The 71,621-nt window shown below is 45.7% G+C and overlaps 2 protein-coding genes across 3 annotated transcripts in view; both read right to left on the bottom strand.

The window, feature by feature from the left end:
• The window catches only part of RAB11B (RAB11B, member RAS oncogene family), a 19,799-nt gene extending 17,751 nt beyond the window's left edge, over positions 1-2,048 (bottom strand). The window contains exon 1 of the mRNA XM_070743881.1: positions 1,878-2,048. Coding sequence (XP_070599982.1) covers positions 1,878-1,917 — 40 coding nt within the window. The 5' untranslated portion in view covers positions 1,918-2,048. The remainder of the gene's footprint in view (positions 1-1,877) is intronic.
• A 15,098-nt stretch (positions 2,049-17,146) lies between these two features.
• On the bottom strand, positions 17,147-44,071 carry ANGPTL4 (angiopoietin like 4). 2 transcript variants are annotated; one of them, XM_070743891.1, is made up of 7 exons: positions 43,610-44,071; positions 42,049-42,159; positions 35,614-35,752; positions 24,586-24,693; positions 21,920-22,015; positions 20,823-21,098; positions 17,147-18,458 (listed from the first exon to the last, which is right to left on the bottom strand). In XM_070743891.1, exons 1-7 carry the CDS (start codon positions 44,018-44,020, stop codon positions 18,277-18,279), a joined length of 1,323 nt encoding a protein of 440 aa, XP_070599992.1. In that variant the 5' UTR covers positions 44,021-44,071; the 3' UTR covers positions 17,147-18,276. The 2 variants fall into 2 exon arrangements, with proteins under 2 accessions (XP_070599992.1, XP_070599990.1); XM_070743889.1 differs by having other exon boundaries at positions 21,920-22,018.
• Positions 44,072-71,621: the final 27,550 nt, after the last annotated feature.

Here is a 71,621-nt window from a genome sequence, read left to right on the forward strand (position 1 = left end):
TATTTGTTTAGCACAAAAGAAAAGCCAGAAAGTCCAGTTGCTTCTTGAAAAAAAAGGCAGCTTTGGGACAATACTAATAATTGTTAACAATTGATATTTTTACAGTATTTTATTCAAATTATGTACACATGCTCCATAATTTTATCCCTTTGAACACCCTAAATCGGCCAGAGTTAGAGTTATTTTACTTGTGGCAAGATGAGTGGCTGACAAATTTTAAAAAATAAATAATAATTCATTACATTCATTATTGCCACCGATTCTCAGCGAGCCTGGGCCTCATCTGATGGCCAAAATCCAAAGGAAAAACTTCCTAAACATCTATTCAGAAGAATACCCATGGGCTTCTCAAATCCAACAACATTAATTTATACTTTTTACACTCTTTTATTCAAATTATATACTGATGTTATATAGTTTTATCCCTTTGAACACCCTAAACCACTCACAATTAGAGAGTTATTATACTGCCTGTGGCAAGTGGGGTGGCTAACAAACTGAACAAAGTGAATAGTTTCATTAGATTCATCTTCCCATGGATTCCCTGGTGGGTTTGATCCCCTGTCCGTCAGGCAAAACCCAAAGGAAAACCCTCCTAAACATCCCCACCAGCTTCTCAAATTCAACAACACTATTAATGATTTAATACTTTTTATACTTTTTTAAGCTTAAGTTCAAGCCGCCCTGAGTCCTTCGGGAGTGGGTGGCATACAAATCTAATTAACTTTTTTTTTTTAAAAAAGTTTACTTTATATTCATTGTATCTCATAGGACGAAATTAAATGTCCTCTTCAGTGTACACCATACATAAGAAAACTGTATTTAAAAAACCACATCCTTCACATACTACACAATCAAAGTGAAAAACCTGATAGCTGCATTAGTATGGCATTATACTTTATTTTATCAATAAAAATATATTACGCTATATTTTATTTGAATTATAGAACTTGCATTTTTGTATAGTTTTTTTTTTTAATGCTGTCAAACAACCCGGAATTACAAACTTTACTCTGTGGCCAGATCGACAGCTAATATTTACTTACTTACTTACTTATTTACTTACTGACTTATTGATTTATATTATTTATTTGTGTGTGTGTGTAACATATTTTTGCTGATAAATGAAATGGGAGACTTGTTTTTTGACAAACAAACATACAAATATACATACTGTATGTATACATACATACATACATATACATACATACATATATTTCTTTTCATTATCAGCAAAAATATGTTACGCACACGTGTGTATGTATGTATATGTGTATGTATATGTGTATGTATGTATGTATATATGTATGTATATGTGTGTGTATGTATCTATGTGTGTGTGTATGTGTGTGTGTGTGTGTGTGTGTGTGTGTATGCCTCCCACGTCCAGACTGACTCTGGACGGCTTACAACAAAAAACAGACATCTAAAAAGAGACAAATTTAAAAGACAATACTGTATATAAATAAACAATAACTCCATGAGGATTCCTTACCCCCACCTTTTTCCCATGGGGAAAACCCAAAAGGAGCGACCCCCCCTCCCCTTATTTGGAAGCAGGCTTGAAATGGGGGGGTTTCTGCCTCATTTGGGGAGCGGTTGGGGAAGAGGTTGCCTTCACTCGAGACCCTTCAGCGGGGAGAGGGGTTCCCCAACCGGCCCTTGCGGAGAGGAGAGGGAGGGGGGGCGGGGGTCTCCGAGGGGGGGAGGGCCTCCCTTTCTCTTAACCGCCCCCCCACGCCTTTCATTCCTTCGAAGGGGCCCCGCGAGGCCTGAGCAGAGGCGGGGCGGGGGGGTTCCGGGGGGAGACCCTCAGGCCCCTCCTCTGTGCCCCTCCCCCCACCCCCGCTTGGGCCTTCCCGCCGCCTCAGCCTCACCTTTGAAGAGATAGTCGTACTCGTCGTCGCGAGTGCCCATGGCGGCGCTGGGCTCGAGGAGGAGGCGGCGGAGGAGGAGGGGGCAGGCCGAGCCAGGCCGAGCGATCCGCGCCGACCCTCCTGCCTGACAGGATTTTTCGCCGCCTTTCTCCCGTCAGGCAGGCGAAGGGCGGGGCCGGCGCGGAGATGACGCCGACGCTGGCGGAAGGACAGGCCGCTCCGCTAATCGGAGGCAGCCCACTCGAGCCCCCTCCTCCCCGGGAGGCGGGACAAAGGCCTCGGCGGGCCCGCCCAGCGCGAGACGCGGCGGGGACCAATCGGCGGCCCGAAAAGGGCGCGGGGGGGGGAGACGGTGGGAGGGAGTGGAGCCGCTCGCTCGGGGGCGGGACCTCTGGCCGTCTGCGGGTTCAAAAAGGAGGCGGCCCCGCCCCATTCTCCCCGTTTAGCCTATCAAGAGATGGACGGGCAGAAAATGGGTGGAGGGTTAGTTAGATCAATAGGTGGGCTACTCCCGGGGGGCGGGGGGCGGGAACGCAGTGGGGTAGCGGAAATTGCACTGAAAGACGTTGAAAGAAAATACAGGGCCTCCTGCATAAGCCACGCCCACAGTGGGGTAGTAAAAAAATTGGCAGCCCTTCACTGGAGAGAACAGAGGATGGATGACAGAGATGAAGACAGAGATAGACCGATAGATATGAAAGGTAGGTAGGCAGATAATTAGATGAAAGAGAGATGAAGGATAGGTAGGTAAATGATAGATAGATTTTTTTTTTTTATTTTGTCCAATATACAATGAGGGTTTTAGTGGGTATATATATATACAGTATCTGTTGTGGTTCCGTCTGAGGCCCCTCCGGGAACGGCTGACCTTCTGTCGGTTTCCAGCTCAGAGGGAGAGGCTGAGGAACAGGAGGTGCAGACAGACGAGGAGGAGGAATCCCAGGCTGAAGAAGAGGGAGGACAGCCAGAGTCCCACCAGGGGGAGCTCTCCCCAGCAAGCAGCCTGGATTCCTTAGAGGAAAGTGCACAAGCCATAATTGATCTGCGACAACGAAGAGCTACTCAGAGAGGGAATCAATTGGCTAAATACTTTCAGCATTAAAGTGGCAACAGCTGGGTTTGGGTGTGGTGCTCTTGGGAAAGGCTAAAAGGCAGACCCACCCTTCCTGGCTTGTGGAGTTTTATCTTTGAGAGTCGTGGGACCTGACTGTGAACTTTGGCGTCTTGGAATCCTGGTTTGTGCCTTTGACTATTGAAACCTTGGGGGGGGGTGCCAGCAAGAAGCTTGCTGTATTGTCTGGACATCAGGACCCTGCTGTACCGTATTATATCCTGTCTGTTGGGAAGAACAGGTTTTCCTCTGTGCTTATTTTTTCCAGTTATAAAATACTTTTGGCTTTTACCAGAGTGTCTGGCTGTTTTTTCCAGTTGGTGTTGAGGTCTGGGGGAACCCAGACAGAACAAGTATATATATACCCTGGATCCCGAGGCCTTCACCACATTCAACCCGGAATTGGCTCCCTTGGATGCATCCCAGATTTGGACAGTTACAGATAATGGGTGCAAAGTTGAAGTATTTAAAAGTGGCGACTGGATGCGGGTATGAAAGGGGGAGGAAAGGGAGAATGTGTACTGTGACTGTTCTGCCGGCGTGTCCCAACCGCCCGTAATTACAGGGTAATTAGTCCAGGAAGACACACACCACACGATAGAAGGAAAACCAAAAGTCTTTATCAACAGAAAAGCAGAAACAGCTCCCTTTTTAAATGTCAAAGGGATTTCCTGGTACACACAAGGCACAGGTTAAATGCAATCCAATTTCTCACCCAGTAACTGGGAAAATTGAGTCTAATTCCAATGTCCAGAAAGTCCACACACAGCCTTGAACAGGGAAACAGCAAAAACCACGATCTTGACAAAACTATGAATCAGATAAACTTCCACGAGGCTAAACCAGCACACTGCTCTTTTTATCTGTAGCACTAATTACAGCAGCCCCAGCCAACCACAGGTGGCCTCACTTATCTCCTGTAATAATCCTTCAGTTGTTCTCTCCTATGCATCACTCTACGCATGCGTGGATCTGCCATAAGTTCTTGTTCAGAATCCAGGGATGATAAGGATGATTGATCTCCTCCTGGGCTGTCTGCCAAACTCCCCCCTTCCCTGCCACTCATGCTTCCTTCATCAGAGGAGCCTTCATCGGGAGATTCTATCGGAAGCAAAACAGGCCTGTGGCATGTGGATGTTTCTCCCACATCCACCTCCACATTCCTTGGGGCAGGAGCTGGGCCAGAGCCAACCACAACAGTCACTAAAAAACAATTCATTTTATTTTATTTTTTAACTTTTTAGTTTAATTGTAGTGGGTGCCTTTTGCTTTTTCGTCCACTTCCTTTGTGGTTTCTATATTTTTAGAACAGAACAGAAGGGAATTAAAATTAGAATTTTGGGATTAGAATGGAACAGATACATTGTAATTTGCATGTGTGTTTGTGTGTGTTTCTGTCGAAAAAATATACTAGTCTCCCTTCATTTTCATAATCAGCAAAAGTAGGTCTAAAATGGTTTAGGGGCCTGGACTCGACATAAAGATAAACCAGACTTGAAATACTGGGATTAGAAAATTTACAACTACGTCACTTCTGATCTGATCTAAATGTAGTTCATAAGAATAGAATAGAACAGAATAGAATAGAACAGAACAGAAATAATAGAATATAAAGAATAGAATAGAATTCCAATATCTTAGCGGCTGCCACAAAGAAGAAGGAGTCAACCAATTCTTCAAAGCACCTGAAAGTAGAAAGGGTGGAAACTGATCAAGGAGAGAAACAACTTAGAACTAAGGATGAATTTCTTGACAGTCAGAACGGTTGATCAGTGGAACTCCTTGCCTCCAGAAGTTGTGAATACTCCAACAGTGGACGTTTTTGAGAAGATGTTGGATAACCATCTGTCTGAAGTAGTGTAAGGTTTCCTGCCTAAGTAGGGGGTTGGACTAGAAGACCTCCAAGGTCCCTTCCAACCCTGTTGTTGTTTGTTATTGTTAGTAATTATGTATTGACCACGTGTGATTGGAATTTGTCTTTGATGCAGATGCTCTAGGCTAGGGTACATAAAAGAAAAGAGACATTTGCCAAGAATCACGAGGTACAACACTTAATGATGTGCATAGGGGTCATATAAAATCATATACCAAAATGTCCTTCCTGTTCATGACTACTTCACCTTCAACTGCAGCAGTACACGAGCACGTAAGGAATTCAAACTCAATGTAAACTGCTCCAAAGACTTCAGCAGCAGAGGGATCAATGCCTGGAATGCCCTACCTGACTCTGGATTCTTCCCCAAACCCCAAAACCTTTAACCTTAGACTGTCTACAGTCGACCTCTCCCCCTTTCTAAGAGGTCTGTAAGGGGCCTGCATAAGGGCACCATTGTGTCTACCGTCCCTGTCCTATTGTCCTCTTTTATCGTTACTTTTTTTTAACTTTTGTTATATTTATACAAACTACAGTACTACTACCCTATACATGAGAAATAAATAAAATAAATACTGTACATTCGTTGACAAAAGAAATTCGAGTTCTGGCAGGTCCACTAGAGGGAGCCACGGCACCCTTGATTCTAAGAAGCGTCTCTATGCGCCTTTCCAGTTTTCAAACAGGTTCTGGGATGGGGAGGAGAAGGGAGAGGAGAAGAGAAAGGAGAGAAGAGAAGACAGAAGAGAGGAGAGGAGAAGAGAGATTAGAGAGAAGAGAAGATAGAAGTGAAGACATAAGAGGAAAGGAGAAGAGAGGAGAGGAGAAGACAGAAGAGAGGAAAAGAGAAGAGAGGAGATTAGAGAGAAGACAGAAGAGAGGAAAAGAAAGAAGACAGAAGAGAGGAAAGGAGAAGAGAAGAGAGATTAGAGAGAAGAGAAGAAAGAAAGTGGAGACAGAAGAAAAGAGAGAAGAGAGAAGACAGGAGAAAAGAGAAGAGAGGAGAGAGGAGAAGACAATAGAGAATAGAAGAGATTAGAGAAAAGAGAAAAGAAGGCAGAAGAAGAGAAGAGATTAGAGAGAAGACGGAAGAGAAGAGAAGAGAGATTAGAGAGAAGAGAAGAAAGAAAGTGGAGACAGAAGAAAAGAGAGAAGAGAGAAGACAGGAGAAAAGAGAAGAGAGGAGAGAGGAGAAGACAATAGAGAATAGAAGAGATTAGAGAAAAGAGAAAAGAAGGCAGAAGAAGAGAAGAGATTAGAGAGAAGACAGAAGAGAAGAGAGGAGATTAGAGAGAAGAGAAGATGGGAGAGAAGACAAGACAGAAGAGAGGAGAAGAGATTAGAGAGAAGAGAAAAGAGGAGATTGGAGAGAAGACAGAAGGGAAGAGAAGAGAATAAAGAATAGAAGAGATTAGAGAGAAGAGAAAAGAAGGCAGAAGAAGAGAAGAGATTAGAGAGAAGACAGAAGAGAGGAAAAGAAAGAAGACAGAAGAGAGGAAAGGAGAAGAGAAGAGAGATTAGAGAGAAGAGAAGAAAGAAAGTGGAGACAGAAGAAAAGAGAGAAGAGAGAAGACAGGAGAAAAGAGAAGACAGAAGGGAAGAGAAGACAATAGAGAATAGAAGAGATTAGAGAAAAGAGAAAAGAAGGCAGAAGAAGAGAAGAGATTAGAGAGAAGACGGAAGAGAAGAGAGGAGATTAGAGAGAAGAGAAGATGGGAGAGAAGACAAGACAGAAGAGAGGAGAAGAGATTAGAGAGAAGAGAAGAGGAGATTGGAGAGAAAAGAGGAGATTGGAGAGAAGACAGAAGGGAAGAGAAGAGAATAAAGAATAGAAGAGATTAGAGAGAAGAGAAAAGAAGGCAGAAGAAGAGAAGAGATTAGAGAGAAGACAGAAGAGAGGAAAAGAAAGAAGACAGAAGAGAGGAAAGGAGAAGAGAGATTAGAGAGAAGAGAAGAAAGAAAGTGGAGACAGGAGAGAAGAGAGAAGACAGGAGAAAAGAGAAGACAGAAGGGAAGAGAAGACAATAGAGAATAGAAGAGATTAGAGAAAAGAGAAAAGAAGGCAGAAGAAGAGAAGAGATTAGAGAGAAGACGGAAGAGAAGAGAGGAGATTAGAGAGAAGAGAAGATGGGAGAGAAGACAAGACAGAAGAGAGGAGAAGAGATTAGAGAGAAGAGAAAAGAGGAGATTGGAGAGAAGACAGAAGGGAAGAGAAGAGAATAAAGAATAGAAGAGATTAGAGAGAAGAGAAAAGAAGGCAGAAGAAGAGAAGAGATTAGAGAGAAGACAGAAGAGAGGAAAAGAAAGAAGACAGAACCGAGGAAAGGAGAAGAGAAGAGAGATTAGAGAGAAGAGAAGAAAGAAAGTGGAGACAGAAGAAAAGAGAGAAGAGAGAAGACAGGAGAAAAGAGAAGACAGAAGGGAAGAGAAGACAATAGAGAATAGAAGAGATTAGAGAAAAGAGAAAAGAAGGCAGAAGAAGAGAAGAGATTAGAGAGAAGACGGAAGAGAAGAGAAGAGAGATTAGAGAGAAGAGAAGAAAGAAAGTGGAGACAGAAGAAAAGAGAGAAGAGAGAAGACAGGAGAAAAGAGAAGACAGAAGGGAAGAGAAGACAATAGAGAATAGAAGAGATTAGAGAAAAGAGAAAAGAAGGCAGAAGAAGAGAAGAGATTAGAGAGAAGACGGAAGAGAAGAGAGGAGATTAGAGAGAAGAGAAGATGGGAGAGAAGACAAGACAGAAGAGAGGAGAAGAGATTAGAGAGAAGAGAAAAGAGGAGATTGGAGAGAAGACAGAAGGGAAGAGAAGAGAATAAAGAATAGAAGAGATTAGAGAGAAGAGAAAAGAAGACAGAAGAGAAGAGAGGAGATTAGAGAGAAGAGAAGATGGGAGAGAAAAGAGAAAAGAAGAGTGAAGAGAAGACAGGAGAGAAGAGAAGACAAAGCAGAAGAGAGGAGATTAGAGAGAAGACAGAAGGGAAGAGAAGAAAGAAGAGAAGAGATTAAAGAGAAGAGAGAAGAAAAGACAGAAGAGAGAAATGAAGAGACGAGAAGAAACAAGAGTTTGAAGGAGCTTTGGAGGCTTCTAGTCTCACCTCCTGCTTAGGCAGAACACCTCCAGCCAGGATGACCAACTTATGCCCTGCGGGCCAGAGGTGGCACCCAGGCAGCACCCTCTCTGTGGGCACACGATCCAGTGCCCCAATTCAATTCCTCTGCGCATGCACATGTGAACACATCTCCCACCAGCCAGCTGGTCTTCGGGTCTCTGCCATGCATGAACAGGAGTGGGGCAGGTGGGGGGAGGGGTGTGCGCAGGAGGGGCAAGAGTGGGGGTGGGGCACATGCGGGGACCACACCCACATTGCATTGGGGGGGCGTTCTGCGCACTTGTCCTTTGTGCGCTCAGTCCAGAAAAGGTGAGCCCAGGTTCGCCTGGTGCACCAGTTGCGACCCTATCTGGACCGGGAGTCACTGCTCACAGTCACTCATGCCCTCATCACCTCAAGGCTCGACTACTGTAACACTCTCTACATGGGGCTACCTTTGAAGAGTGTTCGGAAACTTCAGATCGTGCAGAATGCAGCTGCGAGAGCTATCATGGGCTTTCCTAAATTTGCCCATGTCACACCAACACTCCGCAGTCTGCATTGGTTGCCGATCAGTTTCCGGTCACAATTCAAAGTGTTGGTTATGACCTATAAAGCCCTTCATGGCACTGGACTAGAATATCTCCGGGACCGCCTTCTGCCGCACGAATCCCAGTGACCAGTTAGGTCCTACAGAGTTGGCCTTCTCCAGGTCCCGTCAACTAAACAATGTCGTTTGGCGGGACCCAGGGGAAGAGCCTTCTCTGTGGCGGCCCCGACCCTTTGGAACCAACTCCCCCCAGATATCAGAGTTGCCCCCACCCTCCTAGCCTTTCGTAAGCTCCTTAAAACCCACCTCTGTCATCAGGCATGGGGGAATTGACATGTTCCTTCCCCCTAGGCTTATAAAATTTATGCATGGTACACTAGTGTGTATGATTGGTTTTAATTTGTGGTGTTTTTTAAAGTAATTTAAATATTGGATTTGTCGTACATTGTATTGCTATTGCTGTGAGCCGCCCCGAGTCTACGGAGAGGGGCGGCATACAAATCTGATTAAACTTGAAACTTGAGCTGTCGCGGCCCTGTACCATTGTAGACAAATGGCTATGCAAGTGTTGAAGCGTTCCCAACTTCTGGTGGCAAGCTGTTCCGCTGGTTAATCATTCTCAGAACATCCCTCCTTAATTCCAGGTAGCTTTTGTCCTTGGTTCTTTTCCATCCTTTGCTTCTTGCCCGGCCTTCGGGGGTTTTAGAGAATAGGTTGTGGGTTTCAGCAGGTTCTGACCAATTCTGGAGAACCGGTAGTGCAAGAAAGAATTTGGTTCATATTATCATTTATGGTGGGAATGCGATAAGGCAAAATTCTTTTGGGGAAAAATCGGGAGCTGGTTAGACGAAAGTTTGGGAATCAAGATAGAGAAAACCCCAGAATGTTTCCTATTAGGAATACTTGGTCAAAAACTGGGAAAAAAATCAGTTATATCTGGTCATCCACATCAGTGTTTCCCAACCTTGGCAACTTGAAGATATTTGGACTTCAACTCCCAGAATCCCCCAGCCAGCTGGGGGATTCTGGGAGTTGAGGTCCAAATACAGTGATACCTTGTCTTACGAACTTAATTGGTTCCAGGACAAGGTTTGTAAGGTGAAAAGTTTGTAAGACGAAACAATTGTTCCCATAGGAATCAATGGAAAAGCTATTAATGTGTGCAAGCCCAAAACTCACCCCTTTTGCCAGCCGAAGCGCCAGTTTTTGCGCTGCTGGGATTCCCCTGAGGCTCCCCTCCATGGGAAGCACCACCTCCGGACTTCTGTTGCCAGCGATGCGCCCGTGTTTGTACTGCTGGGATGCCCCTGAGGCTCCCCTCCATGGGAAACCCCACCACCGGACTTCCGTGTTTTTGTGATGTTGCAGGGAAATCCCAGCAGCATAAAAACGGGTGCTTCTCTGGCAACGGAAGTCTGGAGGTGGGGTTTCCCAGCGAGGGGAGCCTCAGCAAAATTGTAGCATCGCAAAAACACGGAAGTCCTTGAAACCCCACCTCCAGACTTCCGTGTTTTTGTAATGCTGCAATTTTGCTGAGGCTCCCCTCGCTGGGAAACCCCACCTCTAAACTTCTGTTGCCAGCGAAGCGCCCAGTTTTGCGCTGCTGGGATTCCCCTGCAGCATCGCAAAAACACGGAAGTCCGGAGGTGGTGTTTCCCATGGAGGGGAGCCTCAGGGGCATCCCAGCAGCGCAAAAACGGGTGCTTCGCTGGCAACAGAAGTCCGGAGGCGGGGCATCCCAGTGGTGGCGGCCTGGGTTTGTAAGGTGAAAACAGTTTGGAAGAAGAGGCAAGAACATCTTAAACCCCGGGTTTGTATCTCGAAAAGTTTGTATGACCAGGGGTTTGTAAAATAAGGCATCACTCTATCACCAAGTTGCCAAGGTTGGGAAACACTGATCCACATAACAATGTCAGCTAGGCCAAGCTATGCACAACAGTGGAAAAAGTGAAACCGTGCCGCAGGAGGAGGAGATACTACCGGTAGATAAAGTTACATCTTGTGCAGAGATGGATGAACTAACTCTAGAATGAAAAAACAAGGCAGAGTCTGTATTTTACAATTGTTGGGATCTGTTCTACTGCTGGTTAGAGAAAAGGTCAAGCTGACACCGTATATGTAATGAACAAATATAAAGAGCAGTTGCCTGGTGAAAAATGTTTAATGGAAATATGGAGATCTATTTATACCAATTAAGATTATTATCCTTCAAAGGAAACAAAAAGTATTTAACTATTATTTATATGCACATAGTTAGAACCGTCCTACAGATTTGACTCACATTCGTCCAATTTTCTTTGTTAACGTTTGTGTTTTGTACTGTATGTTGTGTGTGTATATGTATTTAAATTAAAAAAGAGAATTAATAAAATTTTAAAGAAATTTTGAGTAGTTCGTAGAACCGTAAATACCACATCTGACTGGCTCCACCCCCATTCTCTGTCTCCTGAGTCCCAGATGATCCAAAGGAAATGTGGGTTTTGCAGTAATTTCCCCCTGGAGTGGGCAGGGAGTGGAGATTTTACACTATCCATCTTGTGCAATAAGAACATAAGAACATAAGAAGACCCATGCGGAATCAGGCCAAAGCCCATCGAGTCCAGCATTCTGTGTCACCCAGTGGCCCACCAATTGTCCATGGGGATCTTGAGCATAAAGAGAAGGCAAGACCCTCCCTTTCCCCTGACCCCCCAACAAATGGTACTCAAGGGAACCCTGCCTGCCTCAACCAACATAGAGGTGGCACATGGACATCCGTTTCAATAACCATCTATATGCTTGGCATCCATGAATCTGTCTAATCCTGCCTTGAAGCTCTCCAGGCTGACAGCTGTCACGACCTCTTCTGGAAGGGAATTCCATAAACCAAGGATCCTCTGGGGGAAGAAATATTTCCCTTTATTTGTCCTCACTTTCTTACCTCTGAGCTTTAGGGAGGGCCCCCTTATCCTAATATTGTGTGATAGAGACAAGAATTTTTCTCTATCCATCTTTTCTATCCCATGCATGATTTTATACCCTTCGATCGAGTCACCCCTTCAACGCCGTCTTTCAAGGCTGAAGAGACCAAGGCGTTGCAACCTGGTTTCATGAGGGAGGGGCTCCATTTCCTTGATCATTCTTGTTGCCCTTTTTTGCACCTTTTCCAGTTCCATTTTATCCTTCTTGAGGTGCGGTGACCAGAACCACAACCACAGAACCAGTAGTAAAAAAATTGGAATCCCACCCCTAGTTAACCCCCTATTCTTGGGGGCAGCAGCTCAAATATTAAAAGACTGCTATCCTGTCTCCCCTGGTCCTTTTCATTAAACCAGCCATGCCCAGTTCCTGCAACCAGTTCTTATGTTTTATCCTCCAGTCCCCTAATCCTCTTTATCCCTCCTCTCTGCCCTCTTTTTAGAGTCTCAACATTTTAAAACTGGACACAGTACTCTAGGTGTGGCCTTACCAAGGCATCCTAAAGTGTCCAGTGTTTGCCGTGACTCACCCCAAAATAATGTACATTTTTTCCACCTGAGTCCCCAGGTCAACTTGATTTGAGGTCAGTCTAAAGTTCCATCCTCGCAGACTTAATAATAATTAACTGCATTTCGCTTGTTAAAATTTAAAAATGGCTGGAAAGATTATTCCTTTTGCCCAAGGCTGTTAAGATGTTTTTATGCTGCCATATATATATATATTTTACACTTTAAATGATAAATTGGATGTGATGTTGGAAGACGGCGGCGACACAATGGCTATATTCTCTCCGGTTTTTAAGAAAAGCCGATGTGACAGGGCTTGGATGTGTGCAAAATATTAAGATATTAACGAGCAAAGCACATTTTGGGCTTCATGTATTCTGCAAAGCTAGCCATTAAGACATGGATGAACTAACTCTAGAACAGCTTAGTAATGTAATTGGCAGGTTGACTTCAATGGGTTTTCAGCTGCCTCCGGGATAATCCTGTAATGTAGCTCTTGCAGCCTGTAATCCTTCCCACTTAAGAGCTCAATTTAAATTGAAGAGATTTATTCATTTCTTTTTATGCCAGAGATGAGTCAGCCAAGAGAGTTTGGCTGAATAAGCAACAGGCTCTGAGAGGTAAAATTAGATTCCTTATTCAGACCCAGCATCTCAACCCCAGCTCTACAATCCGTCCTGGGGCTGCAAAGGAAGCACAGGTAGATTTTGAAATGAAGGACCAGGGGAGACAGGATAGCAGCCTTCCAGTATCTCAGGAGATACCACAAAGAAGAAGGAGTCAACCTATTCTCCAAAGCTCCTGATGGCAGAACAAGAAGCAATGGGTGGAAACTAAACAAGGAGAGAAGCAACTAGATTCGCCCACGTTTCTGCAACACTTCGCGGCCTGCACTGGCTGCCGATCGGTTTCCGGTCACGATTCAAAGTGTTGCTCATGACCTTTAAAGCCCTATATGGCATTGGGCCAGAATACATCCGGAACCGCCTTCTACAGCACAAATCCCAGTGGCCGATAAGGTCCCACAGAGTTGGCCTTCTCTGGGTCCAGTCGACTAAACAATGTTGTTTGGCAGGCCCCAGGGGAAGAGCCTTCTCTGTGGCGGCCCCAGCCTTCTGGAACCAATTCCCCCCAGAGATTAGAACTGCCCCCACCCTCCCCGTCTTTCTTAAACTACTCAAGACTCACTTATACTGCCAGGCATGGGGGAGTTGAGATATTCCTCCCCCCTAGGCCATTACAAGTTATATATGGTATGTTTGTGTGTATGTTTGGTTTTATTATAAGGGTTTTTAGTTGTTTTATTATTGGATTGTTATATGCTGTTTTTATCATTGTTGTTAGCCGCCCCGAGTCTACAGAGAGGGGCGGCATACAAATCCAATAAATTATTATTATTATTTATTAACTTAGAACTAAGGAGAAATTTCCTGACAGAGTGGTTGACCAATGGAACAGCTTGCCTCCAGAAGTTATGAATGCCCCAACACTGGACGTTTTTAAGCAGATGTTAGATAGCAATCTATCTGTAGTGGTGTAGGGTTTCCTGCCTAAGCAGGGGTTGGACTAGAAGACCTCCAAGGTCCCTTCCAACTCTTGTTGTTATTATTATTATTAAACTGCTCCATCCCCTGTACTTCTGAAAGTGAACTCCTTAGAGGGTGGAATTCTCTGTCAAAACAATTTTAAGTCAACAAAGGCACTTGGGGTTGCTTTCCTTCCTTTCTTTGGCTCGCCTCCTGCTCGTGAGTAGCTTTTTTCAGCTTTTGAGACAGATCAAATCTGACACCAGAAACAGGCTGACAGATGGCCCGAGTGCCACATGGGTTGCTCTCAAACTTACGAAGTAGGAGCCAAGAAAAGTCAACAGCGGGTATACTACAACAAAAGTCACATTCATCGAAAACACACCAAATGCAGACTTTTACCTTTCAATAAAAAGTTGTTTGCATTATTGAAAGCGCTGTTATTGTCTGGTGGGACCCAGGAGAAGAGCCTTCTCTGTGGCGGCCCCGACTCTCTGGAACCAGCTCCCCCCAGATATCAGAGTTGCCCCCACCCTCCTTGCCTTTCACAAGCTCCTTAAAACCCACCTCTGTCGTCAGGCATGGGGGAATTGAAATTTCTCTCCCCCCCTAGGCTTATAGAATTTATACAAGATATGCTTGTGTGTATGAGTGGTTCTTTAAATTGGGGGTTTTTTAAGATTATTTTTAATATTAGATTTGTTTACATTGTCTTTTTTATTGCTGTTAGCCACCCCGAGTCTTCGGAGAGGGGCGGCATACAAATCTGATAAATAAATAAATAAATTGTGGGTGGGGGGTTTTTCAGAGAAAAGACATTATTCATGTACGAGTTGTTTTTTTTTCTAAACTAAAACCTCAGTATTAAATTACCATGTTGGCACTCCGAGATAAACTACTACTATTACTGCATTACTATTATTATTATTACCACAATCCTGTCATCGTTTCTATCACCCTTCTCCTCCTACTTATTATTTATTTATTTATTTATTTATTATTTGGATTTGTATGCCGCCCCTCTCCGCAGACTCGGGTCGGCTCACAACAAGACTGTATGGCTGTAACTCGTTGCTTGTATCCTTACAAATTATATTAATATTGTTTTCTGATTGCTTATTTGTTCCCTATGACAATCATTAAGTGTTGGACCTCATGAGTGTTGACAAATGCCTCTTTTCTTTTATGCACACTGAGAGCAGCTGCACCAAAGACAAATCCCTTGTGTGTCCATTCATACTTGACAAAGAAAGAATTCTATTCTATTCTATTCTATTCATTCCTCTATTCAGTTCTGTTCTGTTGAATTCTATTCTGCACTCTACTCCTATTCTTTCTTCTCTTCATTCCTCCTAGTCTATTCTCTTTATCTTCTATTCTGGAGACCTCACCTACAAAAAGAGATTGACAAAATTGAACGGGTCCAAAGACGGGCTACAAAAATGGTGGAAGGTCTTAAGCACAAAACGTATCAGGAAAGACTTCATGAACTCAATCTGTAGAGTCTGGAGGACAGAAGGAAAAGGGGGGACATGATCGAAACATTTAAATATGTTAAGGGGTTAAATAAGGTCCAGGAGGGAAGTGTTTTTAATAGGAAAGTGAACACAAGAACAAGGGGACACAACAATCTGAGGTTAGTTGGGAGAAAGATCAAAAGCAACGTGAGAAAATATTATTTTACTGAAAGAGTAGTAGATCCTTGGAACAAACTTCCAGCAGACGTGGTTGGTAAATCCACAGTCACTGAATTTAAACCTGCCTGGGATAAACATATATCCATCCTCAGATAAAATACAGGAAATAGTATAAGGGCAGACTAGATGGACCAGGAGGTCTTTTTCTGCCATCAGTCTTCTATGTTTCTATTGTATTCTGTTCATGGGTGTGGAGTTGCGCTTTGGGCACTCGGTCTCAAAAGGTTTCTCCATCATTGGTATAGGGTCTCCTCCTTGGGGCGTGTTTAGACTAGATGATCTCCAAGGTCCCTTCCAGCTCTGTTCTGATTGATTGAGGTTAGGTGGTTCTCAACTTTATTTTATTTATTTATTATTTAGATTTGTATGCCGCCCCTCTCCGAAGACTCGGGGCGGCTCACAACAGAGTAAAACAAATCATAAATAATCCGAATAAGTTTAAAATATTTAAAGATTTAAAAGAACCCCATATAATAACAGACGCACACACAAGCATACAATGTATAAATTAAACATGCCCAGGGAGAGGTGTTTCAATTCCCCCATGCCTGACGGCAAAGGTGGGTTTTAAGGAGTTTACGGAAGGCAGGAAGAGTAGGGGCAGTTCTAATCTCTGGGGGGAATTGGTTCCAGAGAGTCGGTGCTGCCACAGAGAAGGCTCTTCCCCTGGGGCCCGCCAACCGACATTGTTTAGTTGACGGGACCCGGAGAAGGCCCACTCTGTGGGACCTAATCGGTCGCTGGGATTCATGCGGCAGAAGGCGGTCTCGGAGATATTCTCCTCCATCACTGGAGGCTTTTAAGAAAAGATTGGACAGTTGTTTGTGTGAATTGGTATGAGGGTCTCCTGTTTGAGCAGGGGGTTGGACTAAGTGACCTCCAAGGTCCCTTCCAACTATATTATTAGAAACTTAGAAGACTGACGGCAGAAAAAGACCTCCTGGTCCATCTAGTCTGCCCTTATACTATTTCTTGTATTTTTTCTTAGGATGGATCTATGTTTATCCCAGGCATGTTTAAATTCAGTTACTGTGGATTTACCAACCACGTCTGCTGGAAGTTTGTTCCAAGCATCTACTACCCTTTCAGTAAAATAATATTTTCTCATGTTGCTTTTGATCTTTCCCCCAATTAACCTCAGATTGTGCCCTATTCTGTTAGATATTCGGGCTTATGAGCACAATTGAGCCCAACATTTCTGTTTATTGGTCCCTGAGGTCCGAAAGGTTGGTCACCCCTGCTCTGGACTTTTTTCTCAGGATCTCAGGTCCTTTTGTTGCAGGAAGTGAACAGACTAAGTGTATAAAATTATGTGTATAAAATCTTAAGTGTCTAAAATCATGCATGGGATAGAAAAGGTGGATAGAGAAAAAATATTTTCTCTATCCCACAATACTAGGACGAGGGGGCCCTCCCTAAAGCTCATAGGTAAGAAAGTGAGGACAAATCAAGGGAAATAGTTGATGGAATTCCCTTCCAGAAGAGGTCGTGACAGCTGTCAGCTTGGAGAGCTTCAAGGCAGGATTAGACAGATTCATGGATGTATCGGTGGTTATTGAAACGGATGTCCATGTGCCGCCTCTATGTTGGTTGAGGCAGGCAGGATTCCCTTGGGTCCCATTTGTTGGGGGTCCAGGGAAAGGGGGGGCTTGCCTTCCCTTTCTGCTCAAGATCCACATGGACAATTGTGGGGCCACTGTGTGACACAGAAGGCTGGACTCAATGGGCTTTGGCCTGATTCAGCATGGCTCTTCTTAGGTCCTTATGGACTAGAGGTCTTTCTGGCCTTTCAACGCTCAAATCCTGAATTTCAGAGACTTAAAAGTTATCTTTTTTCCATGGTGTGTATCATCCTCAAGCTTCCGGCCAGGCCGACTATTTGAATGAGGACCATATAGAAAAAACTATTTTTGTAAACAATTCCCTTGTTACCCCCCAAAAAAGAAACCAAACAGAAAGGGGAAAAAAATATCCCGTCGTTTTTAATTATTATTCATCAAAAGCCCAAAAGACATCATCACTGACCACAAAGTCTCACACGCCTAAGTATAAAAAAAGACTTAAAAAAAAAAAAGCAAAGAGGAATAAAACAAATAATCCCTCGTCTCTTTAACACGACGAGCGCCCGAAAACACAGATTTGTAACGTTTACACGACAATATTCACTCGGCGACGATCCAGGGTTGTTTTCCTTTTTAAACAATGGATTGGAAAAGAGGGGGACGAAAAAACACACGTTAACATGTAACCACCGATACCTTCCCCACCCCTGGACAACTGCCCCAGACAAACCCAGGAGCATTTTAAGTCAATATGACCTAGAGGAGATCCAAAGAGACGGGGGAGGAAGCATTAAATCCAGGGAGGCCAGTTTGGAGGGTCCCGGAAAGAAGCCCCCAGCATTGTGCGCCCTCCAAATTGGGGGCCACATCTGCAGTGGGGAGTGGTCTCCCCCCGCATCTCTCCAGCCTCCACCCAGCGCTAAAGCCGTCCCAATGCCTGTGCACCAATACAGTAGTACCCCTAGATACGAGCATAATTCGTTCCAGAAGGGAGCTTGTATCTCGAGGCAACTCGTATCTGGAACAAGTTGTTTTTCCTCTCCGAAATAACCAAAAGCAAGGATTCTTCCGCCACCTAGTGGACGCTCGGCTCGTATCCCGAATTTGAGCTCGGGACTAGAACAGAAATGTCTCTCCCCTCGTGGCTCGTATCTTGAAATACTCGCATGTAGAGCAGCTCGTATCTAGAGGTACTACTGTATTTTGGGGGGACAGCGAGAAGTAGAAGTCATTTGTAGGGGCAGGACACAGAATCGCAAGAGGCTGAGGGGTGGAGGCTCCCAAATTACCGGCCTTCCCGTGTAGCCATGTGCTCTCCCCCCCCCCAGTTGGCTAGGCTCACTCACCCCTCCCGTTCAAAGGAAGCCCCCCACATACACGCACCCTCCGATCGATCGATCGCCAGGCAAAAGGGGCACAGCTGCCCGGGCTCCAGAGACGGAGACCAGCTGCGTCTCGCGGGAACGGGGGGGGGGGGGGGCGGAAGAAAGGTCATGCCCAGTCTCTCGGGGGTGGGGGCAAAGGGGGCCTTAGGATGCCCGTTCGGGCTCTGCAGGGCGGATCTTCATGGCAACGGATCGCAGGGGGTAGTAGCGCCCTCTCCAGGTCTTCCAGAAGATGCCCTGCTTTCTCTCGTGCCGCTGCCGCGGGATGGACCGGAAGTATTTGCCGTTGAGGTTGACGTGGCCGCAGTAGCTGAACCACCAGCCTCCTGCGAGGGGAAGAGGGGCAGAAAACGGGTCAGCCAGATACGTAATATTTATTCATCGGGTTTATATTGCAATAGCAATAGCATTTTGACTTATATACCAGTTAGGTCCCACAGAGTGGATCTTCTCTGGGTCCTGTCAACTAAACAAAGTCGCTTGGCGGGACCAAGGGGAAGAGCCTTCTCTGTGGCGGCCCCGGCCCTCTGGAACCAACTGCCCCCAGAGATTAGAATTGCCCCCACCCTCCTTGCCTTTCGTAAGCTACTTAAAACCCACCTCTGTCATCAGGCATGGGGGAACTGAGATCCTCTTTCCCCCTAGGCCTTTACAATTCTATGCATGGTATGTCTGTGTGCATGTTTGGTTTTTATATTAATGGGTTTTTTAATCGTTTTTAGTATTGAATTACTATTGTACACTGTTTTATTGTTGCTGTTAGCCGCTCAGAGTCTCCGGAGAGACCGCTTCCTAGTGCTTTCACAGCCCTCTCTAAGCGATTTACAGAATCGGCCTCTTGCCCCCCAACAATCTGAGTCCTCATTTGACCCACCTCGGAGGGATGGAAGGCTGAGTCAACCTTGAGCTGGTGGTGAGATTTGAACTGCTGAACTACAGCTAGCAGTTAGCGGAAGGAGCCTGCAGTGGTGCGCTCTAACTACTGGGCCACCCTGGCTCTAAGGTGAATAGTGTGGGTGGGGCAGGAATGCCTTTCCTAGACCCCAACAGGGGAGCGTCTCCATCGACGGGCCAGAGGGAAAGACTACAGGCAGCCCTCGACTTATGACCCCAAGCGAGCTCCAAAATTTCTGCTGTTAATTGTTCCCGTGTGTTGAGTGTTGCCCCATTTTACGACCTTGCCACCATTGTTAAGTGAGTCAGCCCAGTTTTGAAACCAGTAACAAAGTTGTTAATCTGTCTTCCCCTTTGATTTTAATTTTACAGGTAGTTCTTGACTTACAACCACAATTGAGTCCCAAAAAGAATGTTGATAAGACATTTCTATTCTATTCTCTATTCCATTCTATTATTTTATTTCTATGCTTTTCTATTATTATTCTGTTCTTTTCATTCTATTCTATTTTCTTTTCTATTCTTTTTTATTTTCTATTCTATTCTATCCTCTCTTTTCTTCTCTTCTCTTCTATTTTTTCTTCTCTTCTATTTTCTGTTCTATTATTCTTATTCTATTATTCTAATTCTTCTATTCTATCCCGTCCCATCCCATCCTATTATATTTTCTTATTCTGTTCCAGTGATGGTGAACCTATGAAACGGGTGCTACAGGTGGCACGCGAAGCCATATCTGCTGGCACGCGAGCGATTGGCCTGGCTGAGCTCCAAGGTCCATGTGTGTGCCGGCCAGCTGATTTTTGGCTTGCATAAAGGCTCTGGGAGGGTGTTTTTGGCTTCCAGAGAGCCTCCAGGAGGATGGGGAAGGCGTTTTTACCCTTCACCAGCTCCAGGGAAGCCTTTGGAGTCTGGGGAGGACGAAACACAAGCTTACTGGGCCCACCAGAAGTTGGGAAACAGGCGATTTCCAGCCTCCAGGGGGCCTCTGGAGGGTGGGGGAAGCCGTTTTCACCTTCCCCAGGTATTGAATTATGGGTGTGGGTACTTGTGCATGCGTAATAGTACATGTCCATGCTCTTTCGCTACCTGAGGATAAAAAGGTTCACCATCACTGTTCTGTTCTATTCTGCATGAGTCAAAAAGATGGTGGGGAAAATATTGACGGATCCCTCGCATCCTGGACACAAACTGTTTCAACTCCTACCCTCAAAATGTTGCTACAGAGCACTGCACACCAAGACAACTAGATGCAAGAACAGTTTTTTCCTGAACGCCATCACTCTGCTAAACAAATAATTCCCTCAACACTGTCAAACTATTTACTAAGTCTGCACTACTATTACTACTAGATTTTCTCATCATTCCTATCATCCTTTTCCTCCCACTTAGGGCTCTATGACTGTCACTTGTTCCTTGTATCCTAAGATTTTATTAATATTGATTGTTTCTTCATTGCTTATTTGACCCCTATGACAATCATTAAGTGTTGTACCAGATACATTCTTGACAAATGTCTCTTTTTCTTTTATGTACACTGAGAGCATCTGCACCAAGACAAATTCCTTGTGTGTCCAATCACACTTGGCCAATAAAATTCTATTCTATTCTGTTCTGTTCTATTCCATTCCATTCCATTCCCAATTCTGGGTCAGTTTCTCATCCCTGTCCCCTTTAAGAGCAGAGCTGGCAGGGGAATTCTGGGAGTTGAAGTCCGCTCCCCTTAAAGGGGACAGGGTTGAGAAAAAAATCCCAAACCCCTTTCGGACATTTATTTTCCCCCCTCCGCCGCCACTGACCCGAGAGGTGCTTGGCGCAGTTGGTGTCGCCCTTCAGGTCGTGATCACGGTCCCGCGTGGAGAAGGGCAGCTGGGCAAAGTCCCCCATGGCGCTCTCCAGCTCCCCCCGGATGGGGCCCAGGAGGCTGAGGGTGTAGGCCGTCTCCTCCCCGCCCAGCCGGAAGAGGAAGTGGGCTTTCTGAGCGCTGCCTTCCCAGTCGCGCAGCTCCACCTGCAACTGGAAGGGCTCCTCCTTCACCAGCCGGTGCAGCTTCTCTAGGCCGAGCCAGAAATCGCCTTAAAAAAAGAAGCAAAGGGGTTAACAGCCTTAGACTCAAGGACACCTCCATCCGTCCGTCCATCACTCGGGGGGGGGGGGAGCTTTGACCCCCCTCAGAGAGGGTCTGCAACTTGGGCAGACCTAGGGGACCGCCTTCTGCTGCATGAATCCCAGCGGCCGATTAGGTCCCACAGAGTCGGCCTTCTCCAGGTCCCATCAACTAAACTATGTCGTCTGGTGAGGCCTAGGGGAAGAGCCTTCTCTGTGGCGGCCCCGGCCCTCTGGAATCAACTCCCCCCCAGAGATTCACACTGCCCCCACCCTCCTCACCTTCCGCAAGACCTTGAAGACCTATCTATGTCGCCAGGCATGGGACAATTAAGGTCTCCCCTTCTCTGACCTTTAAGAGTTATGTGTGGTTGTGATTGCATAGTATTGCCCCTACAGCATCGCAAAAATGTGGAAGTCAGGAGGTGGGGTTTCCCATGGAGGGGAGGTTCAGGGGAATCCCACCAGCGCAAAAAGGGCGCTTTGGTTTGAAAAAGGCTTAAATGTTGGGCTTGCACGCATTCATTGGTTTTCCATGGATTCCTATGGGAAACATTGTTTCGTCTTACGAACCTTTCGCCTTACAAACCTCCTCCCGGAACCAATTAAGTTCCTAAGACAAGGTGTCACTGTACAGTAATATAACAAATCCAATAATAGATAGAAATAAATAAAAAGCAACTTCAAAGCTTCGAATCGACCAATCTGCTGCCTTCCCCCAAGCGGATGCCCAGCCCGCTGCTCCCTGGCATGAATTTTGGGGCAGGGGTGGTCGCCCCCCTTCACCCACCTGTGAGATTTCCAAAGCCGTCTTTATAAGCGTCCCAGAGTCGGTCAAAATCCACGGAGCCGTCCAAGCGCCTCTGGATCACAGTCCAGCCACCGTCTTCTACCAACGGAGAGAGCAGGATTAAGGGCACCGCCAGAGGGGCAAGACCCCCCCCCCTCAGACCCCCATGCAATCCAGTCACTTCTTAAAAACTTTCAGTGGTGGAGCAACCACAGTTTCTTGTGGCAAGCAGTTCCACTGGTTAATTGTTCTCACTATCGGGAATGTTCTAAGTTAGTTCTAAGTTGCTTCTCTCTTTGGTTAGTTAAAATAATTTTTGTCATTTTTTTTTACTCTGGCTCACATTAAAAATGAAATTCTGTCATCTGCTCCCAAAAGAAAAAAAAAACCCATGCACACACTGGGGCATCACATAACACACACTGTATTTTTGAGTATAAAAGAGGCTGAAAATTTGGGTGCATCTTATACTCTGAATGTAGAAACACAGAAACATAGAAGTCTGACGGCAGAAAAAGACCTCATGGTCCATCTAGTCTGCCCTTATACTGTTTTCTGTATTTAAATCTTAGGATGGATATATGTTTATCCCAGGCATGTTTCAATTCAGTTCCTGTGGATTTATCAACCATGTCTGCTGGAAGTTTGTTCCAAGGATCTACTACTCTTTCAGTGAAATAATATTTTCTCATGTTGCTTTTGATCTTTCCCCCAACTAACTTCAGATTGTGCCCCCTTGTTCTTGTGTTCACTTTCCTATTAAAAACACTTCCCTCCTGGACCTTATTTAACCCTTTAACATATTTAAATGTTTCTATCATGTCCCCCCTTTTCCTTCTGTCCTCCAGACTCTACAGATTGAGTTCATGAAGTCTTTCCTGATACGTTTTATGCTCAAGACCTTCCACCATTCTTGTAGCCCGTCTTTGGACCCACCCGTTCAGTTTTATCAATATCTTTTTGTACGGGAGGTCTCCAGAATTGAACACAATATTATTCCAAATGGGGTCTCACCAGTGCTCTATATAGCGGGATCACAATCACAATCTCCCTCTTCCTGCTTGTTATACCTCTAGCTATGCAGCCAAGCATCCTACTTGCTTTCCCTAACGCCTGACTGCACTGCTCACCCATTTTGAGGCTGTCAGAAATCACTACCCCTAAATCCTTCTCTTCTGAAGTTTTTGCTAACACAGAACTGCCAATACAATACTCAGATTGAGGATTCCTTTTCCCCAAGTGCATTATTTTACATTTGGAAACATTAAACTGCAGTTTCCATTGCTTTTTTCATAGCTCCCCCCCCCCCCAGTCCTAACTAGGTGCTAATGTTCTTCCCAGCTTCCTACTCTCTCCAAAGGAAGTTTCTCCCAGCCCAAAGTCTTTGTAGTCTTGCTTTCATTGCTACTCCCGCTGATAAAGATTTTTTTCAGCCATAACCAGGGGATTAAAATAATGTGCTGAAGCTGACCAGACTAAGGACGCTAGAATACCTGGTTATATACATTCCCTCCCCCCATTTTCCTCCCCCCAAAACTAAGGTGCGTCTTATGCTCCAAAAATACAGTACATACTATATACATACATATATACACATACCCATATATACTTTATTGATTGATTGATTGATTGAATTTGTATGCTGCCCCTCTCAAATACAAAACAGTAAACATCTCAAACATACATATGTGTGTGTGTGTATATATATAAAGATCTTGGCATATGCCAAGACCTTCATACTTGTACCCGTGAAAATCTACGAAAACATATATATATATATATTTTCACGGGCATCTGTATGCTGTGAGTTTGGGTTTTTCCCCGTGTAATATTTTGAGTTTCTTTGCAACGTTTCGGCGAAATCACATTTGCCATCATCAGGCTCAAGTTATGGGCTTCGTGCTGCTTTGGATATTCAAAAAAACCTGAACTCACAACAAACTACATATACAGGGTGTCCCAAAAAAATGTATACACATTTTGAATTATTGCAAACTTGGTATTTATTATAATTTTATTATTTCAGAAATGTAAAAATATTTACAAGTATCATTTTACTGTTTTTTTCACTGCATTTTCACTAATTTTAAATAATTGTAAATAGCCAATAATTAAACTGTTTGTGTTTATTTTGCAGATTCAATCCCTGAACACAATAATGACAGCCAGACTAACCTTTGAAAACAAATAAAAACAATAAAACAATAAAATGATACTTGTAAATATTTTTACATTTTTGAAATAATATAATTATAATAAACACCAAGTTTATAATTATTTAAAATGTGTATACACTTTTGGGGGATACCCTGTATATATGTATGTATGGATGGATGCATGTATGTATATACATGTATACATACACATTCTATTCTATTCATTATTCTATTTCCTATTCTATTCTAATTTCTATTCTATTCTTTCTTTATTCATTACTCTATTCTTTCCTGTTCTATTCTATATTCTATTCCATTCTTCATTTCAATATTCTATTCTATTCTATATTCTATTCTATATTCTATTCTATATTCTATTCTATTCTATTCTATTCTATTCCTCTTCCTTTACAGTGGAAGCAACCTGCACCCCTCTCTCTTTCCAAATCCAACCAGCCAGGCTCCCGTGATTTGAACCCAAGACGCTCTCTGCCCCCTAGGCGGACTTACCCATGTCACAGAAGACGTTGAAAGCCGGGGCTCCAGGCGGCTGGATCTCAAAGACCCCACTGTTCTGCTGCCCCTCCAGGAAGAGGTCGTGACAGCTGGCTGGAAGTCCTAGAAGAAGGAAGGTGGTCAGCAAGTTGGAATTAACACGCAGGTTACGGAGGCCGATCTACAAAGACCGAAACGACGCACTCGCGAAGGAGGGAGGGTCCGCGCGCTGCAGTTCGACAGAACCGCTTACGTGTCTTAACAGACCACGGAATGGATCCCTTTGCTTTCACGCGTCATTTTTTTCACTGATGATGTAACCTCAAACTGTCACTGAACCAATGGTTATAAATCCATAACCCTTGAATGTTATGGTATTATTTATTTATTTATTTATTTATTTATCTATTTATTTATTTATCTATTTATTTATTTGTTTATTTATTTATTTATTCCTACTTTCAGATGGAAAATGCTTAAACTTGGATTCTGGTACTGAGGAAAACTCCAGTTTTTACTTGTGGAGAGCCTGTGTTTCTGGATTTCAATATCTGCCGTTGTGGAGGCCTTCCACACCCGGTCCTCGACATATATCGGTTCACTTAGTGACCGTTTCGGAGTTACAACTGCACTGAAAAAAAGTGATGTTATGATCAATTGCCAAACTTATCACTGTTGCAGCTTCACTTGATTTACATTTGGTTGCTTGGCAACCGATTCACACTTATGATGGTTCGTAGCTTCCTGGAGAATCACGTGATCCCCCTTGGCGACCTTCTGACGGGCGAAGTCAGTGGGGATCTCGTATATAAGCAAAGGGATCCATTCTGTGGTCTATTAAGACAGTGTTTCCCAACCTTGGCAACTTGAAGATATTTGGACTTCAACTCCCAGAATTCCCCAGCCAGCATTCGCTGGCTGGGGAATTCTGGGAGTTGAAGTCCAAATATCTTCAAGTTGCCAAGGTTGGGAAACATTGTATTCAGACACATAAATGGTTCATATACGGATCAGCGTCAAGGCTGAAACATTTTGGGCTGGTTTGTTTGTCTTCGACTTATGGCCAGAAGTTACGATCACTCAGTGAAAAACCTAGAAACCTAGAAGATTGACAGCAGAAGAAGACCTCCTGGTCCATCTAGTCTGCCCTTCTACTATTCCCTGTATTTTATCTTAGGATGGATGGATGTTTATCCCAGGCATGTTTAAATTCAGTTACTGCGAAAATTCACTTAATAATAATAATAATAATAATAATAATAATAATAATAACAACAACAACAACAACAACAACAACAACAATAATAATAACAATAATAATAATAATGATGATGAATGCCACCACTCTCTCGAGTTTGTGCTCGCGATAACACAGAACATTTCGTGCTGCACGACCCTGGGTGCTTAATTGGTTTTCCGAGATCGATCGATGTACGGAGCCTTAACCCTGAAGCTCAAAGCTGTGGATGCAAAATTATTTAACACGATCCCCAGCTGGCATTCTGACTCTTAAAGACATCTGGAATAAGGAGACAGGCGCTAATTCTGCTCTTTGGTACAACTGCCTCCGGTTATCACTGCATGCCACTCTTGTAATGCCTTGGTCAACACAATATTAAAAGGTGATGTTGGGACTCTAGAAAGAGTGCAGAGAAGAGGGAAAAAGAGGATTAGGGGACTGGGGGCTAAAACCTATGCAGAACAGTTGCAAGAACTGGGCATGGCTATTCTAGTGAAGAGAAAGGCCAGGGGAGACCACACAGCAGCAGGCTTCCAATATCTCTGGGGTTGCCCCAAAGAAGAGGGGGTTCAATTTATTTTCTAAAACACTAGAAGACAGGAGAAGAAACAAGGGATGGAAACTAATCAAGGAGAACAAGTTTTGGTTAATTAGAACAATTAACCAGTGGAACAGCTTGCCTCCAGAAGCTGTGAATACTCCAACACTAGAGGTTTTGAAGCAGATGTTGGATAATCATTTGTCTGAAGTAGTGTAGGGTTTCCTGTCCAAGGAGGGGGTTGGACTAGAAGACCTCCAAGGTCCCTTTTAACTCTGTTGTTGTTGTCGTCATTGTTGTTGTTGTTGTTGTTGTTGTTATTATTATTACTACTACTAGCATCTTAGAATTAAGCAGGAAAGAGCCAAACTGAGGATGGGCATCGGAGAGAAAAGACAGTGGGAGGAGAACAATAATAACAACAACAACAACAACAGAGTTGGAAGGGACCCTGGAGGTCTTCTAGTCCATCCCCTGCTTAGGCAGGAAACCCTACACTACTTCAGATAGATGGTTCTCCAACATCTGCTTTAAAACTTCCAGTGTTGGGCATCCACAACTTCTGGAGGCAACTTCTGTTCCACCGATCAACCGTTCTGATTGTCAGGAAATTTCTCCTGAGTTCTAAGTCGCTTCTCTCCTTGTTTAGTTTCCAGCCATTGCTTCTTGTTCTACCCTCAGGTGCTTTGGAGAATAGGTTGACTCTTCCTTCTTTGTGGCAACCCTTGAGATACTGGAAGGCTGCTATCCTGTCTCCCCTGGTCCTTCTTTTCATTAAACCAGCCAGGCCCAGTTCCTGCAACCGTTCTTCATAGGTTTTAGCCTCCAGTCCCCTAATCCTCTTTGTCGCTCTTCTCTGCACTCTTTCTAGAGCAGATGTCTTTAAACCTGGCAACTTTAAGACTTGTGGACTTCAACTCCCAGAATTCTCCAGCCCTGTTCTAGAGTCTCAGCATCCTTTTTGCATTTTGGTGACAAAACCTTCTCTGGGCAAAGGAGCCAGGCTATAAGCTGCCCCAAAGCACACACCCCCCTAGTCAACCAATGGCAACCCAAGTCTGCATCCAAACAAAGCCCTCTGCACATGCTCAGGCATGCAAGACAGCACAGGCCACAAAGAGCCCCCCCACACAGCTGGACTTTGCCTTGGGCTGGCAGCCAGGCAGCTGGCAGGGAGGGGCAGGACAGTTGGGCAACGAGGGAGGGGACGTGGCAGGCTAGAAGGGGACTTTGCCCAGGGCGGAGCAGAGCAGATGGGAATGGAGGGTGTGTGTTTGTGGGGAGGGGGGAAGAGAATTGCAGCCCTAAAGAGAGATCCTGTTCGTGGCCCTTGCACAGAGGGGGGTTTTTTGGTGGTGGTGGGGAAACCAGCATCCTCGGAATTGCAGGGGGGGACGCTTCTGCCGGGGGGGGGGCAGGAGATGAAACTTGGGCAGCAAAAAGGTTCTGCAACACAACAAGACCGACACAGACTTCAGAGGAGAATCAGAATTGCAGAAAAAACAATGGCTGCCAACCTGCCTTCCATTGAGGACCTGTAGACTGAGTCAAAAAAAGGGCAGGGGAAATATCGACTGACCCCTTGCATTCTGAACATAAACTGTTTCAACTCCTACCCTCAAAATGTCGCACAAAAAGACACAAGAACAGTTTTTCCCAAACGCCATCACTCTGCTAAACAAATAATTCTCTCAACACTGTCAAACTATTTACTAAGTCCACACTACTATTACCACTAGTTTTTTCCCATCATTTCTATCACCCATCTCCTCCCAATTAGGACTGCATGAATGTAACATGTTGCTTGTATCCTGAAGGTTTTTATTGATATTGTTTCTTCATTGCATATTTGACCCCTATGAAAATTGTTAAGTGTAATACCTGATAGCAACATAGAAACATAGAAGATTGAGGGCAGAAAAAGACCTCCTGGCCCATCTAGTCTGCCCTTATACTATTTCCTGCATTTTACCTTAGGATGGATCTATGTTTATCCCAGGCATCTTTAAATAGTATAGAATAGTATAGTATAGTATAGTATAGAATAGAATAGAATAGAATTCTTTATTGGCCAAGTGTGATTGGACACCACAAGGAATTTGTCTTGGTGCAGATGCTCTCAGTGTACGTAAAAGAAAAAGATTCAAGAATCATGGGGTACAACACTTAATGATTGTCATAGGGGTCAAATAAGCAATGAAGAAACAATCAATATTAATAAAAAGGATAAATTCAGTTCCTGTGGATTTACCAACCACGTCTGCTGGAAGTTTGTTCCAAACATCTATTACTCTTTCAGTCAAATAATATTTTCTCACAAGTTGCTTCTTATTTATTTATTTTATTTATTACTTAGATTTGTATGCCGCCCCTCTCCGAAGGCTTCTGATCTTTCCCCCAACTAACCTCAAATTGTGCCTCTTTGTTCTTGTGTTCACTTTCCTATTAAAAACACTTCCCTCCTGAACCTTATTTTTTAACCTTTTACCATATTTAAATGTTTCGATCATGTCCCCCCTTTTCCTTCTGTCCTCCAGACTAGACAGATGGAGTTCATGAAGTCTTTCCTGATACGTTTTATGCTTAAGACCTTCCACCATTCTTGTAGCCCGTCTTTGGACCCGGTCAATTTGGTCAATATCTTTTTGTAGGTGAGGTCTCCAGAACTGAACACAGTATTATTCCAAATGTGGCCTCGTCAGCGCTCTATATAAGGGGATCACAATCTCCCTCTTCCTGCTTGTGATACCTCTAGCTATGCAGCCAAGCATCCTATTTGCTTTCCCTACTGCCTGATTCTTGATTTTATGTGTATTTTGTGTCCCCTGAGAGCATCTGCACCAAAGCCAAATCCCTTGCCAATCACACTTGGCCGATAAAGAATTCGATTCTTGTTGCAGCCCCAAAGAGACAAAGAGAGATCCTGTCCGTGGCCCTTGCACAGTGGTTGGGGAGGGGGGAGAGAGAAATCCGCATCCCCGGAATTGCAGGGGAGGGGGCTGCAAAAGGGGGGGGGGAGGCCTCCTTCCTCCCAGCCTCCAAAACAGCTGCCGGGGGCAGGATGCCAGAGAACAGCCCGGGCTGTGGAGGGAGGGGAAGGGAAGGGAAAGGGGGAGAACAGACCTTGGAGTGTAAACATGAACTTTCCCCCAATTCTTCCTCCTCCTCCTCCATCAGAGGGAGGGAGGGAGGGAGGGGCTGGGCTTGCATCATTCAGAGGGCAAGGGGCTACGTGAGCAGGAGCAGGAGGCTGCAAACAGATACTCTCTCTCACACACACACACACACAAGGCTGCTGGTGGGGGCAAGGAGGAAGAGAGTTGGATCAAGGACAGGCCTGGGAAAATCCGAGCCAGCCCGGTTAGCTCCGCTCATAAAAATCCTTGAGGACTAGCGCCGCTCCTAATCTCCTTCGCCATATTTGCGGTTATTCCCGAAGCAGTACAAAGAATCCACGCAGAGATTTCCTAGCCCGCTGCCAAACGCTTGGTGCCAGCCCAGGCTGAGGCAGGCCCATGGGCCCCGTGGTTAAGGGTAGAACGTGAAGCAACGGGTGGAAACTAAACAAGGAGAGAAGCAACGTGGAACTAAGGAGGGATTTCCTGACAGACGCTCGTTGGATCGAACCGATTTGCAAAGGGAACGCGGCCAGAAAAACAACCCCACCCAAAACCACTGGAAAATAATAATAATAACAGAGTGGGGACCTTGGAGGTCTTCTAGTCCAACCCCCTGCTTAGGCAGGAAACCCTACAGACAGGTGGTTATCCAACATCTGCTTTAAAACTTCTAGTGTTGGAGCATTCACAACTTCTGGAGGCAGGCGGTTCCACTGATCAACCGGTCTGACTGTCAGGAAGTTTCTCCTTTGTTTTAAATTGCTTCTCTCCTCCTTTAGTCTCCACCCATTGCTTCTTGTTCTACCCTCTTTGGCGAATCTTTTGTTTGGAAGTCGCTCTCGGAAAGGTCTTAGATGGTGGAAAGGGAGGGAGGGAAAGGGAGGGAGATTGAGGAGTGAAGTAAAGGGAGGAAGGAAGAGGAGGACGGGGAGGTTATAAAGTTGTGAATGCTCCAACACCTGGTGTTTTATAAGCAGATGTTGGAGAACCATCTGTCTGAAGTAGTGCAGGGTTTCCTGCCCAAGCAAGAGGTTGGACTAGAAGACCTCCAAGGTCCCTTCCAACTCTGTTATTGTTATTATTAAGGAGGAGTGAAGGGAAAGCAAGTAGGAGGAGGAGAGACTCAGAAGAAGGAGAGAGAGTACAAGGAAGAACAATTAAAGGGACCGACTGGCGTTGGGTAAGAAGAGGGGAGAAATTAAATAAGAGATTGCTTTATGAAAAACATCATTTGAGTATTGCCCACAAGATCATATGCTGCAACGTCCTACCGGTCAACGACTACTTCAGCTTCAACCGCAACAACACAAGAGCACGCAACAGATTCAAACTTAATATGAACCGCTCCAAACTTGAATGTAAAAAATATGATTTCTACAATCGAGTTATCGAAGCGTGGAACTCATTACCAGACTCAATTGGGTCAACCCCTAACCCCCAACACTTCTCCCTTAGACTCTCCACCATTGACCTCTCCAGGTTCCTAAGAGGCCAGTAAGGGGTGTGCATAAGTGCACTGGTGTGCCTTTCGTCCCCTGTCCAATTGTCTCTCCTTTCTTCCAACTATCATATATATTCTCTTCCTTTCATATATCCTCTCCTCTAAGTTCACTTTCACCCTCTTTTATATTACCACATGTCTATTTTTCTTCCCATGTATTTGTGTATTGGACAAATGAATAAATAAAATAAATAAATAAAATGAAATAATGGATTAAAAAGTTGGAAATTGATGTGTGTAATTGGAAGGTATACTGCTCAAAAAAAAAATAAAGGGAACACTTAAACAACACAATACAACTCCGAGTAAATCAAACTTCTGTGAAATCAAACTGTCCCCTTAGGAAGCAACACTGGTGGACAATCAATTTCACATGCTGTCGTCAGCACCTTCAACTTTGTACAGAACAAAGTATTCAGTGAGAATATTTCATTCATTGAGATCTAGGGCAGTGTTTCCCAACCTTGGCGACTTGAAGATATCTGGACTTCAACTCCCAGAATTCCCCAGCCAGCATTCGCTGGCTGGGGAATTCTGGGAGTTGAAGTCCAGATATCTTCAAGTGGCCAAGGTTGGGAAACAGGGATCTAGGGTGTTCTTTGAGTGTTCCCTTTATTTTTTTTGGGAGCAGCGTATATACATGTCAAATTTGTCAAAGTTGTAGGTGAATGTGGAGGGGAAAAAATTGGCAGAAAAAATTAATAAACTAAAATGAGGGGGAGGAGGAGGAGAACCTGTTCCTTTGAGGGGAGGGGGCCAGACTAGAAGACCTCCAAGGACCCTTCCCCTCTCTGCAAATCCACCACCCTCCAGGCCACTCTGCTTCCTTAGGTGGGGGGGGGATCTATAAAAAATCAAAGCACAAACTTTTGATATAGATCTGCCGTTGTTTATTGTTATTTGAATGTTGTTATGTTTATTGTATATATTCTTGTAAATAAAAGTTATTTCTATATTTCTATATTCTGCATCAGCCAGATACAAGAGCAGCTCGGAATTTCTGCCCCCAGGAGCCAAAGCCCCCCCTACTCAGACCGTGGGGTTTTGGGGGGGGCTGCATATGAGGATGGAAAGGTTTCTGGCTCTGCTTTCTGCATATTTTGGAAAGCCCGGAGCAGGAATGGGGAAGTTGGGGGGGGGGGGTGTGAGTTTGGCCTTTCCCCTACTTGGCCAGAGGCCAGCCTTCTCTTTCACTTCCCAGGCAGCCCCCCCTTGCCCCCCGCCTTTTTCTCCCCTGGCACGCCAGCCGTTAACCCCGCCACTCCCGGACTCATCCGACTCAACCTCTGGCCCACTTGGCAGGCGGCCACCCCACGCGCTCGACGGGAAAAGGGAAGGGAGGGGCTCTCGCTAACCGGCAGCCTCCAGATGTTTGGGCCGGGGAATCTGGGAGGGGCCCTTCCCTGCGACATCTGGAGGGAGAAGAAGACTGAGACTGAACCAGCCACCCTGAGAGAGAGAGAGAAAGAGACAGAGAGAGAAAGAGAGGGGGAGAAGGAGAGAGAGAAAGAGAGAGAGAGAGAAAGAGACAGAGAGAGAGAGAGAGAAAGAGAGAGAAAGAGACAGAGAGAGAAAGAAAGAGAGAGAAAGAGAGAGGGGGAGAAAGAGAGAGGGGGGGTGGAGAAAGAGACAGAGAGAGAGAGAAAGAGACAGAGAGAGAAAGAGAGAAAGAAAAAGAGAGAAAGAGAGAGAGCTTTTTAAAGGTAGTGGGGGTCTCCAGCTTTGGCAACTTTAAAGACTTTGGGAGTCTTCAACTCCCAGAAAAAAACAAAAAAATAATAATTCTGTGACTTGAAGTGCACAAGTCTTAAAAATGATTTTTTTTGGGGGGTGGGGGGTTAAATTGTTATTAGATTGTGTCAAATTGTTATATGCCACTCAGAGTCCGGAAGGAGATTATAAATGAAATAAATTATATTAAAGTTGCTAAGGTTGGAGACCCCAACTTTAATTTATTTTATTTTATTTATTTATTGTATTTCTATGCTACTGAACTCCCGAATCTGCCGTTGACCAGGGCAACATTTTGGGTAGCAACAGGGGTCTCCAAATTTTGACAACTTGTAAAATACAGTGTATGGGTTTCCAAGTCACAGAATTCCCCAGTCAGTCAGGCTGGGAGTTGAGGAATAGAATAGAATAGGAGAGGAGAGGAGAAGAGAAAGGATAGAAGAGAAGAGAAGAAAAAAGGAGAAGAGAAAGGATAGAAGAGAAGAGAAGAAGAGAAAGGATAGAAGAGAAGAGAATAGACATAGCATACAAACAAACATTAACACAGACACCTCTACAAAACAAACAAAAGAAAAAAGAAAAAAATAGAAAAAGGATATTCTTTTTCTATTTTTTTCTTTTCCCCCCATTTTTTTAATTGACGTGTTTGTGTTAATGTTTGTTTGTATGTTATATTTATGCATATTTTTTGTGCACTGATCTTTTTTAATGAATGTATTTGAATTAAAATTATTATTTTTTAAAAAAAGAATAGAATAGAATACAATTCTGTACTGGGCCAGGTGCGACTGGACACCCAACAAGGCCTTTGTCTGCGGTGCAGAAGCAAAATTTCGTCAAAATTTCTTTTGACCAGCTATAAAATTTATCCGATATTTTATAGTAATGGGATAAATTTTACTGTTGAATGGAAAAATGGAAATGTTCAAAATAGATAGTTAAAATTAAAAGACGTAATGAGTAAGGAGAAAGAAATAGCAGTTTAAATATCGGGAGGCAAAGGAAAAAGGGAGACAGAAGGAAAGGCCTATTGGAAAGGTTTAGAAACCGTAAATGAATTGTTAATATTAGCTATATATAAGTATGAATATGCTATATATATTAATTAATATCATGAGAAATGTAAACTGACTTGTCATGTAACGTCCACTGTTTTTAAAGTTTTCTGTTTGTTATATGTATTTGTAAATAATAATAATAATAATAATAATAATAATAATAATAATAAGCCACAGGATCCAGACATCTTGAAATTTTGCAAGGTTTGAAAAATTGGATACGTGTGAAAAAACTGAAACATGAGAATTTGATTTAAATTTTGGGAAGCCGGACGGCGAAGATGAGAAATGGTGGTAGCACTATATAATAATATAACACAAGACTTACTTATTGTTTGGACTTTAAACCTACAGAACTTTATTTTATGAAGTAGTTGATATATTACGAATAGTTTCTTTTATTAAAGATATATACAGAGAGAATTTTTTATTAGCTCTATGATACAATATTAAAATTTAGATAAAAGAGATTTTATTATTGTTTGCATTGATGTAACTTTTTATAGCAAGATGCAGAGGAAGAATTTTTATTTAGATTTTTAAGAATTGACAATGTTGTATAAAATGAATAGAAATTTTTAGACGAGGAGAGATAGGAGTAATAAGAAAAGTTTATATCTGATTGATTTTAAGCATTGTTGCTATGCTTGTAACTATCTATTGTTTTATTTTATGGTGGAGAAAATGAAAATTTTAAACCTGAAAAATTGGATGTTCTAGTTTAGACGGGGAGACCAGCCTCTCAGCGGCTTTCCTCCCATGCTCAGGGCAGACCGGGTCCTCGACTTACAACGGTTCGCTTAGTGACCATCGCAGTGTCCTGGATCGCATGGGGGTCACGAGATTCCCCTCCTGCGACCTTCTGACCAGCGAAAGTCGACGGGGGAGCCAGATTCACCGAACGGATGGGTGACTAGCTTGGACTCATTTAACGACGGCAGCAAAAATTTTGCAAAAGGAGTAAACGTTCAGTGAAGCCCTGTCTCTGAAACGGTGGGGCTTAGTTGTGGTCGCACATACAGGACCACCTACACCCAACCCGAGACCCCCGTCTCCACTGACCGCATGAAATGGCAGCTGCTTCCAGCACCGAGGAGAAGATCTGAAAAGGACGCTAGTCCTCATGACTCTTCCTGGGCCGAACTGGGACTGAAGCCCAAGGACAAATACTGTATTTAATTTAATTATTATTATTATTATTTATTTATTTTTTATATTGTTATTATTATGTTATTACTATTACTATTATTAATAGTAATATTAATATTAATATTAATAATATTAATATTTATTATTATTTATTTTAAATAAATGGTTTATTTATTTGTTTATTTATTTATTAGATTTGTATGCCGCCCTTCTCCGAGGATTCGGGGAGGGTCACAGCATATAAAATAACAATACAACACAAAGGCAAATCGGATTAAATTTAAAGATTTATTATTAATAAATCTAATTAATTTTTTTAGATTTATTATTAATTTAATTTATTTGACTTATATGCCGCCCAATCCCATAGGGCTCCTTATTATTATTTTTTTCCAAACTGCTTCACCCACCCAGTGGATGGACTATCTGTCCGTCTGTCCATCCCTTTCTGATTTTTTTTTTTGTGCAAATTTGCAAATTTCAGGACACCCACAAGCCGAGAGCTGAGCCAGGCGTGATTCATCTGAATGGATCGGACTTTTGCCTGCTGTTTTCGTGCCAACCTGCAAAGTTTTGCAATAGTGACAAGGTTGTTTGCAGCTGCTAAAGTCCTTGGCTTCCTGCCACCTCTTGTGCAAAAGGAACCGGGGAACCCCCAGAGGGAAAAATGGAAAATAAATCCCAGCCAAGACGGCTGCTTCACTCACTTGAACCTCTCGGCGTCCCCGGTTTGGCCGTCTGGTTCTGACTGGCCGCTCGGTCATCGGTGCTTCGCTGGACGGTCACTTTCCACCGAGGGATTTGCGGGTCCTTTTCGCGGCGTTGGGATGGGATGAGGGTGTTGACCTGGGAATTGGGGGGGGAGAGAAAGAGGGACGGGTTTATTTTCAAAGGGAAGGAAGACGGCAGGCATAGTGTCTCATCCATGGGGAAACCGTTTGGCCTAGTGGTTAAAGCACCAGGCTACAAAGCAGGAGTTCTAGTCCCACATTAGTCAAGGAAGCTGGCTGGGTGACTTTGGGCCAATCACTAGGAGACCGTGAGTTCTAGTCCCAGTTTCACCAAGAAAGACATCTAGGTGACTTTGGGCCCAATTACCAGGCGCCGGTGAGTTCTAGTCCCAGCCTAACCATGAAAGCTGGCCAGGTGACTTTGGGCCAATCACTAGGAGACAGTGAGTTCTAGTCCCACCTTAAGCAGGAATGAGTGCTAGGTGACTTTAGGCCCAATTACCAGGCGCTGGTGAGTTCTAGTCCCAGCTTAATCATGGAAGCTGGCTGGGTGACTTTGGGCCCAATTACCAGGCGCCGGTAAGTTCCAGTCCCAGCCTAACCATGAAAATTGGCCAGGTGACTTTGGGCCAAGCACTAGGAGACGATAAATTCTAGTCCCACCTTAAGCAGGAAAGAGTGCCAGGTGACTTTGGGCCAATTACCAGGCGCCAGTAAGTGCTAGCCAAATCCTAATCATGAAAGCTGGCTGGGTGACTTTGGGCCAATCACTAGAAGATGGTGAGTTCTAGTCCCAGTTTAACCAGGAAAGACATCTAGGTGACTTTAGGCCCAATTACCAGGCGCCAGTGAATTCTAATCCCAGCCTAACCGTGAAATCCAGTTGTGTGACTTTGGGTGCGATGGTTGTGGTGGTGGGGAAAACAAGAGGGTGTGTTGGATATTTGTCAGCCTTGACTTAATTGTAAAAACAATAAAAGGTGGGATATAAAATATATAAATAGAATAAAACCAATTTTGCCTCTCCTGGCAGAGTTCAAACTGTCTTAGACAAACCATCCCACACTTTTTTAAAACAAAGTGTTTTAAAACATACATACTGAACACGTATATCTTCAACATGTAAGAAAATTCCAATAGATTCTCTCGATATAAAAATTCCTAAATCTCAATTATTCAATCTATCCAAAAATAAGAGACTATATCCAATTTTTTGGTTAAAAAGCAACACTCTGCATTTTCAATTCTAATAGTAGTAGTAATAATATTAATAATGAAATTCTTAATTTTTCAACTTCATTTCAAACCTATTTTCCGTTTAATTCTAAACATGTGTTACATATTTAACTACGGTACCCTTTCTCTTTCTGTCATTCAGGTTTCTCAATTCTTTCCAGCCCTAACCAGGTGCTAACAACGTTCCCAGCTCTTAACGGCTTGCAAGCTCTTTCATTGTTACTCTCTGCAAAGAAGAATGTTTTCCAAGCCCTAAGTCTTTGCAGGGGTTTTTTCATTGCACTATTTGCTCTCAATGTTTCTTTCTAGGTGCTAATGATGTTCCCAGCTCTTACCGGCTTGCAAGCTCTTTCATTGTTACTCTTTCCACATAAAGTTTTTTTTAAGCCCTAACCAGGGGATAAAATAATGTGCTGAAACTGACCAGACTAAGGATGCTAGAATACCTGGTAGGCAGATTCTTTTCCCAATTTTCCTCCCCCAAAACTAAGGTGTGTCTTATACTCTGAAAAATACAGTAAGGGGGAGGGGGCGTTTGCCCAGGTTCACCTAGTGCACCAGTTGTGGCCCTATTTGGACCGGGAGTCACTGCTCCCAGTCACTCATGCCCTCATCACCTCGAGGCTCGATTACTGCAACGCTCTCTACATGGGGCTACCTTTGAAGAGTGTTCGGAAACTTCAGATCGTGCAGAATGTAGCTGCAAGAGCAGTCATGGGCTTTCCCAAATATGCGCCCATGTTACACCAACACTCCACAGTCTGCATTGGTTGCCGATCAGTTTCCGGTCACAATTCAAAGTGTTGGTTATGACCTATAAAGCCCTTCATGGCACCGGACCAGAATATCTCCGGGACAGCCTTCTGCCGCACGAATCCCAGCGACCAGTTAGGTCCCACAGAGTGGGCCTTCTCCGGGTCCCGTCGATGAAACAATGTCGTTTGGCGGGGCCCAGGGGAGGAGCCTTCTCTGTGGCGGCCCCGATCCTGTGGAACCAACTCCCCCCAGATATCAGAGTTGCCCCCACCCTCCTTGCCTTTCGTAAGCTCCTTAAAACCCACCTCTGTCGTCAGGCATGGGGGAACTGATACTTTCCCTCCCCCTAGGCTTATAAAATTTATGCATGGTATGCTAGTATGTATGATTGGTTTCTAAATTGGGGTTTTAAATTAACTTAAATATTAGATTTGTTTACATTGTATTATTATTGCTTTGAGCCGCCCCGAGTCTGCGGAGAGGGGCGGCATACAAATCTGATTAATAAATAATAAATAAATAATAAATAAAATAAAGTCTAAACGCTATTGCTAAATGCTACGGTTTGGCCTGAATTTGCAGCGAACAAGAGATCTGTTGATCCATCCCAAGGGATCTTTAGTGATCCCGTTCAGAGGTATTTTGCAAGGCTGACTCCCCCCCTGCCCCACAATTAATTTTCCCGGGCTTCACTTTGCCCTAAAACCTGCCACCCAGAGCCCTTTGGAGGCCAGGTGGGTCTTTCAGTAAATAAAACCATAAATGAATAAAGGTCACACAGGACAAAGGATCTGGCGAGAAGGGAACCGGTGACTGTCTGGAGCCAGAGATGATTAAAAAAAAGTGGAAATAAATACTTTCCTGTCCCCCCTCGCCCCTCCGTAAAAGTTGGGGTTTTGGCTTGTTTAGTCAAATTGCAATTCTTTTTATTTTAAAGTGAACCTGGCCAGCTTGTAAAATAAGAGGAGATATCTAGCCGACCAGAAAGGACAAATTTTGCTCTTCGCTCTTTTCAGCATGTGGAAATGTGGAACATTCTCACGTTTTGTGAGGCTCTGTCCACATCAATTAAATTGCAAATAGGAGAAAGGCAACTGAGGAATCCTTTGAAGTCAGGAGCTTCTCAGGTTTTTAAAGATGGGTGGGTGGGCTTCAAACTCCCAGAATAAGAATAGAAACATAGAAGATTGACGGCAGGAAAAGACCTCCTGGTCCACCTAGTCTGCCTTATACTATTTCCTGCATTCTATCTTAGGATGGATCTATGTTTATCCCAGGCATGTTTCAGTTCAGTGACTGTGGATTTACCAACCACGTCTACTGGAGGTTTGTTCCAAGCATCTACTACTCTTTCAGTCAAATAATATTTTCTCATGTTACTTCTGATCTTTCCCCCAACTAACCTCAGATTGTGCCCCCTTCTTCTTATGTCTCCAGAGAGGGGCGGCATGCAAATCCAATAAATAAAATAAATAAATAAAATAAATGTTCACTTTCATATTAAAAACACTTCTTCCCTGATTCTTCTTGATTATTTAACCGTCTATTCATCATATCTAATTCAGCACAGTCTAAAATCTTCTTAAGAATATCTGTTTCTTTTGGAATCTCACTATCTTTCCATTTTTGTGCGAAAACTATCCTGGCTGCTACTAATATACCGTGTTTCCCCGATAGTAAGACCCCCCCGATTGTAAGACATATGGGGGGTTTCAGGGGGGTCGGCTTATATAAGCCATACCCCGAAAGTAAGACATATGTCTTACTTTCGGGGAAACACGGTACTAAAAGCGAGGGAGGCGTCCGCTACTCCCGCCGCCGCCTTTGGTCTCCCCGCCGCGCCTGGGGCTGCCTGCCTGCCTGCTGCCGTAGCCGGGCTGGGCGTGGGGCATCCTCGGTGTTGGGCAGCAGCGGGAGGAGCCGCAGCCTCTGGAGCCGGCCACCCCCAGGACGCGCATCGCAGACCGGCCCCGCCACGGCGCAGGAGGGATGGAGGCCAGCCGCGCAACGCCGCCCGCCCGGAGGAGAAGAGGCCTCGCCCGGGCCGAAGCCGCCTTTGGTCTCCCCGCCGCGCCTGGGGCTGCCTGCTGCCGTAGCCGGGCTGGGCTGGGCGCGGGGCATCCTCGGCGTTGGGCAGCAGGCAGGCAGGCAGCCCGAGGCGCGGCGGGGAGAGCAAAGGCGGCTTCGGCCCGGGCGAGGCCTCTTCTCCTCCGGGCAGCCGCGCCTGCCACGCAACGCCGCCCGCCCGGAGGAGAAGACGCCTCGCTCGGGCCGAAGCCGCCTTTGCTCTCCCCGCCGCGCCTGGGGCTGCCTGCCTGCCTGCTGCCCAACGCCGAGGATGCCCCGCGCCCAGCCCGGCTACGGCAGCAGGCAAGCAGGCAGCCCCAGGCGCGGCGAGGAGAGCAAAGGCGGCTTCGGCCCGGGCGAGGCCTCTTCTCCTCCGGGCAGCCGCGCCTGCCGCGCAACGCCGCCTAACACCGCCTGCCCGGAGGAGAAGAGGCCTCGCCCGGGCCGAAGCCGCCTTTGCTCTCCCCGCCGCGCCTGGGGCTGCCTGCCTGCCTGCTGCCGTAGCCGGGCTGGGCGCGGGGCATCCTCGGCGTTGGGCAGCAGCGGGAAGAGCCGCAGCCTCCGGAGCCGGCCAGCCGGGCGCCCCCAGGACGCGCATCGCGGACCGGCCCCGCCACGGCACAGGAGGGATGGAGGCCGGGCCCGACGGGCTGCCGCGCAACGCCGCCTAACGCCGCCCGCCCGGAGGAGAAGAGGCCTCGCCCGGGCCGAAGCCCCAAGACGAGCCGGCCCCGGTGCCCGGGACAATATAACACATACCCCCAAAGTAAGACACAGTGGGGCTTTTGGGGGTAAAAAGATAGTAAGACACTGCCTTACTATCGGGGAAACACGGTATGAACTATTAAGTAATATATATATCTTTTTTATATTTATAATTTGATACGCCCAATAGAAAAAATTCTGGTGTTTTCTTAATATCTAATTGAGTTATTTCTCTCAACCATTTTTCTATTATGTCCCAGTACTCTTTAGCTTTTGGGCACGTCCACCAACAATGATAATAAGTACCTATTTCTATTTTACATTTCCAGCAATTAGGCGAATTAGTTTGGTACATTTTTGAAATTCTACTTGGTGGTAAGTGCCATCTATAAAACATCTTGATCTGGTTTTCTTTATAGGCAGTTGACTTTGTTATTTTCCAGTTACACATCCTTATTTATCCCTTATTTCTTATATAATAAGGGAAATAATTCTTATTTTTAAGATGGGTGGGGGCTTCAAATTCCCAGAATAAGAATTACTATTTTTCTGGGAATTTGAAGCCCACCCATCTAAAATAAAAAATAAAAAATAATCCAGCCGATTTGAGAAAATGGTGCTTTTGATCCATCATCCAAACAGCCAATCTGGTGCCACCTGGCATAAAAACCAGATTCTTCACACAAAAGGATGAGGGTGAGACTAGAAGACCTCCAGGGTCCCTTTCCAACTCTAGGATTCTTTGGCTTTTCTTTCTCTGCGGAGACTGCAGTTTGTTTGTTTTTAAAAATAGACACCTCCGTATTTGGATTTGCAAGAAAAAGAGGGAAGGGGGGGGTGTATTTATGTGGCCCCTTATAGGAGAACACCCCCCCCCTTTTCTCTCCTGTAAACACCAGGTAGCTACAGAATTAGGGGAGGAGCTGGGAAGAGCCCCCCCCTCCGCCATAAGACCCTTCCCCCTCTAAGTTGGGAAAAATAAGTTCAAGAGAACGGGCCTCCTAACCAAGCCTTGCTGCAACCCTCTGGAGATGCCGCCTACCACATCCCCCATCATCCCCAGCCGTCAACCTGAGCTTGTAGGAGTTTCTTTCCCATCTGACATTTCTGGAAGAGTTTTCCCTCCACCTGCTGCCCCTTAAAATCCTCACTCACTGTTTTCCTCCTCCCCGAAATGCCACCTCCCAAACCCATGAGCCACTGCCGGTCCAGGCAGCAGGAGACCCCCCCCAAAGCCTAATTTCAGCTTGGCTCCTCACCCACCCACCCACCCACCCAAGGAAGCCCCTCCAGAAACAACAGGATTTCATGTTTAATGTAGGCAGGTGTGCTGGCACTAAATAATATATATTTATTTGTTTGATAATTTGTTTATTTATTTATTAAATTTGTATGCCACCCACTCCCGAAGGACTCTGGGTGGTTTACAACAATAGCATAAAGAATAATTTAAAATCAAATTATTGCAGTCCTACCACGCCATGCTTATCCTGTCATACCTTATTAGGGTGGGAGCTAAAGATCTCATCCTATCCAGACCCCTTTCCCCACTCAACTCCCCCTGCCCACCCCTCACCCTGGCCCCGGCCCCTCCCTCCCCACAGGTGAGGGCCTGGCATGCCCCCCAGGAGAGTGGGGGTCCAATACCTTGCTCTGCAGGCTCTTAATCTGCAGGTTCTGTTTGTCCATCCGGAACTGCTGCTGTTTGATCTTCTGCAGGAGTTCCTCCATCCTGAGGTTCTGGCGCCTGACCAGGTCCTGGGAGACAAAGGGAGGGGCCGTGGAGGAGGGCAGTTAGGGTGGGGGTGGGGGCCTCTATGGCTCTCTCTCTCTGTATCTCTCTTTCTCTTTGTGTGTGTAGCTGTCTATCCATGTGTGTTTGTGTGTGTGTGTGTGTGTGTGTCTCTCTCTATAGGTCTATCTCTGTGTATCCCTCTCTTTCACTCTCTTTCTCTGTGTGTATCTATCTAGCTCTCTGTATGTCTCTGTGTGTGTGTGTAGCTCTCTCTCTGTGCGTATTTCTTTTTCTCTTTTTCTCTCTGTGTATCTTTCTTTCTCTTTCTCTCTCTCTCTCTCTTTCTCTGTGTATCTCTTTTTCTCTCTCTCTCCCTGTATCTCCGTGTGTATCTCTCTCTCTCTCTCTATGTGTGTGTGTGTGTGTATCTCTGTATCTCTCTCTCTCTTTCTATCTCTCTTTCTCTTTCTCTCTGTGTATCTCTCTCTCTCTCTTTCTCTTTTTTCTCTCTCTCTCTGTATCTCTCTTTTTCTGGCTCTTTGTGTATCTCTCTGTGTCTGTATCTCTTTCTCTCTCTGTGTGTATTTGTATCTCTGTGTAATATGTGTGTGTGTGTGTGTGTGTGTGTGTGTGTGTGTGTGTGTGTAGGAGAGCAGTGCCATGAAACAAAACAACCAGAAAAACCAGATCCTAACCAGCCCTGGGGAAAGCACCCGAGCTGGACCACCATTCTCTCTGGGGAGGGGGCGGCGGAGAGAAACCCACCGGAGTAGCCCACCTCCACAGCGCAGCTCCCCATCCACGCCGGGCGCCGGGGCCGTTTTCACTTCGGGGATCCGCTTTGCGCACGTCGGGAGCGTCGAGAAAACGCTCGAGCGACGGACTTGGTTGGGGAGGGGGCGCCTGGCGCGGGACGGGACCGAGCCGACCCTCTTCTTCTTCCGCCAGGGAATTCGCACGGACCGTGAGTGTGTGTGCGAGTGTGAGTGTGTCTGTTCTCTTCGCGCACCTCCGGCTGCCCGACCCCCAACCCCAAAAAAGCGCTTTTACGCGCAATTTTTATGCCGGCCGCACAACTCCCCGAGCGCTTCGGACAGGTTTTGGAAACCCTCGGGGGGGGGGGAGATCCCAGCCGGGGCTGCTCTGGGTTTGAATCCGGCCCCTGGGCACCGTTCTGGAGAAGTCCCTGCCGGCCCAGCCTGGTTCTCGGGAAGATGCCTAAGCCCGTCCTGCCAAGGGAACCGCCTGCCCCTCCATCCTTCGGAGCGCGCTGGGCTGGGAAAGGCGGGATGCGGGTCAAGCCGGGAAGGGACTCTGGGAGGTCATTTAGTCGAGCCCCCTCCTTGCTCCAGCAGGAGCTCGGGGCCGGGGAGAAAGGCGGCAGCGCCTCCCCCCGTAGACAAAGGGGACCTCTGCCCGCGTGCAGAGCGCCTGCCCGGACCCTCCGCCGACCCCACAGCCTCCGGGACGCACCTGCAGCACCTCCGGCTCCCCCGTTGCCGCGGCCGGGCCGTCCCCGCGGGCATTGGTGCTGCCGCCGCCGCCTCCGGTGCCGTCGATCCGCGCCTCCAGCCCTCGCAGCCGCCCGTCCAGCTGCGCCAAGCGGCCGTCGAAGAGGCGCTGCGCTCGGGCCAGGCGCTCCCCCTGCTCGGCGGCCGAGCCCTGCAGCCCGGCCAGGGAAGCGTTGTGCGCGGCCAGCCGGGCGCTCAGGTCCCGCAGCTGCCCGCCCAGGCGCTCGACGTGCTCGCGGAGCCCGTGGCCCAGCTGGAGCAGCCCGTGCGCCAGGACGTTCACCTCTTCCCACGAGGCCGCCTTAGAGGAGCCCGGCGCCCCGCCCGCAGCCCCCAGCCCCGCCAGCACCAGCCACGCCAACAGCCGCCGCATCGCGCACCTCGGGCGGAGAGAGCGACCGGAGAGCTGCGCGTAAAGCTCGCCGCCTGCGCCCGCTTTGGAGAGGAGGCGGCCGGCGCGGCCCCTTTTATAGACGCCGCCCCCCGCCGCGCGCACGTGGCTGGAGCGCCCCCCCCCCCCGCCCCGCTCCTCCCCCCCTCACCCCCCTTCCCTCCCCCCGCCCGCCCCCTCCCTCTGGCAGCCGAAGAAAGGCGCCTCCGCTTGGAGAGGGCAGCGGCCGGGAGAGCGCGCGGGGACCCGCGGTCGCCCTGACTCGCTGCCCGCCTCGCCTCTCGGCGCCCTTTGCGCTTTGGCTGCGCTTTGGCACCGAGGACGCCCGCCTTGCCCCAACTCCCCTTTCCATCCATCCATCCATCCATCCATCCATCCATCCATCCATCCATCCAAATACATTCGGAAGCGATCTTGGAGGTCTTCCAGTTCAACCCCCTGCTCCAGGAGAGACCTGAAGCCAATTCCAGACAAAGGACTTTCCAGGCTCTTCAAAATGTCCAAGGGTGGAGTAAGGTGTCTTAGGATGTAGTATAATAGGGATATTTATTTTATTTTATTTATTATTAGAGTTGGAAGGGACCTGGCAGGTCATCTAGCCCAGTGTTTCCCAACCTTGGCAATTTGAAGAAATGTGGACTTCAACTCCCAGAATACCCCAGCCAGCGAATGCTGGCTGGGGAATTCTGGGAGTTGAAGTCCACATATCTTCAAGTTGCCAAGGTTGGGAAATACTGATCTAGCCCAACCCCCTGCTGGTACAGGAGACCCTACATCTTTTCTTGAAGGTCACTAGTATTGGAGCCGTCACCATCTCTGCCAGCAAGCCCTTCCACTGGTTGATCACTCTCACCATAAGAAGGTCCCTCCTATAACCGAAAGTTCTCCCTATATATTATTATATTATAATAGGGATTTACTGACCCTATTATATTTACATAGGGATTTATGGACCCCTCGCATCCGGGACACAAACTGTTTCAACTCCTACCCTCAAAACGTCACTACAGAGCACTGCACACCAAGACAACTAGACACAAGAAGAGTTTTTTCCCCAAACACCATCTCTCTGGAATTAAACAATTCCTTCTGTCAAACTATCAAGTCTGCACTGTGGCCCAAGGAGCTGGTGGTGGTTCTACAGGGGAATCCTTGAGTCTGTCACCTGCACCTCTATAACTGTCTGGTTCGGTTCTGCAACCCAACAAGACCGACACAGACTTCATTGGAGAATCCAAACTGCAGAAGAAACAATGGCTGCCAACCAGCCTTCCATTGAGGACCTGTAGACTGCACGAGTCAAAAAGGGGGCCGTGAAAATATTTATTGCCCGCTCACATCCTGGACACAAATTGTTTCAACTTCTATCCTCAAAACGTCGCTACAGAGCACTGCACACCAAGACAACTAGACACAAGAACAGTTTTTTCCCCGAATGCCATCACTCTGCTAAACAAATAATTCCCTCAACACTGTCAAACTATTCCCTGTCTGTACTATTATTACTACTAGTTTTTTTCTCATCATTCCAATCACCCATTTCCTCCCACTTATATGACTGTAACTTGTCCTTTGTATTTATTTATTTATTTATTTGTTTGTTTGTTTGTTTGTTTATTTATTTATTGGATTTGTATGCCTTCTCCATAGACTCGGGGCGGCTAACAACAATGATAAAAACAGCATGTAGAAATCCAATTAATAAAACAACTAAAAACCCTTATAATAAAACCAAAGATACACACAAACATACCATGCATAACTTGTAATGGCCTAGGGGGAAGGAATGTCTTAACTCCCCCATGCCTGGTGGCATAAATGAGTCTTGAATAGTTTAAGAAAGACAGGGAGGGTGGGGGCAGTTCTGATCTCCAGGGGGAGTTGGTTCCAGAGGGCCGGGGCCGCCACAGAGAAGGCTCTTCCCCTGAGGCCCGCCAAACGACATTGTTTAGTCGACGGGATGCAGAGAAGGCCAACTCTGTGGGACCTTATCGGTCGCTGGGATTCGCGCGGTAGCAGGCGGTTCCGGAGATATTCTGGTCCCATGCCATGTAGGGCTTTAAAGGTCATTACCAACACTTTGAATTGTGACCGGAAACTGATCGGCAGCCAATGCAAGCCACGGAGTGTTGAAGAAACGTGGGCGAATCTTGGAAGCCCCATGACAGCTCTCGCAGCTGCGTTCTGCAGAATCTGAAGTTTCCGAACACTTTAAAATCCTTAAGATTTCTATTAATATTCATTGTTTCTTCAGTGCTTATTTGACCCCTATGACAATCATTAAGTGTTGTACCTAACGATTCTTGACAAATGTATATTTTTCTTTTATATACGCTGAGAGTATCTGCACCAAGACAAATTCCTTGTGTGTCCACTCACACCTGGCCAATATTTTTCCAATAAAGAATTCCATTCTAGTCTGACCCCCTGCTTAAGAGGAGACTCTATTCTCTTCTGGAGGATTGACTGTCCAGGCTCTTCGTAAAAGCACCCACGACTTCTGGAGGCAGGTTGTTCCACTGGTTAATTGTTCTCACTGTTATGAAATTTCTCCTTAGTTCCTGGTTGCAGTTTCCATCTATTGTTTCTTGTCCTGGTTTCTGGTGCTTTGGAGAGGAGGCTGACCCTCCCTCTCTTTTGGGGGGGCAGCCCTCCAAATATTGGAATATTGCTCTCATGTCACCCCCGCTCCTTCTTTTCTCTAGAATAGCCAGACCCCAATTCCTGCAACTGTTCTTTGTGTGTTTTAGTCCTCAGGCCTTTCGTTGTCTTAGTTGCTATTCTCGGCACTTTTTCCAAAGTGTCACCATCTTTTTTGTAATGGGGTGACCAAAATTGCTTGTGGTATTCCAGGTGTGGCCTTACTCAGGGTTCATAACATGGTTTATAATGGCTACAACGTCCTTCCTGTCAATGACTACTTCAGCTTCAACCACAACAATACATGAGCACACAATAGATGCAAACTCAAAGTAAACCACTCCAAACTCGACTGTAGGATATACAACTAGCAAGCGAGTAGTTAGTGCATGGAACTTACTACCTAACTCTGTAGTATTATCACTTAACTCCCAAAACTTTACCCTTAGACTGTCCACTGTTGACCTCTCCTGATTCCTAAGAGGTCAGTAAGGGGCCTGCATAAGTGCACCAGCGTGCCTTCCGTCCTTATGTTTCTCTCTTACTAGTATCATGTATGTAAACATTGTTATATCTTTGTATACTACCAATTTTCCCTGGGGCCCAGGGGAAAAGCCTTCTTTGTGGCGGCCCCGGCCCTCTGGAACCAACTCCCCCTGGAGATTAGAATTGCCCCCACCCTCCTTGCCTTTCGTAAGCTCCTTAAAACCCACCTCTGCCGTCAGGCATGGGGGAACTGAGATACTCTTTCCCCCTAGGCCTTTACAATTTATGCATGGTATGTTTGTTTGTAGGGAAGTTTGGTTTTTACAATAAGGGTTTTTAGTTGTTTTAGTATTGGATTTATGTGATGTTTTTTATTACTGTTGTTAGCCGCCCCAAGTCTACGGAGAGGGGTGGCATACAAATCCAATAAATAAATAAATAAGTAAATTCGTACTTGACAAAAGAACTTTTTCTCAATCTTGGCAACTTTTAAGATGGGTGAACTTCAACTCCCAGAATTCCCCAGCTAGTGGAGGTTCTGGGTTCTAACGAAGCTCAGTTTGCAGCTGATACTAAGCTGGCAGGAATAGGCAACTGCCTAGAACAGGGGTCTCCAACCCTGGCAACTTTAAGACTTGTGGACTTCAGCTCCCAGCCGGCTGAAGGATTCTGGGAGTTGAAGTCCACAAGTCTTACAGTTGCCAAGCTTGGAGACCCCTGCCTTAAATAATAGGCTTAAGATCCAGATGGACCTCGACAGAAACCAGGGCTCTATCTAACAAAAAAAAATCTAGCCAAAAAAGCCAATACACTCCTAAGCTGCATCAACAGGGGAATACACTCCAAGACCAGGGAAGTCTTAATACCACTCTACTACGCCCTGGTCAGACCACACCTGGAGTACTGTGTTCAGTTCTGGTCACCACACTTCAAAAAAGACATTGAAACTCTGGAGAAGGTGCAGAAAAGAGCAGCCAAAATGATTAAGGGACTAGAAACCAAGACTTACGAAGAGAGACTGCGGGAACTGGGCATGGATAGCCTAGAGAAAAGGAGGGCCAGAGGGGACATGATAGCAGTCTACAAGTATACGAGGGGTTGCCACAGAGAAGAGGGGATCACTTTATTCTCCAGGGCACCGGAGGGCCGGACGAGGAACAACGGCTGGAAGCTGACCAAGGAGAGATTCAACCTGGAAATAAGGAAGAACTTCCTGATGGTCAGAACGATCAACCAGTGGAACAACCTACCAGCGGACATTGTAAACTCCAATACTCTGGACATTTTTAAGAGGAAATTGGACTGCCATTTGGCTGGGATGCTATAGGGTTCCTGCTTAGGCAGGGGGTTGGACTTGATGACCCGCATGGTCCCTTCCAACTCTAACAATAAACAAACAAACAAACAAACAAACAAACAAACAAACAAACAAATGAAATTCCGTGTAGGGAAAGGTAAAGCCTTACACTTGGGCAAGAAAAACCAAAAGTTCACATATAGATGGCGTGAAACCAAGCTTAATAGCAGTGATTATGACAGGGATCTTGGAATCTTAGTGGACAACCAGCTAACTATGAGCCAGCTGTGTGCGGCAGCAGCCAAAAAAGCCAACACAATCCAAAATTGCATTAACAGAGGGATACAATCAAGATCAAGGGAGATACTAACACCACTCTACAAAGCCTTAGTAAGACCACACCTGGAGTATTTTGGTCATCACACTGTAAAAAGGTGTTGAGACTCTAATAAAGAATGTAGAGAAGAATAACCAAGATGATCAAGGGACTGGAGGCTAAAACATACGAAGAACGGTTGCAGGAACTGGGCCTGGCTAATTTAATGAAAAGAAGGATCAGGGGAGACATGAGACCGCATTTGGAATACTGTGTTCAGTTCTGGAGACCTCACCTACAAAAAGATATTGACAAAATGGAACAGGTCCAAGGACGGGCTACAAGAATGGTGGAAGGTCTTAAGCATAAAACGTATCAGGAAAGACTTCATGGACTCCATCTGTCTAGTCTGGAGGACAGAAGGAAAAGCGGGGACATGATCGAAACATTTAAATATGTGAAAGGGTTAAATAAGGTCCAGGAGGGAACTGTTTTGAATAGGAAAGTGAACACAAGAACAAGGGGACACAATCTGAAGTTAGTTGGGGGAAAGATCAAAAGCAACATGAGAAAATATTTTACTGAAAGAGTAGTAGATCCTTGGAACAAACTTCCACCAGACGTGGTAGAGAAATCCACAGTAACTGAATTTAAACATGCCTGGGATCAACATAGATCCATCCTAAGATAAAATACAGAAAATAGTATAAGGGCAGACTAGATGGACCATGAGGTCTTTTTCTGCTGTCAGACTTCTATGTTTCTATGAGAGCAGTCTTCCAATATTTGAGGGGCTACCACAGAGAGGAGGGGGTCAAGCTATTCTCCAAAGCCCCTGAAGGCCAGAAAAGGAATAATTGATTTAGTCATTATTTATTAATTGGACTTTTATGCCACTATCTCCGAGGACTAATGGATGGAAACTGATCAAGGAGAGATTCAACCTGGAAATAAGGAGAAACTTACTTAACAGAGAACAATCAACCAATCGAAGAGTAGTTGCCGTCAGAAGTGGTGGGAGCTTCATCACTGGTGGCTTAGAGGTCAGTAAGGGGCGAGCGTAAGTGCACTAGTGTGCCTTCCGTCCCCTGTCCAATTGTCTCTCCTATATTTTATATATCTTTTCTCCCATCCATATATCCTTCCTCTACTCTTCTATTCTATTCTCATATCTTTTCCTCTATCCTTTCCCTGATATTTACTACTACAGGTTTTCATTCTCTTTAACTTTCCATTTGTATTGGACAAAATAAATAAATAAAATAAATAAAATAAGAGACTAGACTGCCATCTGTGAGAAACAGTGTAGAGTCTCCTGCTTTGGGGGGAGGGCTGGACTAGATGACCTCCAAGGTCCCTTCCAATTCTTGTCATTCTGTTATGTGATCTAAGAACCTAAGAAGAGCTCTGTTGAATCAGGCCAAAGCCCATCGAGTCCACCATTCTGTGTCACACAGTGGCCCACCAATTGTCCATGGGGATCTTTGTATTTGTGTTTGTATTTATTAGATTTGTATACCACCCCTCTCCGAAGACTCGGGGCGGCTAACAACAATATAAAAAGACAATGTAAACAAATCTAATATTAAAAACAATCTAAAATCCCCAAATTTAAGGAACCACTCATACATACAAGCATACCATGTATAAATTCTATAAGCCCTAGGGGGAAGGGAAAGTCTCAATCCCCCCATGCCTGAGGACAGAGGTGGGTTTTAAGGAGCTTGCGAAAGGCAAGGAGGGTGGGGGCAACTCTGATATCTGGGGGGAGCTGGTTCCAGAGGGTCGGGGCCGCCACAGAGAAGGCTCTTCTCCTAGGTCCCGCCAAACGACATTGCTTAGTCGACGGGACCCGGAGAAGGCCAACTCTGTGGGACCTAACCGGTCGCTGGGATTCGTGTGGCAGAAGGCGGTCCCGGAGATATTCTGGTCCAATCTTGAGCAGGAAGAGAAGGCAAGACCCTCCCTTTCCCTTGACCCCCAACAAATGGGACCCAAGGGAATCCCGCCTGCCTCAACCAACATAGAGGTGGCACAAGGACATCTGTTTCAATAACCACCGATACACTTGGCATCCCTGAATCTGTCTAATGCTGCCTTGAAGCTACCCAGGCTGACAGCTGTCACGACCTCTTCTGGAAGTGAATTCCATAAACCAAGGACCCTCTGGGTGAAGAAATATTTCCCTTGATTTGTCCTCACTTTCTTACCTATGAGCTTTTAGGGAGGGCCCCATTGTCTTAGTATTGTGGGATAAAGAAAAGAATTTTTCTCTCTCCACCTTTTCTATCCCATGCATGATTTTTATTTTTTTATTTTATTTTTATTTATTTATTCATTTGTCCAATACACAAATACATAGGAAGAAAAATAGACATGTGATAGTATAAAAGAGGGTGAAGGTGAACTTAGAGGAGAGGATATATGAAAGGAAGAGAATATATATGATAGGTGAAAGAAAGGAAAGACAATTGGACAGGGGACGAAAGGCCCACCAGTGCACTTATCTACGCCCCTTACTGGCCTCTTAGGAATCTGGAGAGGTCAATCGTGGAGAGTCTAAGGGAGAAGTGTTGGGGGTTAGGGGTTGACACAATTGAGTCCGGTAATGAGTTCCACGCTTCGATAACTCGATTGTTGAAATCATATTTTTTACAGTCAAGTTTGGAGCAGTTCGTATTAAGTTTGAATCTGTTGCGTGCTCTTGTGTTATTGCGGTTGAAGCTGAAGTAGTCATTGACTGGTACGATGTTGCAGCATATGATCTTCAACGCCGTCTTTCAAGGCTGAGGAGACCAAGGCGTTGCAACCTGGTTTCATAAGGGTGGGGCTCCATTCCCTTGATCATACGAGTTGCACCTTTTCCAGTACCATTATATTATGAGTATCACGGAAACCCAGCAGGTCACATGAAACAGGCGTTCAAAGCCAGGGTGTGGTTTCTGTCTTAGGCATAACATGTTGTGGGAATTCTGTTTTTACACACGCAGTTCCGAGTCTCCCTTGAGGGCTGATCTCTCTCCACCAAAGCAGGAATCGCGGTGTTGATGCGTTGAGAAAAGTTTGTTGTCAGTCTATATAAATAGACACGCAGCCCGAATCCCTGGCTATCTTCACATCGTACACAATCCAGAAAGCCACACGCCCGGCCCTCTCTTCCTGTTGTCATTGTGTTGTTGCACTTTCAGTCTGTCTATCCCAGTGTTTCCCAAGCTTGGCAACTTGAAGATACCTGGACTTCAACTCCCAGAATTCCCCAGCCAGCATCCGCTGGCTGGGGAATTCTGGGAGTTGAAGTCCAAATATCTTCAAGTTGCCAAGGTTGGGAAACACTGGTCTACCCTGATTTATTGAAACTTCAGAAGAGAAGGATTTAGGGGTAGTGATTTCTGACAGTCTCCAAATGGATGAACAGTGTAGTCGGGCGGTAGGGAAAGCAAGTAGGATGCTTGGCTGCATAGCTAGAGGTATAACAAGCAGGAAGAGGGAGATTATGATCCCGCTGTATAGAGCGCTGGTGAGACCACATTTGGAATACTATATATTCAGTTCTGGAGACCTCACCTACAAAAAGATATTGACAAAATTGAAGGGGTCCAAAGATGGGCTACAAGAATGGTGGAAGGTCTTAAGCATAAAACGTATCAGGAAAGACTTCATGAACTCAATCTGTATAGTCTGGAGGACAGAAAGGAAAGGGGGGACATGAAACATATTTAAATATATTAAAGGGTTAAATAAGGTTCAGGAGGGAAGTGTTTTTAATAAGGAAGTGAACACAAGAACAAGGGGCCACAATTTGAGGTTAGTTGGGGAAAAGATTAGAAGCAACATGAGAAAATATTATTTTACTGAAAGAGTAGTAGAGACTTGGAACAAACTTCCAGCAGACGTGGTTGGTAAATCCACAGTAACTGAATTTAAACATGCCTGGGATAAACATATATCCATCCTAAGATAAAATACAGGAAATAGTATAAGGACAGACTAGATGGACATGAGGTCTTTTTCTGCTGTCAATCTTCTATGTTTCTATATGTGTTTTGCATGTATGTTGATTGGACTGTTCACTTTGTGGGTTTTTATAATGGGGTTTTATTCTTTCAGCATTTAATATTTGACTTCTTTTTATTATTGCAATGTATTTTTAATAAGCCGACCTGGGTCCCATTGGGATTGGGCGGCATAGAAGTCGAATGAATAAATATAATAAATAAACTGCTGAAGAAGAGGTTTTGGACCAGAAGACCTCTACGGTCCCTTCCAATTCGGTTGTTCTCTTCTGTTCTGTTCTGTTGAGGTTTGTGGCTTCACACTTCCCAGGAAAACCATGGGAACGATTTCACAACTCTGAGGGATTTAAGTCATTGTTGGTTTCATAAGCTGCTGCAAAGTAGGTCGCCACTGTAGGGTTTCTCTACTGAGCTCCTTCTTCCTCTCCACTCTACAAAGTTTGGAGGGTTCTTGGGTCAAGACTGGATGGTCTCCCCCCCCCCCTTTTTGTGTGTGCAAAAAACGAAAATAAAACTTTGCTTTTCTCTTTGCCGATGATGTTAAGCTATTTAATACCACCGACAACAATTTATTCTCAATTATGTAAATATTTTAGACCATTACATCTGCTGATTAAAAAACCAGCTGTTTAGCGCTGTTCTGCAACAGTTAATTCTGAATTACAAAATATGAAAAACGTTCTGATTAAGAAACAGGAAAAAAGACCTCGACCACGTAGCTGAATGGTGAAAAACCTGGCAACTTCAGATCTCCACCACTAAATGCTCTGTCTAACCCATTGGTAAAAAGAATCCGAATACTAAACTTGGAGGAATCAAACTTATTGATCACCCTCACTCTGTCGAAGACCTTGGAGTACTCATATCCGATGACCTAAGTCCTAGAGCCCACTGCAACAACATTGCCAAAAAGGCTTCAAGAGTTCTTAACCGAATTGTCCGGTAATATTGAACTGCTAACCAGAGCAGACAAAACATTTGCCAGACCAATCCTGGAATACATCTTTTACCTGTATGGAACCCATATTGCAAATATGACATTAATATAATCGAGAGAGTCCAGAAATATTTCACAAGAAAAGTCTTTCACTCCTCTTCCCGCAAGAAAATACCTGACTCCGCCAGACTTGAAATTCTTCGATTAGACAACTTACAATTCTGTAGTCTCCATTCCGACTTAACTATAGTTCATAAAATCATATACCAAAATGTCCTTCCCGTTAGTGACCACTCCACCTTCAACCGCAACAACACACGAGCACGTAATAGATTTAAGCTCAATGTCAACCGCTCCAAACTAGACTGCAAAAAATACGACTTCAGCAATAGAGTGACCAGCGCCTGGAGTACAATACCTGACTTTGTGATTTCTTCCCCAAACCCCAAAACCTTTAACCTCATATTGTCTACAATTGTACTCTCCCCCTTTCTAAGAGGTGTGTAACGGGCGTGCATAAGCGCACCATTGTGCCTACTGTTATTATTATTATTATTATTATTATTATTATTATTATTATTATTATTTATTGGATTTGTATGCCGCCCCTCTCCGCACTCGGGGTGGCTAACAACAATGATAAAAACAGCATGTAGAAATCCAATTTAGTAAAGCAACTAAAAGCCCTTATTATAAAAACCAAACATACACACAAACATACCATACATAACTTGTAATGGCCTAGGGGAAGAAATATCTTAACTCCCCCATGCCTGGCGACAAAGGTGGGTCTTGAGTAATTTGTGAAAGACAAGGAGGGTAGGGGCCGTTCTAATCTCTGGGGGGAGTTGATTCCAGAGGGCCGGGGCCGCCACAGAGAAGGCTCTTCCCCTGGGGCCCGCCAAACGACATTGTTTGGTCGACGGGACCCGGAGAAGGCCAACTCTGTGGGACCTTATCGGCTGCTGGGATTCGTGCGGTAGAAGGTGGTTCCAGATGTATTCTGGCCCAATGCCATGTAGGGCTTTGAAGGTCATGACCAACACTTTGAATTGTGACCGGAAACCGATCCTTTCCTACTGTCCTATTGTCTTTTTTTTATCATTACTTTTTATCATTACTTTTCCAATGTTTTGTTTATGCAAATTGCCATCCTATAATTGTTTGACAAATATAAAAATAAAATAAAATAATAAAATAAAAAACCTCCCCCCACCCCCAGCCCGAAAGCCACAATCTCCTATTTCAGCTCTGAAATTTAGTCAAGGGGCTCCCACTAGGAAGGAGCCTTTAGGAGCCTGCAAACTGTTTCCAACTTTGGACAACTCTCCGCGATGATGGATGCTTTCGGGAGGAGGGGAGGGGGTGACGGAGAACAGCACGAGCCCTTCAGATTGTTTCTCTTCTCTTTTGGCCTTGGCGCCTGTCATTCCTTCCCACGTTTGACCCAGAAGGTCACTGTGCAAAAGTTCAGGACAGAACGAGCTTGAACAGACTGCCGGGGTTGCCACACGCGGCGGGCTGCACTCACGTCATCCTATGGCAGCAACCACTGAATGGAGGCAGTGTTTGTTCCTTCCTGTGTCCTGTACACCAGGATTGGAAAATCTGGGGCTGCTGCAGTACTCTGGTCCACCTCTAGAGGGCTGGCGGCATAGAGGCTAGGCTGCCCTCTAGTGGATGCCCAGATGCTTGCAGCTTCTTGGGAAAGAGGAATTTAGATGTCAGAGGTGACTTCAAAACGATTTTAACGAACGGACCACATAGAAACATAGAAGATTGACAGCAGAAAAAGACCTCATGGTCCATCTAGTCTGCCCTTATACTATTTCCTGTATTTTATCTGAGGATGGATCTATGTTTATCCCAGGCATGTTCAAATTCAGCGACTGTGGATTTACCAACCATGTCTGCTGGAAGTTTGTTCCAAGCATCTACTACTCTTTCGGCAAAATAATATTTTCTTACGTTGCTTCCCAACTGACCTCAGATTGTGTCCCCTTGTTCTTGGGTTCCCTTTCCTATTAAAAACACTTCCCTCCTGAACCTTATTTAACCCTTTAGCATATTTAAATGTTTCGATCATGTCCTCCCTTTCTCTTCCACAGCAGGCGTTGTGTGACAGAGGATGTGCAAAAGCCACAGCTGTCTTCCTCCGACACACTGAGCGGCCGTTGATGGACTGAGTTTACAAAAAGTTTACATGGGCTGAGTTTACAAAACAAAGGGTCCAGAGCACAGAGATTTTAAACCAGAGTACCGGGAGCTGTCTCATGATAGGGATGCAACAATCCCCCCAAACCTGGTTTAAAAACTAAGCAAGTTTCAGGCTGAGTTCAAATGTAACTCTCCCCTGGATGACTGAAAAACTCCGTAGACATTTATCAAGGAGCGAAACAACCCGGAATTGAGAAACTTCCTAACAGTGAGAGCAATTCACCAGTGGAACTGCTTGCCACCGGAAATCGTGGGCTCTCCATCAGTGGAGGCTTTTAAAGAAGAGATTATTATTATTATTATTATTATTATTATTATTATTATTATTTATTTATTTATTTATTTATTTATTTGACTTGTATGCCGCCCCTCTCCAAAGACCCGGGGTGGCTCACAAAATACAGTACAAAAAATAAGACGTATACAAATCTAACAGTTAAAACTATAAGCTAAGATCCCATTACATTAAAAAGCAGTCAATTTGCTCAATCACATCCACACATAACATTTAATGGTCAGAGAAAGGGGGGCAAGATCTAGCTGCCCCATGCCTGGCGACATAGATGGGTTTTAAGGCTCTCGCGAAAGGTGAGGAGGGTGGGGGCAGTTTGAATCTCCGGAGGTTGCTGATTCCAGAGGGACGGGGCCACCACAGAGAAGGCTCTTCCCTTAGGCCTCGCCAGATGACATTGTCTGGTGAAGGGGACCTGGAGAAGGCCGAAAATTGGCCGATGGGATTTGTGTGGCAGAAGGCGGTTCCGTAAGTAATCTGGTCTGATTGGACCACCATTTGTCTGAAAGGGCATATAGCAGTGATGGCGAACCTATGGCACGGCACACAAGCCATTGTCCTAGCTCAGCTGCACCACATGTGTGCTCCATGGCCAGCTGATTTTTGCCTTGCATGGAGGCTCTTGGGAGGGCATTTTGGGCTTCCAGAGGCCTCCGAGTGGATGCGGGAGGGTGTTTTTGTCCTCCCCAGGCTCCAGGGAAATCTCTGGAGCCTGGGGAGGGTGAAAAACGGGCCTACCGGGCCCACCAGAAGTTGGGAAACGGGCTGTTTCTGGCCTCCAGAGAGGCAGGGGAGGCCTTATAAAGTGGTATTAACACTTCTTCATTTAGACAATAACAACAAAATGCCCAGGTACACTATATGTGGTACCTTGCTCAACTGTAGTAAGTGTGAGAGGGATCTTGGAGTCCTAGTGGACAACCATTGAAAGAGGAGCCAGCCATGTGCAGCAGCTGCCAAAAAAGCCAACACAGTTCTAGGCTGCATCAACAGAGGGACAGAATCAAGATCACACAAAGTGCTAATACCACTTGATAAGGCCTTGGGAAGGCCACAGTGGTTGGATGGTTGAATGGCGTGGAATGCCTAACCCAGCCAGGGTTAAAGTTGCCAAGGTTGGAGACTCCTGGCCTTGAGGGTTGCAGAGTTGGTCAATCTGAGGATGTGGCATAAATGGCCCAAAGACCCCCTTCTCCCCCGATGCCCAGATGCTGCCAACGGGTTGGTCTTCGCTGCCTGCTTTGATGTGGCTTCCCTTTTCGAAAGTGTTCGGAAACTTCAGATCGTGCAGAATGCGGCCGCGAGAGCCATCGTGGGACTTCCTAGATTTGCCCACGTTTCCTCAACACTCCGCGGCCTGCACTGGCTGCCGATCAGTTTCTGATCACAATTCAAAGTGTTGGTAATTGTTCTGTCTGGGTGCCCCCAGACTTCAACACCAACTGAAAAAAGCAGCCAGACACGCTGGTAAAAGCAAAGGCACTTTATAGTTGGAAAAACAAACACAGAGAAAAACCTGTTCTTCCCAACAGACAGGCTGTGAGGCTTCACAGCAGAGTCATGACGGCCAGACAATACAGCAGACTTCTTGCTGGCACACACACCACTGTAGAGAATAAGACCCACGTCTTTCCCCCCAAGGTTTCAGCCTTCAGGGCCACAAGCCAGAGTCAGAAACGCCAAAGATCACAGCCAGGTCCCAGGACTCTCAAAGATAATACTCCACAATACAGGAAGGGTGGGTCTGCCTTTTCAGCCTTTCTGGGGAGAACCACACCCAAACCCAGCTGTTGCCTATTTAGGGCTGGAAATACCTGGCTAATTGTCCTCTTCGTTGTGCTGCTCTTCTCTGCCTGAGATCGATGTTGGCTTGTGCATTTTCATCCAAGGACTCCAGGCTGCTTGCTGGGGAGAGCTCCACCCTGGGGGACTCAGGCTGTTCTCCCTCTCCCTTGGCCTGATATTCCTCCTCCCCGTCTGCCTGGGCCTCCTCCTCCTCCTCCTCCTCCTCATCCTCCCCCTCTGAGCATGGAGCCGGCAGAGGTTCAGCCGTTCCCTGAGGAGCCTCAGACGGAATCACAACAGTAATGACCTATAAACCCCTACATGGCATCGGGCCAGAATACCTCCGAGACCGTCTTCTGCCACATGAATCCCAGCGGCCGATAAGGTCCCACAGAGTTGGCCCGTCGACTAAGCAATGTCATCTGGTGGGCCCCAGGGGAAGAGCCTTCTCTGTGGCGGCCCCGGCCCTCTGGAATCAGCTCTCCCCGGGGAGTAGAACGGCCCCCACCCTCCTTGCCTTTCGCAAGTTCCTTAAGACCCACCTTTGTCGCCAGGCATGGGGAAACTGAGATACCCTGAGCACATATAGTTTTTATGAATGGTATGATTGTATTGAATGGTTCTTAATGATGGGTTTTTTAAATGTTTTGTTTCTTTTTAAATATTGGTTTTTTATATTTAACTCTGGAGAAGGTGCAGAAAAGAGCAACCAAAATGATCAGGGGTCGAGAAAATAAGACTTACGAGGAGAGAGACTGAGGGAACTGGGCATGGATAGCCTAGAGAAAAGGAGGGCCAGAGGGGACATGATAGCTGTATACAGGAATACGAGGGGTTGCTACAGAGAGGAGGGGAACACTCTATTCTCCAGGGCACCAGAGGGCCGGACGAGGAACAACAGCTGGAAGCTGACCAAGGAGAGATTCAACCTGGAAATAAGGAAGAACTTCCTGATGGTCAGAACGATCAACCAGTGGAACAACCTACCAGCGGACGTTGTGAACTCAAATACTCTGGACATTTCTAAGAGGAGATTGGACGGCCATTTGGCTGGGATGCTATAGGGTTCCTGCTTAGGCAGGAGGTTGGACTTGATGACCCGCATGGTCCCTTCCAACTCTAACAATAAATAAATAAATGAATGAATGAATGAATGAATGAATGAATAAATAAATAAATAAATATTGTTGTGATTTTTGTGAGCTGCTCCGAGTCTCCGGAGAGGGGCAGCATACAAATCTAATTTTATTATTATTATTATTATTATTATTATTATTATTATTATTATTATTATTATTATTATTATTTTCTCTTAGCCTGCCAGTTGGCACCCTAAGCCAGTGTTTCCCAACCTTGGCAACTTGAAGATACCTGGACTTCAACTCCCAGAATTCCCCAGCTGCATTCGCTGGCTGGGGAATTCTGGGAATTGAAGTCCAGGTATCTTCAAGTTGCCAAGGTTGGGAAACCCTGCCCTAAGCACTGAAGAAAAGGAATGCCCCCTTCGGCTGCCTCTTGGTTCCCTGCTGGCTGGCATCATTCGCACTGTTTGCCCGACAGGGTGAGTGGGACGTCATTCCCCCCCCTCTCCCCCGCCCCCAGTTTCCTTCTCCCCCAAAGTCAACAGTTGCCTCTCCCTGGCACCCATTTAACCCCACGATGGGCAAACAGCCAGCTGCAACATTTGGCACAGCTGGTTTGGCACAGATTGGGCACCCCCGGGTTGGCTTCCTGGAATCATTAACCGGCTTTTCCTAACTGCTGTGGGCACTTGGTTCCCAAAAGGAGGAGAAAACCCTAGGATGTTTGCTGCTTTTGCCGTGGACTGCAGCTCCCATCATCCCCAGGCGGGCACCGACTCCCACCTGATCACATGACCGAGAAGAGAGGGGGTATTTCACCAGCCCCTCCCTCTGCACTTGGGGGTGGGGGGCTCAGAAATGTTGGCTTGGGAGCCCCCTCCTCAAAGATGGCCTTGTCAATCTGCCCATCATCTGGGTTGGTTTAGATCAGTGTTTCCCAACCTTGGCCACTTGAAGATATTTGGACTTCAACTCCCAGAATTCCCCAGCCAGCAAGCGCTGGCTGGGGAATTCTGGGAGTTGAAGTCCAGATACCTCCAAGTGGCCAAGGTTGGGAAACACTGGTTTAGAGCAGGGTGTCTCAATCTTGGCCATTTTGAGATGGGTGGACTTCAGCTCCCAGAATTCTCCAGCCAGCATGGTTTGAGGTGTGAGGACGTCAATTTCCTTGACTGGGGAATTCTGGGAGTTGAAGTCCATACAGAGTTGCAAGAGAAAAAAGATATACAACCCTCCAGATATAAACAATGCAGTCATATCTTCCAATATTGTTGTTCTGTAAACTAAACATTGTCTTAGGACAGTGAGGGCGAACCTTTTTTTCCTCGGGTGCCAAAAGAGAGTGTGTGCATGCTATTGCACATGCGCGAGTGCCCATACCCATAATCCAATGCCTGGGGAGGGCAAAAACAACTTCCCCCATTCCCCAGAGGTCCTCTAGAAGTTGGATAATGGCCTGTTTCCCAACTTCTGGTGGGCCCAGTAGGCTTGTGTTTCACCCTCCCCAGGCTCCAAAGGCTCCCTTGGAACCGGGGGAGGGTAAAAACGCCCTCCCACATCCCCCCGGAGGTTCTCTGGAAGCCAAAAATGCCCTTCCAGAGCTTCTGTTTGAGCCAAAAATCAGCTGGCTGGCACACACATGCATGTTGGAGCTGAGCTAGGGCAACGGCTCACGTGGCAGCAGATATGGCTCTGTGTGCCACCTGTGGAACCCGTGCCATAGGTTCGCCCTCACTGTCTTAGGATGAAAGATGTTTACCCGTGGAGTAGGACCGTCTTTCTATTATCTTTCTCAACTTCTCATCTTTGCTTCTACCTTCTTCTATTGGTATCCATGACTGTCAATTATTTGTGTATTTTGATTAATGATTGCAATTATGTTGCTTGTACGGACTGGAGACAAATTCCTTGGGTGTCCAATCACACTTGGCCAACAAAGAATTATTTCTCTCTATCACGCCTGCCTGCCTGCCTCTTCTATCTATCTATCTGTCTGTCTGTCTGTCTGTCTGTCTGTCTGTCTGTCTGTCTATCCATCTGCCTGCCTGCCTGCCTACCTATCATCTATGTATCTATGTATCCATCCATCCATCTATCTATCTATCTCTATCTATCTCTATCTCTCTCTCTCTCTCTCTCTCTCTCTCTCTCTCTCTCTCTCTCTCTCTCTCTATATCTATCTATCTATCTATCTATCTATCTCTCTCTCTCTCTCTCTCTATCTATCTATCTATATCTCTCTCTCTCTCTCTCGCGCGCGCGCTATCTATCTATCTATCTACCTACCTACCTACCTAGCGTGTTTCCCCGAAAATAAGACCCTGTCTTATATTTTTTTGAACCCTGGAATAAACATTTGGCCTTATTGCCATGCACTCAAAAGCCGAATTGGTCTTATTTTGGGGGGAAACTGGGTATCTATCTATCTATCTATCTATCTATCTATCTATCTATCTATCTATCTATCTCTCTCTCTCTCTCTCTCTCTCTCTCTCTCTCCATCCCTAGCCAGATTCTGTCCCCTTCTTCCCAGGGCTTCTTTCTTCTCCAAACTTCCTTCACCTTTTAAAGAGGGTCATAGAAACATAGAAACATAGAAGTCTGACGGCAGAAAAAGACCTCATGGTCCATCTGAGACCAGAGCTAAGCAGAGGCTAAGACCAGCTCCCGCCATCTCCAGGGCTGCTCGTGTCTTCCGTCCAGAAATCTTTTAAAACACAGGGCTCAATCTGATGTCCAGGTGGAGATCTAGTGGTTTCCAGCAGGATTTGTCCTCCAAAGGAGCCGTTCCAACTCCCCACCCGTCTATATTTACCCCAAAAGAAACATTTTTAGCTGCCTTTCTTCTCCCTGTTTGCAACGGCTGCTTTTAGAAGCTGTTGTGTGTGTGTGTTTTTTTAAAGCGCCCCTATTTTAAATCCGCTTTTATCTATTTAAAATTACCCCGAGGACCAAAATAAGAGTGAAACGAGGCAAATGACAAGGTAGAGAAAACCAGCACCATCCGCCTTCTCCTTTTCTCAGCCGTGGCCCAAGGAAAGGTCAGTGGGGTGGTTTTTTTAGTGGAGGGTAAAACCCACAAAACCACATGTGGGTTGCACCTGTGTGTGCTTGTGGGTGTGTGATTGTATCCACCTTCCTGCTCTCCCAAAAGGATTGATACACTCAATCAGAAGAGAGATGGGAGGGACCTTGGAGGTTTATTTATCTATTTTTATTTAATAGAGTTGGAAGGGACCTTGTAGGTCATCTAGTCCAGGGTTTCCCAACCTTGGGAACTTGGAGATATTTGGACTTCAACTCCCAGAATCCCCCAGCCAGCATTCAAGTCCAAATATCTCCAAGTTCCCAAGGTTGGGAAACACTGATGTAGTCCAACCCCTTGCTCAAGCAGGAGTCCTTAGACCATTTTGGACAAATGGCCATCCAATCTCCCCTTGAAAGTCTCAAATGTCGGAGCGCTCACAATGTCCACACGAATCCCAGCAATTGGTTAGGTCCCACAGAGTGGGCCTTCTCCGGGTCCCGTCAACAAAACAATGTCGCTTGGCGGTGCCCAGGGGAAAAGCCTTCTCTGTGGCGGCCCCAGCCCTCTGGAATCAACTCCCCCCAGAGATTAGAATTGCCCCTATCCTCCTTGCCTTTCGTAAGCTCCTTAAAACCCACCTCTGCCGTCAGGGATGGGGGAACTGAGATATTCTTTCCCCCTAGGCCTTTACAATTTTATGCATGGTATGTTTGTTTGTATGGATGTTTAGTTTTATAATAAGGGTTTTTTAGTTGTTTTTAGTATTGGATTTACATGATGTTTTTAATTACTGTTGTTAGCCGCCCCGAGTCTACGGAGAGGGGCGGCATACAAATCAAATCAAATCAAATCAAATCAAATCAAATCAAATCAAATCAAAAAATAATAAACAAACAAACAAATAAATAAATAAATAAACGTCTGTTCCACTGGTTGATTGCTCTCACCGTCAGAAAGTTCCTCCTTATTTCCAGGTTGAATCTTGAACCTCGGTCAGCTTCCATCCGTTGTTCCTTGTTTGGCTTTCTGGTACTTTGGAAAACAGCCTGCCCCCTTTCCTCCTCTCTGGGGCAGCCCCTCAAATATGGGAAGGCTACTATCATATCTCCCCAGTCCTTAAACAATAACAACAACAACAGAGTTGGAAGGGACCTTGGAGGTCTTCTAGTCCAACCCCCTGCTTAGGCAGGAAACCCTACACTACTTCAGACAGATGGTTCTCCAACATCTTCTTAAAAACTTCCAGTGTGGGAGCATTCACAACGTCTGGAGGCAGGCAGTTCCATTGATCAATTGTTCTAATTGACAGGAAATTCCTGCTTAGTTCTAAGAATAGAGCAGAGCAGAGTAGAGTAAAATTAGAATAGAATAGAAATCTTTATTGGCCAAGGGTGATTGGACACACAAGGAATTTGTCTTTGGTGCAGATGCTCTCAGTGTACATAAAAGAAAATATACATTTGTCAAGAATCATGAGGTACAACACTTAATGATTGTCATAGATTGTTAAATGCTCCAACCTTCATGGCATCAGACCAGGATACCTGCGAGACCGCCTTCTGCCGCACAAATCCCAGCGACCAGTTAGGTCCCAAAGAGTTGGCCTTCTCCGTGGTCCCGTCAACTAAACAATGTCGTTTGGCGAAACCCAGGGGAAGAGCCTTCTCTGTGGTGGCCCCGGCCCTTTGGAACCAACTTTCCCCAGAGATCAGGATTGCCCCCACCCTCCTTGCCTTTCGTAAACTTCTAAAAACCCATCTCTGCCGTCAGGCATGGGGGATTTGAAACATCTCCCCTTTGCCCATGTAGTTTTTGTGTATGATTCGATTGTGTGTTGTTTTTTATATATTGGGGTTTCTTTTTTGGACTTTTTAATCTAAAACTGTAACCTAGATTTTTAAATACAGTATTAGATTTGTTATTATGTATTGTTCTTCACCATTGTTGTGAGCCGCCCCGAGTCTGCGGAGAGGGGCGGCATATAAATCCAATAAATCTAATCTAATCTAATCTTTTAAGAAGATGTTGGATAACCATTTGTCTGAAGTGGTGTAAGATTTCCTGCCTAAGCAGGGGGTTGGAGTAGAAGACCTCCAAGGTCCCTTCCAACTCTGTTCTTCTCTTCTCTTCTAGTCTTGTATTGTATCCTATCCCATCCCATCCCATCCTATCCTTTCCTATCCTAATATCTGTTCTGTTCTGTTGGAAAGAAGGACCAGGGGTGAATGAAACCACTCTTCCAATATCTTAGGTGTGTTTTGTTTGGGTCAAATTATTCTTCAAAGCACCAAAAGGCAAAACAAGAAACAACTTGAATGGAAACCAATCCAGGAGAGAAGCAAAACCTGGAACTTCCTAACAGTGAAGACAATCAACCAGTGGAACTGCTGGCCACCAGACGTTCTGGGTGCTTCATCCCTGGGTGTTTTGAAGAAGAGACTAGACAAACGCTTGTCTGAAATGGCTTAGGATCTTCTGCTTGAGCAGGGGGCTGGACTAGAAGTCCTCTTAGGTCCCTGTCCAGCTCTCTTCTCATTGTGATTCTGATTTCCCCCCCCCCCCGAGCCCAGGGGGCAGAAGCAGAGAGAGAGGCCAACCAGAGTCCTGCCTGGAGCTGAGCCCTGGAATCCGGGAAGCCTTCGCAACCCCCAAGAGCCCTCTGGGTCAGGCCAACCCAGCCTGCTAAGAATGCTATCCGGCCGGGGCCAAACTCTCTTCCTAGGCTTGGTCCCAGGTGACCCTGCGTTGCCAGACGCCCAATTGAGTCTCACGCCTGTTCAAACTTTCGCTTAGCCAGATGGGCAAAAAAAATATATATCAGTTTTTAATTTCCAAAACGCTTCCCGTATTGCTGCTTGTTCCCTTTTGCGTAGAGCCTCTGCCAAATCTGCGGGGTGGGCTGGGGCAGGAAGGGAGCCCCTTACCAGACGCCTGTGGCGGCTGTGCCTCGCTGGAGTTGATGGCAGCGCCCGAAGTAAAGAGCCTGGGGTTTTTGCCAGGTGTTGATCCTGCTTTAGTTTAATTTACTTTACTTTACTTTAATTTACTTTAATTAAATTGCACCTTCTCTTCTCCTCTCTCTCCCCTTCTCATTCTCTCTTCTCTTCTCTTTCCTTTCCTTCTCATCCAATTCCACTCATTGTACAGTGTTCCCTCGATTTTCGCGGGTTCAAACTTCGCGAAATGTCTATACCACGGTTTTTCAAAAATATTAATTAAAAAATAGGTCCCCCCCCATACCACGGTTTTTCCCATCATACCTCATTGCCAAACTTTCGTCTGCCTTTAAAAAACATTTTTTATAATAAACTTTAATAAATAAACATGGTGAGTAATAATAATCTAAATGGTTGCTAAGGGAATGGGAAATGGTAACTTAGGGGTTTAAAGTGTTAAGGGAAGGCTTGGGATTCTGTTCATAGCCAAAAATGGTGTATTTACTTCCGCATCTCTACTTCGCGGAAATTCGACTTTTGCGGGCGGTCTCGGAACGCATCCCCCGCGAAAAGCAAGGGAACACTGTAATTTTAAATCTTAATTTCAGTTCCAGTTCTAATTGTAATTCTATTCTGTTCCATTCCACTCCGGAGTGGGTTCCACTTACCCTCCCCTACCGATTAATATCGTGTTGGAAGTGCATGTTTTTTTACAACACATCAGGGAAATGACTTTCTGTACATGTGCAGGAGCCTTTGTGCATGTGCCAAGGGTTCTTTGCCAGCTGCTTTCAAGGGTTCAGGGGCATGGCCAGCCAACCATTACTGCCGGTTCCCAGAATTCCCCAGCCAGCGAAGTCCAGATATCTTCAAGTTGCCAAGGTTGGGAAACACTGCATTAGTGGATTCGTTGAGATAAGGACTCCATAGCGGTAGCAAAAATTGAGCTGCGTGCGCAGCTTCAGGTGTCTTGCGTATGTGTGCGCGCATCCCATTGTGGTTTCATCCATCCATCCATCCATTCATTCATTCATTCTGCACGAATCCCAGCGACCGATTAGGTCCCACAGAGTGGGCCTTCTCCGGGTCCCGTCAACTAAACAATGTCGGTTGGCGGGCCCCAGGGGAAGAGCATTCTCTGTGGCGGCCCCGACTCTCTGGAACCCGCTCCCCACAGAGATTAGAACTGCCCCTACCCTCTTTGCCTTTCGTAAACTCCTTAAAACCCACCTTTGTCGTCAGGCATGGGGGAACTGAGATATCTCCCCCGGGCCTATACAATTTATGTATGGTATGTTTGTATGTATGTCTGCTTAAAAAATGGGGATTTTTTAAAAACTATTTTAAATTTTAAATTGTAAATTATTAGATTTGTCAGGAACTGTTTTTATTGTGTTGTGAGCCGCCCCGAGTCTACGGAGAGGGGTGACATACAAATCTAATACATAAATAAATAAATAAATAAATAAATGAATGAATGAATGAATGAATAAATAAAGATAGATAGATAGATAGATAGATAGATAGATAGATAGATAGATAGATAAATTCCTTCCTTCCTTCCTTCGATTTATATTTTGCTTCTGTGCATGCACCGAAGCAAAACCAGGCTGGGGCGCATGCCTGCACGGAAGACACCCAGAACTGTGTGTGCAGCGCACCATCCCTGAGTCGGGCGGCTTATAAATTAAATACATTAAACTAACGGCGTCTTAAACAGGTAGAAGGGCACCTTGCCACAGCTAAGGCGGAGGGTCCCCGACCGTGGAGGCCTGGCGGAAGCATCCGCTCGCACAGATCGACTGGAAAGTAGGTCACTGCGCATCGACTCTCCATCGGCTGACGGGTGACAAGGGGAAGCAAAGCCAGCAATGACCCCCCCCCCCCTAGTTCTGGAGTCTCTCCCAGCCTTCCTGATTTTTTGCCGGTGGCCGTATGCAGCCGGGCAGGCTCTCCGCCGGACAAAAACCTTGTGGCTTTTGCAACCACTTCTCCCCCCACCCCGAAAGGCTTGTTGGGGCCGGCTTCCCCCAGGACCTGGCTGTGCCTTCTGGGACCTTCGGAGCTGAGGGCATCACGCTGGGAAAAAAGACCCATTGCAAAAAATCTCTGTGCAAGTCACTAGTGGGTTGGTACCAGTGTGGTAGCAGACGTTGTAATAATTAATAATAATAATTTATTAAATTTGTATGCCGCTCCTCTCCGAAGATACCGGGTAGCGGCTGCCAGATTGTGGAATCTGTGCGTGACCGCTCCAGTGACAATCCTAGGGGAGCCGCCATCTTTTTGATTCAATTTTTAATATTTTTTTTAATGCTTTGTTTTGCACACGCAGAAACAAACTCTCGCAAGGGGATGCGCGCACAGGTTGGATTTGCGCGCCGCTTTGCCTTTGCTTAGGGAAAAGGTGATAGGGAAAGTAAGTAGGATGCTTGGCTGCATAGCTAGAGATATAACAAGCAGGAAGAGGGAGATTGTGATCCCCTTATATAGAGCGCTGGTGAGACCCCATTTGGGATAATACTGTGTTCTGTTCTGGAGACCTCACCTACAAAAAGATATTGTCAAAATTGAACGGGTCCAAAGACGGGCTACAAGAATGGTGGAAGGTCTTAAGCATAAAATGTATCAGGAAAGACTTCATGAACTCAATCTGTATAGTCTGGAGGACAGAAGGAAAAGGGGGGACATGATCGAAACATTTAAATATGGTAAAAGGTTAAAAAATAAGGTGCAGGAGTGAAGTGTTTTTAATAGGAAAGTGAACACAAGAACAAGGGGACACAATCTGAAGTTAGTTGGATGAAAGATCAGGAGCAACGTGAGAAAATATTGTTTGGCTGAAAAAGTAGTAGATCCTTGGAACAAACTTCCAGCAGACGTGGTTGGTAAATCCACAGTAACTGAATTGAAACATGCCTGGGATAAACATATATCCATCCTAAGATAAAATACAGAAAATAGCATAAGGGCAGACTAGATGGACCATGGGGTCTTTTTCTGCCGTCAATCTTCTATGTTTCTATGCGTGCGCAGAAGTTAAAAAACATGGGTGAAATTGCATGCGCGCAGCCCCTCGTAAGATTTCAGTACCTTTTTTTTGCTTCCTGCGCATTCACACACGCAGGCACAAGCAAAGCTGCACGCATAGCAGCAACAATCGCAATCCGCCCGTGGTGCAGACAAGCTGTTGTTTCTCAAAGGGTTCATGCGCACAGCGTTGTGGGTTTTGTGACTGTGTGTTTGTGAGTCTGCAGGCATCCTCGACTGACTACAGCTTCTTTGGTGACTGTTCAGAGTCACAACACCACTGAAAAGAGGGACGTATGACCGCTTTTCACACGATCACGTGATCAAAATTCAGAAGGTTTGCAACTGGCTTGTATTTTCAACCCCTGCACCGTGATTCCCAGTAATGGGCAGCCAATATTTTTACTGCCACACTGTGGGTGTGGCTTATTTTGTGGGTGTGGCTTAATGGTCATGTGACTGGGTAGGAGTGGCTTGAACGATCATCATCGTTCAACTGAACTGTTAAGTCCTCGACTTACAACCTCACCAGTGTCGCTCGCTGGGGTGACAATTCGCTTTGTGTTTCCCGCGCTCTCCTTCCTGGGTCGCCCCCCACCCGCCTCAGGCTGGGTAGCTAGGCGAACGGGTGCTGCCAGAAGCATAAATGCTGCCAGCGCCGCTTCCACCCAGGCCTTCTGGAGGTGGCCGCGTGAGGCTGGAGGGGAGCCAGGTAGGAGAGAGGGAAGCTCGTCCAAGGCCAGGAAGGAGGAAAGAGGAAAAAAGCAAGGAGCACAGACGCAGCAGAAGCAGCAGGGGGAAAAAGCACAGCCGAGCCGAGACCAGTAATCCAAGAAATGACAGCCACCGATCTTCATTTCTGCCGGTGGAACTGCCTTCCACTCCGTCCTGCCTGCTGCCCACCACTGGTGATTTCCCTTTAGTGACCTTCTGACAAGCAAAGTCCATGGGGAGGCCAGGTTCACCTGACAACCCTGTCACTAACCTTTTTTTAAAAAAAAATTATTGAAATTGAAACATTAAAAAGTAATACCCCCCAAAATACATAAACAAACATGAACACAAACACATCTACAGAACGAACAAGAAAAAAGAAAAACTAAGTGGGGAAAAATGTTAAAATTAAGACATTTCAGTCCATTAAACACATTTTTGGTTTTTGTTAAAAAACATTTTGTTTTCTTTAAAAAAGGAGAATTGGGGGAGACACGACAGCAGTCTTCCGGTGTTTGAGGGGTTGCCTCAAAGAAGAGGAAGGGGATTAACTTATTTTCCAAAGCACCAGAAGGCAGAACCAGAAACAACCAAGGAGAGAAGCAATTAAGGATTTAAGGAGAAACAGTATATGTGGTACATTGCTCACCAGGAGTAACTGTGAGAGGGATCTTGGAGTCCTAGTGGACAACCATTTAAATAGGAGCCAGCCGTGTGCAGCAGCTGTCAAAAAAGCCAACCCAGTTCTAGGCTGCACTAATAGAGGGAGAGAATCAAGATCACGTGAAGGGTTAATACCACTTTATAAGGCCTTGGTAAGGTCGCACTTGGAATCCTGCATTCAGTTTTGGTCTCCATGATGCAAAAAGGATGTCGAGACTCTAGAAAGAGTGCAGAGAAGAGCGACAAAGGTGATTAGGGGGCTGGAGGCTAAAACCTATGAAGAACGGTTGCAGGAACTGGGCACGGCTAGTTTAATGGAAAGAAGGACCAAGGGAGACATGATAGCAGCCTTCCAGTATCTCAGGGGTTGCCACAAAGAAGAAGGAGTCAACTTATTCTGCAAAGCACCTGAGGGTAGAACAAGAAGCAATGGGTGGAACTAAATTTCCTGACAGTCAGAATGGTTGATCAGTGGAACAGCTTACCTCCAGAAGTTGTGAATTTTATTTATTTTATTTATTTATTGGATTTGTATGCCGCCCCTCTCTGCAGACACGGGGCGGCTAACAACAATGATAAAAAACAACATGTAACAATCCAATTAACAAAACAACTAAAAACCCTTATTATAAAACCAGACATACACACAAACTTACCATGCATAACTTGTAATGGCCTAGGGGGAAGGAATATCTCAACTCCCTCATGCCTGGTGGCATAAGTGAGTCTTGAGTAGTTTACGAAAGACAGGGAGGGTGGGGGCAGTTCTAATCTCCAAGGGGAGTTCGTTCCAGAGGGCCGGGGCCGCCACAGAGAAGGCTCTTTCCCTGGGGCCTGCCAAACGAATGCCCAACACTGGAAGTTTTTAAGCAGATGTTGGATAAAAATGAAAGTAGTGTAGGGTTTCCTGCCTAGGTAGGGGGGTAGACTAGAAGACCTCCAATGTGCCTTCCAACTATTATAATTATTATCATTATTATCATCATCATTATTATTATTTATTAGATTTGTATGCTGCCCCTCTCCGAGGACTCGGAGCGGCTCACAATATAACAAATCCAATACATTAAAACAACATGTAAAACCCATAGCATTAAAACCATACAGCTCAGTCATGCCATTCACAAAACTATAGTAGCCTAGGGGTAGACTCTGTTGTTGTTGTTGTTACTTCCTCACAGTGAGGACAATTAACCAGTGGAACTGCCTGCCACCAGAAATTGTGGATGTTCCACCACTGGAGGTTTTGAAGGAAAGACTGGATAGCCACCTGTTTGAAATGGTGTGGGGCCATGATGGTGACCCTATGGGACACATGTCAGTTGAGACACGAAGCCGTATCAGGGGGCCATTCACCCACTTTCGGCCACCTCTTTCGGGCTTTTCAATTCTGTGACTCGGTTTCGCTTTTGTGTTTGTCTTATTTCGTTCAGCCGGGTGGTTTGGCTTTGGGAAACCTTTCTCCTTCGGCCAACTGACCCCTCTCGTTTTTCCTCTGGGCCGTGATTGTTTTTGGCCGGGGCCCGGCTGGCTGACACCCTCTGGGCTCCGTCTCCAGGAAGAAAAATTAATGATTGACGAGGCTGTGAAAAGAAGGGAACTTGAACCTTCTCTGGATTGGCCGCCGGTGGGGGGCGGAGGGAGGGCAGGGATTGTTCGCTGGCTTCTCACTGCCTGCCCCCCCCCCCAAAGAGGTCGCTGCTTTCTTGGGACTCTGGAAGCGGCCCAGAGTGACCAGGGACGGTCTTCTTTGGCCAAGGCAACCCGGGATGTGCGCAAGGTTGTTGATTTGTTCAATTTATACCCTGCCTTTCCCCTGAGGTAGGAGCACAAGGCTGCGTTAAAAGCGTCCCCCACAACGGTCTTGTGAGGTAGGATGTGAGCCACCACACACACACACACACAGAGAGAGAGACAGACAATCACAGGCAGAGAGAGATAAAGAGAGAAGGAATTGAGGACTGGAGTCGGAAAGAGAGGGATAGATAAGGAGAAAGAGTGAGAAAGAGAAGGAGTGAGAAAGAGAGAGGAGGGAATAGACTAAAAACATAGAAACATAGAAGTCTGAGGGCAGAAAAAGACCTCATGGTCCATCTACTCTGCCCTTCTACTATTTCCTGTATTTTATCTTAGGATGGATCTATGTT

This window comes from Erythrolamprus reginae, chromosome 1, assembly GCF_031021105.1.
Source record: "Erythrolamprus reginae isolate rEryReg1 chromosome 1, rEryReg1.hap1, whole genome shotgun sequence".
In the NCBI taxonomy this organism is placed as follows: Eukaryota; Metazoa; Chordata; class Lepidosauria; order Squamata; family Dipsadidae; genus Erythrolamprus; species Erythrolamprus reginae.

Bases quoted from the DNA above. Each gene is read 5' to 3' on its own strand.
- ANGPTL4 (XM_070743889.1), bottom strand. From the start codon at position 44,020: ATGCGGCGGCTGTTGGCGTGGCTGGTGCTGGCGGGGCTGGGGGCTGCG. The intron at 24,694-35,613 runs GTGAGTGAAGCA...TCCTTCTTCTAG, and splicing joins GGGGACGCCGAGAGGTTCAA to GACTTCCAGCCAGCTGTCAC. The intron at 21,099-21,919 runs GTGGGTGAAGGG...TCTTTTTTTAAG, and splicing joins CGGCTTTGGAAATCTCACAG to GCGATTTCTGGCTCGGCCTA.